The following is a 72089-nucleotide window of genomic DNA, read 5'->3' as shown; positions in this document are numbered from 1 at the left end:
GCTGATCCGGAAATGCGCTTTCATGTCCCGGATCCAGTCCTCCACCGGCGGCTCTCCTCTTTCTTTTCCCCCTCCGAACTCGCTGCACTTTCGGTCCCGTTGGACATACACGGTCGAGGGGCCCGCGCGGGATTCGCGGCCTTCCCTGTCGAGGACGGCTTGGGTCTTTTCCAGGGCCAGCGCCTGTCGGTCCAGGAGGCCGGCGTGTGTGTGGGTTCTGTTCGCCAGGGCCTTCACCTGTGCGGTCAATTCCTCCATGGTTTCGGCCTCCTCCTTCTTTACCTCGGTGGCGGCGTCCTGGCCATCTCGTTGCTCCTTTAGGGCCGCCTGAGTGTAGCGCTTCTCTTGGAGTGCCTGTTCGGTCAACTCCTTCATCGCTGCGGCTTGCTGCTTTAGTAGTGCCGCCTGAGTCCGACACTCCTCCTGCAGCTCCTCAAACTTCACCCCCATCTCCTGCGCGGCGTGGGTCTCCTCTTCGGACATCGTGGGTCTCTCTACGGGTCCCGGTCAAGGGAGTAAGTTAGGATGTTGATCCTGTTTGTGACGCCAAATGTAGCAGGGTGGATTATCCCTGCTTCGTGGGAACGGTTGCTGGCAGTCACAAGGTAGCTGGACGCAGTAGAGCTCCGTCTGACTGCACCCTCGTCTTTGAGCCTGAAGCGTCAAACTGGGACCCGGTAGTGGGGGTGAATGGGGCCCGGGATTTACCAACCTGGTTTGGTACTCTGGTCTTCCTCGCCTCTCCGGGGCGGTCAGCAGTACTCCCCAACTCGCTCTCACTTCCCTGAATACCTCCGTTAACCCTCCCACACCTAGTGACTGATATGCATAGATAGATTCGTTCCCCCCGCAAGCAGTACCCTCCCTCGACGACCACTAGAGACCTTAATGACTGGAAGGAGAAAGGGTCAAATAATAACAATATTACCCGCATCAAAAGGGTTAGGGTTAGACTCAATAACGGACATGCACACACACAATCCCCGTCTTAGTTCGTTTAGTGTTACTTATACTGGGCAGTGACAAGTATTACTGGCGGTGAGTCAAATGGCATATACTATCATTATTCCTAATTACTAATAATTATAATAATAACACATATAACACTTATACAATAATACCTTCCTCTAAGGCTTTACATATCACGGCAGCATTAATGTACCCCAGGAAGAAACAGCTGTAACGAGACAGGAAATTAAGAGGCATGACAATCAATCAAACCATACACGTTATCACACTCAAAGGAAATGAAAAGGTGGGCCCACTGTACCTAACAAAAGTCCTAACTAATGCCGGCATGTAATGTTTATGGGGTACCCCTATGAACTGTGGTTAGCAACCATTAGCTTCGCCCGTAGGCCGCGACACACTGTGTACTGTGCAATAGATCCGGAGCATCGAAGCTCTATTGTACTCAACCAAATGGCGGCCTCGCCGCGCCACCACCGTCCAGGTAGCAAGATGGCGTCGAACTCTCTCGTCGCGGCCGCTAGCAAGCGGGGCTGGAGCAGAGGGGCAGTAGCTGGCTGAGAGCGCGTGCTGGGTGATGGCGACCTCTGCTGGACGGAAGAACTCCCGTGCTGGCCTGTCGACCGCCGGGGCAGAGCAGACGTCAAAACGCCGGCGAAGGCTGGTTGTTGACGGCCGGCGCTGGGTTGACGCGCAGCCATACACTAGCCCTACCTTAAACTGAAGCTACTCTCTGGGTCCCAAACAGCCCACCTGCTACACGGTTATACTGTTGCGCAACGTGGCTGGCTACACCACCGCTCTCTTCAGTGCCGCCTGCGTTCAGTGTATACTGGAGTCAATATAGCCGTTAGCAGCATGCTAAATATACCGCACACACTGCTACTATAACACGCTATCTATGGACGTTAGTCCTTGGGCTCGGTTTCTCTTACTCACGCACTATCACGGATACTTCTAGAATAACCCGTCACTAGCAAGTATGTCTCGTCACCCGTCGCTCGCTCCGGCGGGGCTCTCTGGCTCACTTCCTTAACGGGGCTATTCCAAAGCACCTCCCGTTGTAGCTGCGACCATTCATGGCTACATCCCACGCCGAAGAGGTCTTCCTGTTCCCCTCACCTCCAGGTGATTCCCTCTTCCTCGTTGCTTGCTTCTCTCCACGCTCCGCCTGCCACCTGCCGCCCCCTGCTGGCACCGCCACCTAGCCCCACAGGAAGAGAACTGGGTGGATCAAATATGATCCAGTTTTACTGTTTATAATCCATATTCCAGCCGGTGGAAGAAGGAGAAACTCGCGTCATTGTTCGAAAGAATATCAATGGAAACTAGTCAACATGTCTTTGTGCACAAAGGGGAGATAAAAGGCAAGTCAGCACTTCTGAATAATAGCCATATTTTCAGGGTGCTACATTAGGTTGAAGGGCGCTCAGTTTTTTGAGCACCTCATCTGTTGTTACCATTTTCAGTTTGAAGTCGTCTTTGCGGTTTTTGTAGAAGGCTATGTGTTCTACCCCAAAATGCCCTGAGTGGGAGGGTAGTTTATTAACCAGTGTTGTGGCTATGTTTGTAAAGAAAATGTTTAAGTAATTGGCCACCTCCAGCTTGTCTGTGATGAGGGTGTTTTCTGTCTTTATGTTGATGTTTGAAAATCTGGTTTTTAGTTTTTTACTGCAGCCTAGTTGGTTGTTGAGTAATTTCCAAGTTCACAGGGTTTGTTTTTGTTTTCTCAGTTTTGTCATTGATGAAACTTTTTTTTGCCAATTTTAACATGGTGTTTACATCGTTTCTTAGTCTGTTGTTGTTTGAGTTCAACCACGTGGGCTTGGAGGTCACTGTTTGAGCTTTTGGCAAGCTTTGACTGACTGAATATCAGAATGGCCGGTATCCGTGACTTTTTCCATTTATTGGCATCAATCTGATCAGCAAACCGAAGGTTATCCTATAACCCTAGTTACATGAGTTCTTGTGAGCGTTCTGCTCTGCTGGACAATCTCATCATACTTATTGTATTTACTGAAAGCTTTTAGCCACATGCACCTTCATTTGCCCGGCCACACACGAAGGGCCCGACAAATGTACCCACTGAGGTCCCCTTTACAACCATCAGAACACTGGGGAGGGTCAGGGCCCCCACACCCGTCCTAGTGAGGGGTGGGGCGGGACAGGACACAGACTGTGCGAAAAAAAGGTGACAGCACCCAAAAAAACGCACAAGGTGAGTAGACCGTGGGAAAAAAGGGCCCGCGTCTACCCCACCACACATTCCGCTCACTACAAGGGAAACGTATGCGAAGCATATGTTTGTGTTACCGCTACCACATCTCGTGGGGTCGGGGCCGTTGAACCCTGACTCTGCCCGCAAGGCATCTCGTGGGGTCGGGGTTCCGAACCCTGACTCCGCCAGAGAAGCCTTAGCGGCGGGGCGCGGAGGTCCCAGCCCCATGGACCACTCAAGGGACAGGGCTTTCTGTCAAGTCCAGGAGCTAGGACCTGACCAAAGGGACCTGGTGAGGTCAATGAGGCCGTGGCATCGAGACCACCCCAGGCGTTTGCTTGTGAAACCACCGGGGGTGTCCGGTACGCCGTGTATAATGTCATAATCTCGTGGGGTCATAATCTCGCAGGGTCGGGGTCCCGAACCCTGACTCTGCCAGTGAACTGACTCTGCCACAAACCCTGACTCTGCCAGCAAGCCTGTATCTCACAGGGTCGGGGTTCAGAGAAAGAGTTTGACACAATTGACAGGCGTCATAATCCTGCTGGGGCATACTCTTGTGGGGTCGGGGTGTCGAACCCGGACTCTGCCATTGACTTTGCCACCGGCATACCGGGGAGACAACCACCCCAAAAAAGAAGGTTGCTCCCTTAACCCAGACCGACAGGTTCTTTAGCAAGAGCATGGCTCAACCTGTGCCTGGAGGACCGTGAACTACACTGGAGCGCTTAGAGGGCTGACAGTACCTCGATGGCCCATCGTGGCGTCCGGTCCGCCCTGGCATTTCCCCCCGGAAACGCACAGGGCCCTTCGGGCTGACAGAATACATTGTACGAGCAGAGCTTGCGGGACACCGTGTCGGACTGATATGGTCCGTGGCGAACCAGGATGAGTCCCGGGTCCCCAACGCTGCCGCACCTCTTCAAACAAACGGTTTTGATCAAAAACCACAGGAGGCGCCACCGAGACAGACTGTAAAAAACAGCTCACGTGGCCCACCCGTTGGGCGTGAAGCCCCCCTGTGACGCTTGATCTGCCCCATCATTTCCCCCCGGAAATAAAACGAGCCTTCGAGCTGGCAGATTCATTTTCACAAGCTGAGCTCGCCTGGCGCTCGGCAGAGATAAACTCCCTCCTGGCTGACCGCATAAACGCCATTATGCTGTTCGGACAGACCAGGGCGCGGACCCGGTCCCTAAGATGGCCATTTCAAATAAAAATCGGAAAAACGCCGGGGACCAGGCGCTGACATCGTCCCTAAGGACCAAGCGTTGATATCGTAGAACAGGGAACAGACAAATGGGCTGTAACTGTCCCGGTTCGAAAAAGAAAAAAGAGAATGGTCTCTGCTTGGTCGGGGCTCGTAGCCACGGTCCCGATAACAGCACTAGGCTCGTAAAATCTGAGAATGGTGTTGGGTGAATTTCGATAAGAAACAACCCCACCCCATCGTCTCTCCCCCCTATTCGGGTAAACCGGGGGGAGACCGGTCCTCGCAAGGATCCTCGACACAGGATTTATACATAGAGCCTGGGAAGAGACCACCCGTCATTACCTCCGCTCTCTCGAGAGGGGAAGACGCCAGTTTATCCCGCAGAGACCTCATTTGACAACATGAGTTGGGATCTGAAATACGCAGGCCCCAATTCACGGGCATACCCCTCGGGCCAATTAAAAACTTGAACCATGTGATGTCGTTATGGCAGGGGATGGAGGGAAGGGGACCCACAGACGGTTTAGGCTCGGTCCCACGCCCATCACCTCCTGCCGCGGGACACGCCCCATCATATGGGGGTCCCCGGGGCTTTAAAACACTCTGAAGAGGAGGCTCTGAAACTCTCTGAGGAGGCTCTCTCACTGAGGGGGAGGCTCTGAAACTCTCTGAGGAGGCTCTGAACTCCCTGAGGAGGAGGCTCTGAAACTCTCTGAGGAGGCTCCCAGCGCTCATAATGTCATAATCCCGTGGGGTCGTAATCTCGTGGGGTCCGGGGTTTCGAATCCTGACTCCGCCAGCGAGCCGACTCTGCCACGAACCCTGACTCTGCCAGCGAGCTTTGTATCTTGCGGGGTTGGGGTTCAGAGGAGGGATCTGACATAATTGACACAAGCAGTGCTAGCCCCGTGATGTCTACCAAAAGAAAAACATATGCACCACGACTCCACTTCAAAAAGATAGACAATTGCCTACTTGTCATGAACTCATATAACCCTCGTTATATCCCGTTTCGGGTGCACGTTCAAACATATTTGAGTGTAGGGCTGCAACTAACGATTATTTTGGTAGTCGACTAATCTGTCGATTCTTTTTTCGATTAGTCGACTAATCTAACAATTATTTTTGTCACACTCTCCATCTCTGCTTCCTGTGGGCGCGGCTCCTTTTCCGGGCTCCAGTGCATGTTTTACCTCACCTGTGAATGTCACCCTGTTGTCCAGTCCCTCTGCCTTAACAGTTAACTTAACATAACATGATCCCATAGCAAATTAAAATAATGACTCATGAAACATTTGAATTTGGATCTTAAGCAACTTGCTTAAATCAAAATGTATTTGAATAACATAAATACAATACAACAATCAATCATAACAAATTAAATAATACAAATTAAAGTGCAAGTGTTTAAATGTAAACAAAGAAAAAAAATAAGTAGCAGCATCTGATCAGTCAGATGATCAGACAGACTTCTAGGTCTTTTGTTTGCTGTGTGAGAGGAGTGTGTGTGTATGTGTGTGTGTTTTACTCTGATCGCTGTGTGTGAGAGAGGAGTGTGTGTACTGTGTATGTGTGTGTGTCTTACTCTGATCGCTGTGTGTGAGTGAGAGGAGACTTGGAACTTGGCTGGCTACAGACAGCTCACGTTAGCACAGAGTGTCGTGTTTTTGCAGACTGACTAGCTAATAGATTGTGACAAACACTGCCACATTGAGTATGTGTATATAAAAGCAGCAACGCTGTCAGCTTTGCGCTGTTTAGCTAACGTTACGCTACATACAGTACAACATACCGCAGCCTCGGCATAACTGAAATAGCGTGCAGCAAACATATATCAGTTGATAATAGTTATGATTTTTGTACATGTATGTATTGGCATTGGTCCAATGAACAAAACAGGGCAGATATATAGTATATCCGCAAACAGGCACGTGCACACATAGAGCCCAAGGGGTGCTTGAGCACCTGCCTTTTTGAGCCTTATAAAAAAGTGCCCTGCAAAAAATAAATGGAGACTGCAATTCGAAACTGGCCCATGTAAATGTCCTAACCCAACCCCCTCCAATGTACAGTAAATGACCAAGTATGGTTGTCAATATTCCAATGTACAGTTTTGCTTGTACAGTTGTACAGTGTCCCCCCCCCATCCCTCTTGGGGCTCTAGTTCCGTCAATCATTTGGCGATCTCGAAAATGATTGGACAGGGTTGTAGCCAATGAGTGTGGCTTTCCAGTGATACCCCACATGGGGATGTACGAATCAGGGATCTAGGTGAAAAGTCACGAGCGGAAACAGGAAGAGAAAAAACGCAGAATGAATTGAAGTCTATGAGAAAACTGCTTTTTCTTTTGTACACAGTTTACCAAAATCACTCAGAATCACTCATTTCTGAACGGATCTTTATGAAATTTGGACATGTACTACATGTACTACATAATACTTCAGGCTATGGATCTCGGGAGTTTTTTAAGCCTCTAGCCATTCTGGGGAAATACTACTTCTGGAATACTAACTACTACAGAAAAAGGTTTTTCTACAACTCAAGTTCAGACCTATGTTACTCTATTTCATTAACACTAAAGGTGAGTTTTCCTTATTGTATCAGAAACTTCAGAATGTCATCTTCCAAAAGAGACCAGACTCATGCATGTGGTATAAGTATAAAGTATAGTATTTTGGTTGCAAGTACGCAGTCCTCAAAAACTAAAACTAAAATGGCCAATTTTGGGGGCGCTTGTTAAACTACTATGCACTCAGAGTGTAACACTCAAGTTTGATGAACAATGCCTGCCAGAGGTGAACCCCTTCTGCTGACTTCTTTTACACAATTAATAAGTCACTTTGGATAAAAGTGTCAGCTAAATGACCTTAGGGTTCAGGGGGGCCGTTTCAAGATCAAATATGCCCCCCCCCCCCCCCAGACATAAACTGAGACATGCCTCTCTGATGCACAAATTGGCTCTCTCTGACTTAAATGTGTAACTGCTCTCAGGAAATGTTCTCTCTCTCAAACACACACATGGCTAAAGGGGTGCAAGCAAATAGGGAGAGCCTGCATGCACACAAGATACATTTTCTGCTTACTTTTCAACGCTAAAATCTTACAGCATAATGCTACAGTGACAGGTCATATACATTTACATTTACATTTAGTCATTTAGCTGACGCTTTTATCCAAAGCGACTTACAAGTTCTGTACGACAAGCCATCAGGAAGGGCACAACTCTATCAGCTGAGCAACAATGTTCATCAAAGTTTTGAGTGCTACAGTGTAGGTTAGTTTATTAGGACAAGTGCATGACAGTACGGTTAGTTAGGGTTCGATTTTTTTTTCTTTTTTTTTTAGATAATGGTTGAGGAAGTGAGTCTTTAGTCGACGGCGAAAGATTGGACGTGATTCGGCTGTCCTAACTGGGGTGGGTAGTTCATTCCACCATTGTGGGGCAAGGACTGAGAATAGGCGACTTCTCTTTGATGACTAGGGGTGGGACAATACATCGATCCAGATCGATATATCGATCTATTATCAATAATCAAATAGGATCGATGCAACGTAAAAAGATCGATTCATATTGCGATACTCTTATTTTGAAAATCCGGCGACGTCATCGCCCCACGCCCAGTGTTGTGAAACTCCGTTTAACATCAACAGCACACAGCAGTAGCGTCTAGAGCGTCACTAGAGCAAGACTAGTGTGCCTATTCTGTGACCCAAAACATGTCCCTGCTGTTTTATTCTGCAACGGGTCCAATGCATCTAACCTGCTTTGCAATCCTCGCCACTCCATTATGCCCACGTTGCGTTAAAGATCGAAGATAACGTTACGTTAGCGTAAGCTAACAAGCTAACCCAGAGCCATAGGCAGAGAGAAGTGGGGATTGGGAAGGAGGGTGCATTCTCGGGATAGCCCCACTAACAGGATCTGGCCGGTACTGCACCTTAATACAGCTCTGACATTGAATAGGATATTAATATTGAAAAAAAAGAAAAACGAACCAAAAACAGTGAACAGGAGGTCTATTTGTATTAAAAACAATATTGTTTTTCATTTAAATGTCTGGAAGAGCTCAAAAATAAAAATGTCAAATGATATTTCCATTGCCTTTTTTTGTTGTTGATTTAAATGTTACTGATTGTGTTAAATGGGCATATAATATCGTCTCATATCGATCGCAGGCACCTGAATCGAATCGTATCGTGGCAGACTGTGTGATATCGGATAATATCGTATCGTTGTCCATAGAATCGATATCGTATCGTATCGTGATGAAACTGGTGATTCCCACCCCTATTGATGACCCTCCCGGAGCTTGGATAGGAGTAGGTCTGAGGCGGCCAGAAGATGCAGAGCGTAGGGGTCTTGAGGGTGTGTAGTTAGAGACCATTGACCGGAGGTAGGCGGGAGCGGTTCCCTTTGCCGCACCGCACGGTATGCTAGGTCGAGGGCCTTGAAGCGGATTCGTGCAGCAATGGGGAACCAGTGCAGGTCCCTAAGAAGTGGGGTGACATGGGCCGACTTTGGTAGGTTTGAGATCAGGCGGGCCGCTGCGTTCTGAATGAGTTGAAGAGGCTTAGTGGCAGTGGCCGGGAGGCCAGCAAGCAGTGCGTTGCAGTAGTCGAGGCGGGAGATGACTGTTGATTGGACGAGGAGTTGGGTGGCTTCTTTTGTCAGGAAGGGGCGGATCCTTCTGACGTTGCTCAGGAGGAATCGGCAGGTTCTGGTTGTCGCTGCGATGTGAGCAGAGAAGTTCAACTGGTCGTCGAGGACAACACCAAGTGTAACTGAGGGGTTACAATACCCTGACTGTATTAAAGATTGTGATATATTAAACCACTACTAGTTATGTACTTTAATTACTGGCCATACAGTACATGAATATATATGGTGAACACCCACACAAGAATACGGCATTGACACATAAAGTTCTATTTGGAGGGTATTTATTATTATTAAGCAACGTTAGGTTACAGATTGAGAATTAGGCTCGCGCTTGTATGGCGAAGAACATACGTAAAGTCAGTCAAGAGCATAAGTCAATGAGAATAGTATGAATACTAGGATGGGTCTAAGCTGACGCCACCTGTGGTATAGCAATTACATAGGGCACACTGGTACCAGCTGGAGACACTGGGGGGTTCCCTCCGGGGTGTAAGGCCGGTAGGGTAGAGGAATGTTCGGGTACAAAGTCTGGGTCAACGAGGAATAACGAGGCTCCAGATACAGGAGCCGGTGCATGTACTCCCTTGATCAGCAGACAAAGCAGCAGTTATAATCCAGGATGCTCGAATAGCATTGACGACAGCTAGCCAGCCTCTTCCTAGAGGCGGGCCCGAGTGATGATCCTCACGGGGGTAAATCCCAAACGACAGTGGAATCGACGGTACTCTTCTCCAGTGGTCACGGTCCCAAAGCAATATAATCCAACCAGAAATGGTTCTGCAGTCGCCGGTGTAGGTTCTCCTGTGTACATATCCAACGGTTCTCGCCTAGGACTCCTCGGGTGTGGGCACGGATTTAGGCCGCACAGCCTGGATAAGTGCACTAGCTAAATACACGACGAACCGGTGGTAATGCTGGTCACTGAAGAACTGTAGCCGCACGATACACTATAAATGATCGACTATTACTTCACATTAGATTAAGTCGAACTCAACGTTACTGCGTTAAACTCTGACACTTTAGCATTCTATTCGCACGCGGTTCTCAATGCTCTATTTAGATGCAAGGTTGCTCACTTCACTGCACGTTGTATGCGTGGTGAAGGCTTGGACACTGAACTTGAACTACTGCTGTTTTACACCTGCGCCGTATTTATACGTAAGGTGATAATCTAGTGCCAACCTTAGTTCTGTCTCGTATTACTGCGCAGACTCTGGGCATGTAGCGACATGCCCGGAGTTGCCTTTGAACTTGCCGTTGGGGGCTTGGTCGTTGGCGCCTGGGGGTCGCTGTCCAATAGGAGAGCGAATATTACTCTGGTTTGTACACAGGTAAAGGGATATTCCGTGTATATATACAAATAATATACAAGGGATATCAAACGATATACAAATAATATACAAGGGATATCAAACGATAAATATATATATTCAGTTTAATCTGACCCTTTGTAACACCAAGGTTCTTGGCGGTCGGGGACGCGGTCACAGCTGCATTCTCGACTGTGATGGAAAGGTCGGTCAGGGGGGAGGATTTGGCCGGCAGGTGGAGCAGTTCTGTTTTGCTTAGGTTCAGTTTGAGGTGGTTGGTCGTCATCCAGGCGGAGATGTCGGACAGACAGGCCGAGATCCGCTCAGAGACGTGGATATCTGAGGGAGGGAAGGAGAGGAAGAGTTGAGTATCGTCGGCATAACAATGGTAGGAGAAGCCATGAGACGTGATAATGTTACCCAGTGATTTAGTGTAGAGGGAGAAGAGAAGGGGTCCTAAAACCGAGCCCTGGGGGACACCCGTCCACAGGGGGTGGGTGGCCGACAGGGTCCCTCTCCATGACACTTGGTAGGAGCGGTCATTGAGGTATGATGACAGCCATGTCAGCGCAGAGCCAGCCACTCCCATATACTGAATGAAACAGCAACTTCTGAGGTTTGCATTAATATGCATTATATTCTATAATATGCATGATATTCTACCTCACCCAGAATCACAATATAATGTTTTAGGCAAATTTACACATAAGGTTTTTGGCGATGTGCCTTTTCAAGCGTTTTCACCGCACATCAGTTATCCACATTTGCTTTATCAATCCGGGGCCCTGCTAGCGACTGGGGCCCGTTAAAGTTGTTGAATTTGCCCCCCCCCCCTCTCTCTTTTCATTAATGAGCTTTATTGGAATTCCATTTGTACATATTGCCAAAGCATACATTTAAAATGTTTTTGTAAAACATAAAAAGATTAAAGTTAAAATAAAATAAAATGAAAATAGATCAAAATAGTATTTACATCAAATAATGGTGGATAATAATGATGATGATCATTTCTGCAATTATTTACACTATTATACATATTATCATTGTAATAATGTACAGATAAAATACATGCACAACATAGTGGACTATGCAAACAATTGCGTAGATATGAATACAGAGCCATTTATTACCAATAATAAATAATCATAATTGAATACTAAATGAGCAATAATGATATAAATAGTTCTACAGTACACGCACATGTTTGTTTATGTGAAATATGGGGACATTACATAGACGTACATGCATTTAACCTAACCATAACCATCACACTACAATTTATTGAAATTGATTTCTCACATAAACAAGGTGCACACACACTTCTCTGGTCGTGCTCCCTGTCCCAGGCAAATCATAATAATAATAATAATAATAATAATAATAATAATAATAATAATAATAATATAGCTATGTCGGTTCCCAAGACAGTTGCCAGAGTGTGCTGACAATGTGCTGCTGTTGCAGCTCTTGGCCACCAAGCGTCATCATGAGTTCAAAGCGAAAGGGAAAGAGAGCCAGAAGGCAGCCGACTGAGCCGAGCCACAGCAGAGAGAGAGAGAGGTCGTCACTTCGAAGGTAAGAACAAAAGACCAACTGTTGGAAAACAGAAATAGCTTCTACTGCGAGCCAAATGCACGTACTACTTTCTAAGATGAATTATTGAAATTACTAGGTTGAGAAGTTCCCCCACTTTGAAAACGTCCCACAGCTTTTTTTTTGAAAGACGGGTTAGCCAGCCTGGCTAGCTAGCTAGTAGCTAACGTCTGATAGCTAACTTTTCCTTATCTCTACTGGTTAGCTAGCAGACGTTATTGAGTTACATCGCTAGCATAGCTCGCCCCGGGGAGCTTAGACAGCTAGCGAGCGTTAGTAGCTTTAGCTAGCTAGGTGGTTCCTTTATTTCCGTGGCTGTGTAGCGGAGTAAAATACTCCCGTCAAGTTTGCAAACCCATTTGCTGAATTCGCTGGTGTTGTAACGACACTGCTACCTGGTTAACGTTAGCACATGGCTTTGCAGATGATACCTAATAAGTAACTTGGAGCAGCTGGACGTGTTGTTGGTGACACTTGCTCCGTCCTTCTCGGCTCTATTGATGGTCTGGTCGAGACGAGGCGTCTGGACAAACAAGCGTTCTGTGGTCGCTGACCCAACTGTGTTTATTCAGCCCTTCTTCAACTTGTCTGCATTATGTGGACAAGAACGTTGTCTAAACAGACTAAGTTAACAAATGCGACGTGACACGAATAGCGTGTTTTTCTGGTCGGTATATACATACACGGACAATACATAGAAATTTCGGTGCTTCTGCAGCTACCCAGACTTCTGTTGTCTGTCAGCGAAACGTTTCTAAAATCAACCAGCTGTGAAAACCACAGTCTTCACAGGAAAACGTGGTTTGGTAAAGTTTAAGTAACACGCCATTTCTGGGGTTCAGTGTATCATATTGTGAGGTTCTACATTACAGTGTATTCAGAGTGGAGTCTTTAGTTTGGTATAATGTTGGGCAAGATTATTTCTGTTTGTATATTGTATGTGGATAACGGTTGATTGAGCAGGGAACCAAGATTCAACCCTCTGATGTGCTATAAACCTGGACCATCGCCCACAGCTAGATATCAGAATGTCCACACCAGCATTGGGTACACAAATCAAATTTTTCTGTGAATGAAAAACTTTATTTAACAGATTGCAGAATGGGTACAATACAGTAAGAGTACGGCTCAATACACACAATTGTTAAGGGGATGCAGACCAGAGAAAGACGTTTGTCTTGTTTACATTAGGGTCCCCCATTTTCATTTCATAGTGACATTTATGACATAGGGACATACATGACATGCAGGTATATAGTACTGTTATATTTGTGACATATATACGATATGCAAATATACAGTACTGTTACCCAGAATCCAAACAGATAATATATACATATGATTGGGAGGATAAATTTGATTAGGAGACTGTCCATTAGTAGGGGGTGGGAGGGGGGGTTTGGACATTTACAGTGGCCAGTTTCTAATTGCAGCTTCCCGAATTGCAGCCTCCCGTAGGTGCTCTTTGAGAGCGGTTTTGAATGTGGGTAGGGATTCACATTTTTTTTGTCCCCCAATTCATTTCTTTGTAGCTGCTCTGTCACAATATTATGGAGTTAAGTCTGCACACGCAGCAGCTTCAACTTTAATTCCTCTTTTACGGACTACACTCATTCCATTTAATGGTCCCCTCCTTTCAGAGCCCAGCTGAATGGCCGATAATTGAATTACCCTGACCTTGTAGAAAACGGCAAGACACAAATCAAGAGGAGCAGGAGCTGAGGCGGTGTGCCGTTATCTTAGCCTTTTCTCCTCAACTCAAGGGTACAATGTTCCCGCTGCTCACCCAGGCAGAATGCACTTGAGTCTAGACAGAATGGATGTTGACTTTCTGTGTGAAGACACCAATGTGTAAAACCCACGGAGCCCCTTGTTATCAAAAGCTAAACCTCAGCACTTTGCAAAGGTTGTAGTTAGGGATGCCCCGATCGATCGGCCACCGATCGTTATCGGCCGATAATCAGTATAAATATGCGATCGGTGATAAATAATGCTTTATTTTCACCGATTGTCAAACCCGATCTCACTCGCTCGTCTCGCTGAGTTCTGTCTCAGACACCGGGAGCTGTGCGGCGTCTGCTCCTCCCTCCAGCCCCTCCCGCGCGCATGTAAACACGGGTCTAGTATTCTAGTCTAGTGGTACGGGAGCTGGGAGGACGGCGTCTCCCTTAGCTAACGTTAGCTACCGTTACAAAATGACCCAGTCAACCATTCAATTCCAGTCCAATACATGATGAGGCATTGTCTAACCGAACGGTATGTAGCCGGCCAGCTACCGATAGCTCCTGACATCAACAAACGCTCCAGCAAACTCTAGTAGAGACGTGTATGATACCTCAGCTAGCTCATGTTAGCTGACGCCAGCTCACTGTTCAAAACGAAATGTCCCACTGAACTAAATAGTTCACAGAGGTGCTGTATCAACGTTATATAGCCGGCCAGCAGTAGCCACAGATAGCTCCTGATATCAATGTTTTATAACACTCATTCGATGCGTATTCGAGCTGAGGGCATGTTGTTGAATATGATCAATAGGTCCAGCTGCACCTCCGGAGAATCCTGGCCGTAGCTGCAGGCTACTCGAGTATAGGGTCTAGCTGCAGCTCCGGAGAATCCTGGCCGTAGCTGGAGGCTACTAGAGTACACACAGACAGTGGAGCTTGTTGCGTGGTGGCGATGTCTCGCAGATAATACAAGTATTTTTTTATATAAAATAATTTTTAATTTCTTTTTTAATCAAAAACTATCTGTATCGGATCGGTATCGGCCGATATGGCTCACGACGATCGGTGATCGGTATCGGTGGCAAAAAACGTGATCGGGGCATCCCTAGTTGTAGTGAAAGTTAAGTGAGAAGTCAACTGCTTGCAAAGGTGTAGGGGAGTTCTCCTCCAGCGCCAAGGACCAAACTCCGAACCATGGGAGGTCGGGCTTTCTGCTAATCTGCTCCCAGTCTGTGGAATGCTCTCCCTGACCACCTGAGAGCACCACAGACTGCGGATGCTTTTTTAACTCAATCAGCGCCAGACCCGAGGATAGTCGGGACTCTGGTTATCTCGCCATGCGGTGAGCTTCAGGTTTTCATCGTTATTTCTTTTATTCGATATTTTTTATTAATTTCTCTCACACGGACCTCGGGGTTACCATAGTGAACCACTCTGAGATCGCTAGAGTGCAATACCGGCCGCATCCAGGTAGTGGCAGTATCGCCCACCCTTCGAAACCTTTTTTTCACACACGGTGTTACATTCAAATGTCTCCCAGATGCATGTGTTGTGGTGGATTATGTTGGCAACACGATGGACACCAATACTGGAAATCGCGATCAGACAATTGGAATATTCTTTTTGGGGTACCTCCTAGTGAAGGTAAGGTCTATATGACATCAATCCTGCTTTGATCCAACCATGATTTCACATTGATCGTTGTGACCATGTGTAACGTACACCAGAACATATGCCGTTGGTGACGATCAAAGCATCAATAAACGACCCCCCCCCCTTTCATGCATTCATGTTGAAACATAATACTAGGCCTGCCACGATAACACATTTTGCTGGGCGATTAATTGCCCCCGAAAATATCGCGATAAGCGATATTATTGCGACCGGTTAGAGAATTTTTTTGAGATTTATTTCCCAAAACTTTTATTTTGAAGCCCACCGCTCCGTCTTTTCCGGTTTAAGACTTTTATTTTGAAGCCCACCGACCGGACCGGAAGTATTGTTGTGATTATCCTAGCCGACAACTTGTCTCGTCCGGTTGTGTTTTTTAGTTTTAACGTTAGCTACTAACGTTAGATGCAGCTACTACAGGCAATCAACGATGAGGAGGAAGCGTCAAAGCAGTATTATAATAGAATAGCTGTGGTGCGTAGGCACTGCAGCACGACTCGAAAACGACACGTTATAATAAATTAATTCATGTTTAACTTGTCCCCGTCTCCAGTGCTTTGACTAGCCCCACCCGTTCATTGTAAACAATGATGCACGTAAATTGTATTAACGTTATTCTGTGTTATTCTAACGTTACACTACAAATAACGCTACTTGGTTAAAAGGAGCAACACTATTGAGAAATGTAGTTAAGCTATGTGGCGTTGCCCCACGGAGCTCCCGTGCTGTGCTCTGTAGTAACGCCAGCGGCCAACCCACACGGAGAGAGACTGCAAGGGGCACTGGTTCCGCCTCATTAAAACAAACGCGCAAATAGCAATTAATCGCGCCCGTCAAAATCATTGCATTCATTTTAATTATCGCGGCAATTAATCGATTTATTGCTTATCGCGGCAGGCCTACATAATACCTATTATATTAGGGATGCCCCGATCGATCGGCCACCGATCGTTATCGGCCGATACTCAGTATAAATATGCAATCTGTGAATTCCGATAATGAGTCATATTCGCCGATCGCGGAAACCGATCAAGCGGAGATCTCACTCGCTGTCTGTCTCAGACACACACGATCTGCAAACTGCCGCTGCTCCTCCTCCCTAGCCCCGCCCGCCCCCGTGTAGAGTTTGTAAACACTGAGGACTGAGAGGAGGCTCCTCTGCTCGAGTCTGTAGTGCATTCGACCTGAGCTAACGTTAGCTACCTAGCTATCGTTACTGTTTAAACAAAATTACCCAGTCAACTATTCACGTTTAGTAGGCATTGTCTAACGGTATTTAGCCGGCTAGCTACCGATAGCTCCTGATATCAACAAATGATCCAGAAAGTCTAGTAGTCCATGTTCATACCTCCGTTAGCTTGCGTTAGCTTGCGTTAGCTGACGTTAGTTTACTGTTCAAAACGAAATGTCCCATTGAACTAAAGTTCTGTCTTAACGTCATCTAGCCGGCTAGCAGTAGCTACAGATAGCTCTTGATATCAATGTCTTATAACATTGATTTAATGCGTATTCGAGCTGAGGGCTTGCTGAATGTGAAATGACCAAAGCACAGTTAACGTTACCAATAGGGTCCCGCTGCAGCGCCGGAGAATCCTTTTTGGAGCTGGAGGCTACTAGAGTACACACAGACAGTGGAGCTGTTTGCAGATAGCGAGCATTTTGACTTGTTGCGTGGTGGCGATGTCTCGCAGATAATACAAGTACAAGTCTAATTATATAATATATATATTTTATAAAAAAAAAAAAATTTGTTTATATAAAATAATTTTTAATTTCTTTTTAATCAAAAACAATCGGTATCGGATCGGTATCGGCCGATATGGCTCACGACGATCGGTGATCGGTATCGGTGGCAAAAAACGTGATCGGCGCATCCCTAAAATATACGCTTAATATACGCTGCCACAATAATAGCGCACCGGTCCCAGTCGCGCGCCTATGGCCTTTTGGCAGGAAGTAAAGTGCATTTTGGATACATCTTTTTTTAATTTTATTATTATTATTTTTTATTAAAACATACGTTTTTAATTGAAAGGTTTCGTAAACTCCACGGCACCAGTTTCATTAGTGAGGAAAGGGGGGGGGGGGGCTATATTGACGAGGCTTGACAACAGAGGTTCAAAGATAACTTCACATTTATTGGCTATTCGTTTCTTTATATCGCTTTATCCATCGGGCTGCTCTTGTTTCCAACTCTGTGTGTTGACAATGACATCCTGGTGTGACATCATCAACTACGGCAACTTAGAATGCTCAAACTCAAACCTATTACATCACGCTCTGCTCTCTCGCTCTCTCTCTACATTGTCAAACATGTACACTAAAGTTAAGTTATGTTGGAGTTTTATGTTTGAGTTGTTTGAGGGAAAGAAACCTCCTGTCCTGCAGTAGTTTTTATTTTCACTTTGTGCCGCTTGATTTGATTGTATTTCATGAAAAAAGTGTTTTTTAGAGATGGAAGTAACTTGAGAAAAGGTTTTGCATTTTTCTATTGCAGCTTTGCACAATAAATGTTCTTAAAATACTGTATGTGAAATATGTCCTAGTAATACAAGAGTACAGTAATTATTAGTAGGGATGCACGATATTGATTTTTTGACACCGATACCGATATCGATAACTTTATGCTCCTCAGGCCGATAACCGATATCGATAACCGATATTTATTGTATTATAATCTTTTTTCTTAATGTATATTTTTTTTATCTTTTTTTTCAACATGAAACAAAACATATCACAATACAATAATAATGCATAAAAAGACTTCCCAGGACAATAACTTAACACCAACTTAAATGTGACCTAACCAGACAACAGAAACAAAAGCCAAGACAACAGTATTGACTGATAAAGTGACCATATTTATTTTTCCAAATGAAAATTCACAATCCGTCAACAACTTATAATACATCCAACCTAAGACGCTCGAAGCTTTTTGTTCTTCTTTTTTCAAAGCGGAGCCTTGAAAAAAAGGCTTTGAGTGGACACATCACCACCACAACAAGTCACCTGCAACAAGCTAGAAGCTAGAACCTAGAAGCTAGAAGCTGCTGTGAATCCAAAGCCAGCTATTGACGAGTCGTTTGCTAAATTAAATAAGTTTGACCGAAATGACCCAAGGGCTCAAGCCGCTAGCTTTTAAGCAGTCCTTGGTGGTGCAAATTAACCTGGCTACTATGGAGCAATAAGTGACTGCGTTCAACCGAGGGTTGCATCACAGCCATGGAAGGGGCTAGCTTTGCTTAGCTCCTCGCGTCGTCGTAGGCTTCTAAGTTAACACAATAACACACCATCGTAGCGGTGGTGATGCCGCAGGTGACCCGTCAGCCAGGCTGGATGTATTACAAGTTGTTGCCCTTTTCCCTCCTTGTGGAACTTCTCCATTGCATTTATTACAAATAGCAAGCGATCTTTTTCCTCTGAAATTCCGAGTACCGACGCGGCCATCTTTGTTTTTAACGTCGGCGCTGATTCAGAAACTTACGTGCCTACGTCACAGCCAAGAAAGGGAGCGCTCGATTTTTTGTAAAACGCCCTGTTCTTAAACCACACGCTGTCAGTCGTACCACAGTACTGGCAAAACGGGATGAGCCTACAGTCAAAACAAACGCACTTCATTCCAATTCACCCACACAGCATTTTCTTTTACCAAAAAATATATTATTATCGGAGCTATTAATAACGTTATCGGGTTTATCGGGATGACGTCATAATTGCTGATATCGGCCGATAATTATCGGCCCGATAATTATCGGCCCGATAATTATCGTGCATCCCTAATTATTAGGGGTGGGAATCGCCAGAGACCTCACGATATGATACTATCGCGATACTTGTGTCCCGATACGATAGTATCGCGACACTAAATATATCGCGATACGCTGAGTATTGCGAATTTTCTTTTTAATAAATTTTTTTTGAACAAATTTTATTTATTACCTTTTTTCCACTGCAAAGTAAAACTGTCAACATGTGTTATCTAATAAAATAAAGTTCAGTCTGTTCATCTCACTTCAATCATTTTTATTGCAGAACATGGTATTTTCTCAAGCAGACAGATGTCAACACTGTAATCTGTGTTGCATGTAGTTTCAAGTTTCAAGTTTCTTTAATAGTTGTCATACAGAAGTACAGAATACTTTTATACAAAATGCTTCTTACTGTTACGCTCCAGAGACTGTGCAAGACAAGATAAGTATGAAATAAAATAACATAGTAAAATTAGAAGTAAAAAAAAAAATGAGGTCACAGTGTTCAGTTTAGACATATGTACAGTACAATGTTCGATGCAGAATAGACGTAACTGAGTTACCATATAATATACAATACTGTGCAGTGTACTAATATACAATACTATATAGTGCAAGGCAGAAATGGGATGAGGTGCAATTTAGGTACAATTTACAGTAGGTGTACGAGTTGTAGTGCAAATCCTTTATCAATAAATATAAAGTGTAAAGTGCGTTTGTGTGATCTAAAGTGTGGAGAGTGGGTGCTGCAGTGTGTTGTTTGTTTGAGTGAGTGTGTGGGTGTGTGTGCTGTGTGCATTTGATGGTTGTTGCATAGTGTTTATTGTTCGTTTAGCAGCCTGATGGCCTGGGGATAGAAGCTTCTTCTGAGTCTTTCTGTGCTCGCCTTAAGACTCCGGTATCGCTTGCCTGACCGCAGCAGTTCAAAGAGGCAGTTGTTCGGGTGGCTCGAGTCCTTAATAATTCTCTTAGCCTTCCCCTTGCACCGCTTGTTGTAAATGTTCTGGAGGGTGGGAAGCCCCCCTCCAATTGTGCGTTCGGCTGAACGTGTCACTCTTTGTAGTCTGCTACGGTCTTGTGCAGTGCTATTCCCAAACCAGGAGGTGATGTTGCCGGTCAGGATGCTCTCTATTGTACATGAGTAGAAGTTCCTAAGGATCTTCTGACTGACTTGGAACTTCCTTAGGCGCCTGAGGAAGTAGAGGCGTTGTCGTGCCTTCTTCACAACACTGTCAATGTGTGTGGTCCATGTCAAGTCCTCGGATATGTGGGCTCCGAGGTACTTGAAACTGTTCACTCTCTCAACCGGTGCCCCGTCGATGCTGAGGGGACTGTAGTCCTTGACCCCCGACCGATCCCTGTACCTGACAACTGAACTGTTTGTATTAGTCATATTCCAATTCCAACTTAACTGAATGCACATGTGTGTGTGTGTGTGGACTACTGTACTATTACAGGTATTGAAATGAACAATGCAACTTCCTTATACAACATTTAATTTTTTTTAATGAATAATTAAATATCGATACTTTGCGTCCCTGTATCGATACAGTATCGCCACGCAAAGTATCGCGATACTACTACGTATCGATCCCCCCCCCCCCACCCCTAGTAATTATCGCCAGTGTTTACCCCTTCAGAAGCATTTATATAGACATTTTAAGATAAATGAATATACTGTGATATATACCGTTACCGTCTATGCTTCAAATTATACCGTGATATACATTTTAGATCATACCGTCCAGCCCTAATTACACGGGTCTGCTCACCTCACTTTCTCTTCTGTAGGCTCCCTCCAGGTAACCATGGCGATGACAGGGCAGAGTTCCTGCTCCCAAATGAGTAACCACACCAAGGAGCGTGTGACCATGGCCAAAGTGACCCTGGAGAACTTCTACAGTAACCTCATCGCCCAGCATGAGGAGCGTGAGATGAGGTAAGCCCTCTATGCTACAACACACACAACCATGTCTGATACTCTACTCTACACACAAGCCCTAATGTTGCAGTCACAGATTTATTTTAATGACCGGGGTAATTATTTGATGGAAGGTTTGGACAGTGGCTACTCGAAGCGCATGATTATCACTGGCTGCAAATTGGCAACAAATTGCAATTTTTTTCTTATTTTTTACAGTGTTTTTTTCTTTTGTCCCTTGATACAAATATAGTGATGGCCTGTCCTTTATTGTAATAGTATTTTTATATTGTAAATTATATATTTTTATAAGTTTATTGTGTAATAATATAGGCTATATAATTGTTGGTAAAACACATACATATATTTGTGTGTGTTCGTACTAGGGCTGCAACTAATGACTATTTTGGTAGTCTACTAATCTGTCGATTATTTTTTCGATTAGTCGACTAATCGAAAAAAATTAACATTAACACTTTGACTGCCAGGGGGCGTCTTTAGACGTCTTTGCTGGCGATGCTAAAGTTGCCGGGGGACGCTTTACGTCGTCTTTATATCAATATTTCAAAAATCTGCGATCTAATCCATAATGTCCCTCCGCTGGCCTGAGACACAAGTGTGATCTCCTCTCAATCCTCTAGCGGTTCAAGACCGCCATCTGGTGGCCGATCGGCAGATCGAAACCGGATGTCAACCTTTAACCCGGTAGGACTCACTCCATATGGGGTCCGGGCACTCGCTAATGTTAGAGAGACTCCGTCTTCACACAGTGAACATCGATCGCTGCAAATAACTCGAAAAAACAACATGATTTGGACGTATATATTATTATACAACCTGGAAATGGACCGACTATTTCAACATCCCATAATGGAAAACTGTCTACCCCACGCTGATCGCCCAACGGCCCGCGGAGACTGGGGTGAGTTTTAGCGTGTAATATTACCGTGTTCGACACTAACTGCTATGATGAACATTTGACCCACATTAGATGATTGGTATAACGCTGCCCACGGAATTATAAACGCCCCCTCGCCCATCCGGTCAACATCAGATGACGTGTAGTAACTTCTAGAAGTACGTCTAGTTGGAATTTTTTATATCGCCCCGATTGCCATCAAACTGTATTTCATCATCAATATAATGCATTTGGGGCTATATATCACGTTCTGGAGAAAGCTGCAGAAAGAGATGAAAACATACTTATACATTAGACCATACTTTACTATGAATATGTGAATGAAAAAGTTTAACGTTGCTACACAATGAACAATACATATAGGACTTTGAATGGGCCCTAATAATGGCAATGTAGCAATAGAATTTAAAAAGTTATAGCCCTGCAAAGAAGGGGACTTTCTCCATAGACAAATAGCGCTGGCAATCTATGGTATATCATTAATTTAACCTTAGGCAACCAAAGTGTTAAGAAAAACTATATATATATATATATTTTTTTTTTTTTTTTTTTTTTGCACTACCTATCTTTGTGAAAGTGGCTTCTCAGCTCTGGTCCAGCTGAAGACAGAGCAGAGGAACAGATTGGACATTGAGCATGACCTCAGAGTTGCTTTGTCTACCATCACCCCAGACTTTGAGGGCGCGTTTACACCTACCCTGTTTGGTCCACTTTAAGTGGACCATGGTCCCTTTAGATCGATAGTCCGTTTGGTTTGTACAGGTGTGAACGCAAACCGAACTATAATGAGGACCAAACAACCGAACCATGGTCCTCTTGAAAAGTTGGGACTCGGGTTTGTTTCAAAGTGGACCATGGTTCGTTTGCTGTTGGTGTGAACGCGATCGAACTTTATGTAATAACCTAATCTAGAGCAAATGAGTGACAGGTGCCTAGTGGCGGCGGTCGCGCGGCCCAACTTGACAGCGCCAAGTGACAGCTTGCGCGCGACCCAACTCAAATTAATGACAGGCGCGTGGACAGTCTCTACTCTCTCTAATCTCTCTACTCTCTAGTCGACTTGCGCCGTGCTCGTAATAGTATCTCTCTCATTACGCTGCCGGCAACTGTTTACGTTTGTGAGTGCTATAGTCCAATAGATGCGACAGCATGCCCTTTGTTTACAAATTAGATCCGCACCAAACAGGGTAGTGCAGGGTTAGAAATTAACATTTTTTTTCAAGGTTTTTTTTTGCCCCCCTTAATTGATTTTCGGGGGCTTTTTTTTGTTTTTCGGGGGCACTGAATTTTTATGATGAAAATTAACATAAGGATTATAAAACATTGTTGACACTTTTTTTTACAGTCTTCGTCCCTATGTTTGATAATGTAATGTTAATGTCTCCATATATAGGGCTCTACGCTAACCTTTTTCCCAAGGAGCACATGTGCTCCTAAATAAAATGTTAATAAATAAAATCTAAATAAAAATTTAGGAGCACACAAAGAAATTTAGGAGCACAGTGAAAATTGTTCAAGTAACACAGAGTTTATTAACTATTTATCTCATGCATTATTATACTGTGCGTGTGCACACTATGAATTGAAAATGGGGGACCCTGATGTAAACAAGACGAAAGTCTTTCTCTGGTCTGCATCCCCTTAACTTGTGTGTATTGAGCTGTACTGTATTGTACCCATTCTGCAATCTGTTAATAAAGTTTTCAATCAATCAAACGCAAAGGATATCGGTTGTCAAGCTGCTTTTGTATGTTGTAGTGTTGTTATGATACCAACATTTTGACTTTGATACAGATAGGAAAGGTAATGGAATATATTATTAGATGACAGAACATTGAAAATTCTTTATACAATTATTTAATTCATTATGAAATAGAAATTCCGTTTTTGGGTGGAACGTTTGTTGCAAGGAGGGAGGAGGCGGGGACCGCTGCGTGTTACACACAACACGGAGAAATGGTCTAGCTGCTTCGGTGCGTCGTTAACGTTAACGTCGGAAGAAATTCCCCACTAAGCCCTAAATTCAGAGCAGAGCAGTATCCTAATGACTTTTATGCTTCAGTCGATAAGGTGTTTTGCTAATTCTGTCAACATACCGTGGGGACTGGACCCGCAAAAACACGTGCGAATATCACTTCAAAAGCCATGTCAGCCGGATTCCTCTCTTTCTCCTCGTCTCTCTTTTGCTCAAAATAAAAATGAATGGGCTTCATGGCTGGCTGATTTTTTTGCGTTGTCTGATTCTGAATGTATAACTTGCCTAAGCCGGTACCGTGACTTTGTTTTCGGGCGCTACTGTGATTGGACGTTTATGCGCCTTGTGTAATGTGGGACTATTATAACAGCGGAGCTGTTTTGTAATCGTCACTCGTCTCGAGTAAATGATTTTTCCGGGTGGCGCACACACACATATTATTAGGGCCAAATACAAGGGAAATGCTCGCACTGTAGATCATATATATAATTAGTAAACTGTCGGGGGCATTTTCTGCCCCCCTTAACTGATATTCGGGGGCATTTTGTCCATTTTCAAGGGCATTTTGCCCCGAGCCCCCGTTAATTTCGAACCCTGGGGTAGTGTGAACGCAGACCAAATCAAACAATGTATCATTTTCACATTTGGTCCACCAGAAAGTCCGGACTATCCCCGGACTTTCAGGTGTGAACACGCCCTGAGACTCTCTTTTTTTTTTTTTTTTTTTTTTTACTTTGGCCATTCCGCTGGCTCTTTTTTGCGTTTATCGCATTTTTACTCTGGTCAAGGATGACCGACAGAAACAGGCTGAATGGGGGTAGATGGGGAAGACACTCTGGGAAAGGCACGGCTGCAGTCCGGGATTCGAACTCGCTAAACCCCAGATCCGTGACGAGCACGGTTGTCCCCGGCGCCGAAATAGCGCTCGAGGTACGCGGTGAGCTACTGGAGCTCCCCCGCCCTGTGACTCTTATCAGGACCAAACAACATCCCCAGTTATCCCATTAGTTCCCCCAAACTTACTGTCGGTCTGTTATGTTAAGCTAAGAAGTCTTCAGCTGGACCAGAGCTGAGAAGCCACTTTCACACAGATAGGTAGTGCAAAAAAATAAAAATAATAATAATAATAATAATATATATATATATTTTTAACGACTAATCGACGCAACAATTCCTCGTCGCCGATTTTTTATAATCGACATAGTCGATTATGTCGACTAATCGTTGCAGCCCTAGTTCGTACTAGAGCTGTCCCCGAAGCCTGTTTTTGGGATTGGAAATTCATCATGGTTTTTCGAACGGACGTTTGAACCTTCGTTTTTTAATTAAAAAAAATCAAAAAAGTATTAGTGTAGCCTAATCTTTATCTGCAACTGTGAAAAAAAAAAAAAAAAACCAATTGGTTTAAACAGAATGAATAGACAAAAAAAAAATATATATATATATATATATATAGGTGTACTTATGTTCTCTGTCAGTCTGCCTGGTTCCCCGTCTCCATTGTCCTGTACATTTATTCGTATTCTTTTTTTTCCACGGGCTGCGCCCCGGACCGATGTAAAGATTGTCTGGGGGGCGCATTATAAATGAAAATATCATTTCATATCATATGTTATTAGAATGCGCATGCGTGCCGAGCGGCGATTGCGTCAAAACTACGGCTGTCTAGTTAACGCGGTATTAACGCACAATTCTATTAACACCACCATATTTTTTAACTCACGATTACCTTTTATTTTTTTATATACTAGACTTCATTCAGGTGTATTATTGATACTCACATTGATACTATGTTTGTTTCTGACTCAAAGTGTGTGAGAGATAGAGACATGCATTAAAGCGTTCCGTCTCCAGACTGATTTCAGTATTTTTTTATTTATTTTTTTCCGTCAATTTGATTTGGAGTCTGACGGAATTGGCTACCTGGTATAATATGATTTGTAGATGCGTAGGGCATTTTGACCATTCTAACCAATCAAACGTGAGCTTGACGCACACACGCTGCTCACAGTGCCCTCCCCCTCACAGACCTGTCTTGTCACAGACCCGTATCATTTGCACCGAAGATAGCAAGCGTGCAGGTCCTCTTTTAACACCACTGAAGCATTAAACAATGGCCCAGTAAACTATTCACTTTAGTTTACTACACAAGGCGTTCTCTAACATTATCTAGCTGGCTAGCTGATAGCTCATAACATAATTGAAATTCGTTTTTGAAGCTGTGGCTAACGTTAGCTAGCTACCGTTCTTCGGGTGGCTAACGGTTAGCTACCTAGCAACTGTAGCTTGCTAATACGGGCTGTCCTGGCTGGCTAACTTTTATTTCGCAATGGAGTGGAGCTAACTAACTGTACAAATCGATGTGATTGGCTCAGACTGTATTTTGTACGGTTGGCTGCCTGGCTGTTGTGGATTTGGGTAGCCAGCTAGCAGCTAACATCAACTCAATGTCAACACTATGTTGACACTGAGCGAGTTTGCCGACAGCAATGTAACAAACAATATGGTCCGTGCGGAAGCATTATCCCCAACACATAGTTATTAGCTAACATCAGCATAATAACGATAATGGAAGGAGTAAGCCGGCCACTAAAAAGAAAACACACGCAGTGTTCTCAGACGAAAAGGATGAGCGGCACCACCCAACAAAAGAAAGTTACGAGAGGATGGAAGTTTGAAGATAGCAGTGTTTCAAGAGACTGGCTAGGCTACAGTATGATGCGGGGGCTGTAGACGGTGGTGAGTTGTTAACTTGTTCCGTGTTCCGCAACTATGTCAAAAAGAAAAACAGAGACAACACATTTGTCATTGTCGTGTTACTTCACACTACAAATATGTGAGTCCTCTGCTGTGGTTGTGAGTATCCTTTATTAGCTTAACTCCGTAGCAACATCACACAGGTGTATCTGTAGACTGTCTCCTCCCCACTGTATATTCTCTCCCCACCGTATGTATCTTTTTTCTCCCACCCACCCTAATGTACAGTCTCCTCCCCATCATAATGTATATAATCTCTGTTAGGATCTATGGGTAACGGTACTGTATATTTGCATATCGTATATGTCACAAATGTAACATTACTATATACCTGTTCTGTAGTATGTCATGTATGTCCCTATGCCATAAATGTTGTGTATGTCATAAATGTCACTATGAATTGAAAATGGGGGACCCTGATGTAAACAAGACAAACGTCTTTCTCTGGTCTGCATCCCCTTAACAATTGTGTGTATTGAGCCGTACTGTATTGTACCCATTCTGCAATCTGTTAAATATTGATTGATTGTTTGTTATAACATATTGCAGAATCGGTACAATACAGTACATCTCAATACACACAATTGTTAAGGGGTTGCAGTTGCAGACCAGAGAGACTTTCCTCTTGTTTACATCAGGGTCCCCCATTTTCAATTCATCATAACATATATGACATACTTGACATACAGATAGATAATACTGCTACATCTATACATTTATGACATACCAGATTTACAAATACAGTATTGTTTGTGATACAATAAGAGTCTAAAAAAGAGAGTATATACATTTGACGAAGAAACTGTACATTGGAGGAGGTTGGGTGGAGGCGGGGGGGGGACTGTACATTGGAGGTGGTTGGGAGGGGGGGGGGGGGGGTTAACTGTACATTGGATTATCGACGAAACCGAAACAAGTAGGCTCCCTTAAAACGCCAACGCTATTAAAAAGAAATACAGTGGAGGTTAAAATAAGAATATGACTTGGCCTGAAAAGTCAGGAGATTTTTTTTTGCTTTAATCCCTGGATAGAGAGAGGGGGGAGGGGTGAGAGAGATGAGGAAGGGGCAAGAGAGAATTTGCATATTCATGGTATCTAGGGACATCTATGGACCTCAGGGAATGTATTAGGGCTGTCTTAAATACTTCGAAGCTTCGTTCGATGGCACAAGCTTCGAACATTAAAAAAAAAATCGAAGTTAAAAAAAAAAAGAAATTTTTTTTTTTACTTCGGTGTGTGTGCATGGGGCCATTGGGTGGGACCGGGGGACAAATACACTGGAGGAAAGGAACCCAGCTCAGCACTGCCCAAATGATATCGTCACTATTGCCTGTTTGAAGGATATCATCCTCAAACACATATACACCACCTACACGCCTATTCTCAGTCCTTGCCCCACAATGGTGGAATGAACTACCCACCCCAGTTAGGACAGCCAAATCCCGTCCAATCTTTCGCCGTCGACTAAAGACGCACTTCTTCAACCATTATCTGAAATAAAATAAAATAAATCTAACCCTAACTAACCTTACTGTCATGCACTTGTCCTAATAAACTAACCTACACTGTAACACGCAACACTTTGATGAATATTGTTACTCAGCTGATAGGAAGGATACAACTCTGTCGTACAGAACTTGTAAGTTGCTTTGGATAAAAGCGTCAGCTAAATGACTAAATATAAATGTAAATGTAAATGCCTTGTAGAATTCCACACATAAGAAAGAAAGATACTGGGATGAATAAACAAAATAGGAAATAAAATGTAGAAATGCATGCAATACATAAATAAATATCAATCTCCATATATGAAATAGAACATTTAGATAAGGTGCTACTGAGATGTTTTGGTGAGTTCTTTGTTTTTTTGTGGAAGTAGCTAGGGATGCTCGATATTGGCTTTTTTACCGATACCGATATTCCGATATTGTCCAACTCCAATTTCCGATACCGATACCGATACCGATATCAACCGATACCGATATATGCAGGGTTTCCCCCCCAAAAAACGGAATAATTTCAGGTAACTAATAATTTCACTGGATGCATTCAAAAGGCTTTCTAAATGTAAGCATTATCTGTGCAAAATATGATCATTAAAAAAGTAAAAATGAACATTTTAAACCAACATGCATACTTTTGACAATAAATAAAATAAGAATTGGTTCTTACTTGCTTGCCTGGGTAAATAAAGGTTAAATAAATGTTAAAAAAAAAAAAAAAAAAAAAAAAAAAAAAATTTTTTACCGATACCGATATTTTCCGATATCACATTTTACTGCCGATATCGGCCGATAATATCGGTCGGCCGATAATATCGGACATCCCTAGAAGTAGCCCTTCTTAAAAATGCATGAACATTCACTGATAATTGGTCTGTAGTGGAGTCTACAAGGTCTACATTGCCGGACCATGTAGAATCCGGATCTTGTAGACTGACATAATTCTGTGCATAGTTTAGTCTACACAGGCCATATTTCAAATAATCAAAATCTTACTTCATTCATCTTAAACATTCTTGATTTGGGGGATTGGTAGTTCTCATGAAATCTGAAGTTGTTCAAACGACAACAGCGATCCACCTTGAATTAAATCACACAGCCGTGTTGGCTGCGTCACAGTCACGAAAGGGGCTACTTAATTCATTAATCCAATCCACTTTATTTATAGAGCACATTTAAAAACAACAGTTTACCAAAGTGCTGTACAAGTCCCACAACATAAGAAAAATAAAAATTATAAAAGAATTCGAATTAAAATCGAAGCTCGGCCCCGAAGCTTCGATTGCCAAAAAAAATTCGAAGGTCAGCCCTAGAATGTATTCGGTGTCAGAAATATTGTGTCTATTATTAGGCTTGCTTAAATTGTGATGAAACAAAGGAGAATATGAATTATGATTTTTCTTTGCATCTTTGACAGTGAATACCATCATGCTAATAATGACCAAACATTAAAAACTGCCACTGATCTCGTTCAGTACCTTCTTGAGATCATGTGTACAAAAACTCTGGAAATTAATAAAGGGAAGATGATTAAACAGAAGGTTCTGTAGATACAGTACTGAATTCTCCCATCCGGACCAATGCAATTTGAAATATTATTATAGAATATAAAATAGGAGGCTTATAAATTACCTTATTATAGCCAATTCGCACATTTATATATATACATATATTATCTTTCAAATGCCTGAGTTCAATTTGGATTTAGTATCACCAGGCGTGCATGAGAACAGATAATGAAATCTAGTGTAATGTACAGTAGCTTTTTTATTTTGATCAGGGTGGCACCATTTTGAAACTATTTTCAAATCTAATTGTTGCTGAATGCTAACAATAGGGAAGAGAAACAAAAATTTGTCAAACGTTACCTTTTGTGGCTTATTATCCTGAATAATAACAGTTATTGAAATAATTCATACAGACTCTGAAACTTAAACAGCTATAGAATCTTCCAGGAAGTGTAGTTCTGAAAAATTCCAACACTGATCTAGTGTGGTGATGTCTAGTTCAAAATGGCCGCAAAAAGACTACAATTCCCATGGTTCAAAAATATCCAAAATGGTCGCCCTCGCGACTAGACTGCGTGAATACTTTCGGCAGCCCACTTGTCCTTCTGCATTGCTCTGAGCGAGCGCATGCGCATGAGCCGCGACGGGCTCCTCAGCCAGGCAGGAATACTGAACTCCAACATTTTGGGAAATTAGCTTATTTAACATCTTCCCTGGAGTTAGACAAGAAGATACATACCTTTTTTGTCTCTGTGCGTGCATTTTAGCTTTGGGAATAGACGCTCCGTTAGCATAGCTTAGCTTCATCACTGGAAGTGAGGCAGGACAGTAGCCTTACAGTGTATTGCAAGGTCTGACATTGACCAAACTTGATATGCATGACCTTGGTGGGCTCTAGGTCAACTCCTGAAAAGGGGGTCAATGTCAGACTTTGCAATCAAAAGTTAGGGGGCTAATAACCCTTGCCATAATTTCAGTGCGCCCCCTAACTTTTGATTGCAAGGTCTGACATTGACCCCCTTTTCAGGAGTTGACCTAGAGCCCACCAAGGTCATGCATATCAAATTTGGTCAATGTCAGACCTTGCAATACACTGTAAGGCACTGTAAGGCTACTGTCCTGCCTCACTTCCAGTGATGAAGCTAAGCTATGCTAACGGAGCGTCTATTCCCAAAGCTAAAATGCACGCACAGAGACAAAAAAGGTATGTATCTTCTTGTCTAACTCCAGGGAAGATGTTAAATAAGCTAATTTTCCAAAATGTTGGAGTTCCCCTTTAAGCTCCAGGAGAGAGGAGAGAGGCTGAAAATCCGCAGTTCTTGCCCGACTGATGGGAGCCGAATCCCGGATCCGATTTTTCTGATGAATACCCCCAAAACATGGAGGTCCCGAACGCAATGTATACAAATGGAAGTATTGATTACGCCGTAACAAATCATTAAAAAATATATACCGTTAACTGGAATATGTTGTTTCTTTACACATATGTTGGATTATGCCATAGCTTTGTTACTGGGATGCTGTGTGTGTAAATTATGTCTGTGGCGGTGCGTGCATTTATTTCTTGCCCATAACTTGTCCGCCAGTAATCCATGTGGTTTCTTATAAGATGATGAAGCCAAAATGTTCAAGCAATCCGTCATTAATGGCAGACAAATTTAAAATCTTTTTTTGTATCCACTTTTTCTCCTCCTTTTCTATTTTTCTCCCATCCCGATTCCACTGTGCCAATTCTCCCCTCCCCTGTCTTGAACGTTGCTCGCATATGCCCCCCACTGGCCGGTTGTAGGGAGGATAGAAGCCTTGCACCACGTGTCCCCTCCGATACACGAGGAGGCAGCCTGTCGCATCTTTTCACCTGCCAGCGTGGACTCTCATTGGCGAGGTGTAACGTGTGGGAGGCTCACACTACCCCCACCATTTCCTGTCTCTGCTGTGCAGGTGTCCCCAACCGACCTGTAGGAGTCGCTGTCCACAACGTCCAGATTACCACCCATCGACTTCCACCCGCTAACTCTGCCAATTGAGTTAGTATGACTGCTGGCCCAAGCCGGAGGCAACGCCGACAGCCGGAGTCGAACCCGGTGTCTCTTGCGTTGGTGACGAGCGCAATGTCCACTGCGCCACCCAGCCGCAGAAAAGTTTAAAATCTTAAAGTTGGAACAGATTGATTGAGTACATCTGCCCAGTGTTTACGTATGTTAGGTACTGTCATCATAATCATAGTGCACTGAGGTTTGTGACTGGCTGTAAAGCTCTCGCACATCACTGCACCTTGTACACCAAGGCTAATTGGCCCTACTTGTCTATGCGGAGACACACTCATTGGCTCACATTTATTTGTCATGTTTACAAGTCCATTCTCTGTATCCGGGCTTGAGTTTAAGGACCAGATTAAAACTAGGATCCGATAACTGTCGGAGTGATACACAATGACAATAGCCTCCCGTGGTGGGATACCGTCATCTTTTTAACATTACATCAAGAAGACGCACAGCAGAGCCAGTCCACATTCATTCTGGAGCCTCTGAGCCACGGGGAATCATGTGTTCTACTGTACACACGTTGGATCTATACACTTATCGATTTTTTCGAATGGTGATCAGGAATTGGAATATACCATTTGGATACCATCTGATGTCAGGTAAGCAGGGAGCGAAATTAACTTTTTGACTCACCGGCCAGTGGCGGGTAGATGGGAAGAGTCTACCCGCCAAGCATATTTCTTACCTGCCAATATATATTTTATATATACAATTTTTTTTTAAATAAAATATATATTATATAATCATACTTGTAGTTGTATTATTTGCGAGACATCGCCACCACGCAATAAGTCAAAATGCTTGCTATCTGCAAACAGCTCCACTGTCTGTTTTGGCTGTGTTGCTCTTCTAGAAAAATAATCCTTTCAGGGTTGCCTATTGAAATACTGTACACTTTCCTACTGTACACTTTCCTGATTAATTGAAATGGGGGACCCTGATGTAAACAAGACAAAAGTCTTTCTCTGGTCTGCATCCCCTTAACAATTGTGTGTATTGAGCTGTACTGTATTGTACCCATTCTGCAATCTGTTAATAAAGTTTTCAATCAATCAATCAATCACACCTCCAGTACAGAAACATTGTTTGAGTTTGCGTGTCAGGTAGACCATTGATTGACAGTCGAGTCTGCAAATTACATCACATCGCTTGCACTCCGGTGCTGCAGCTGGACCCATTGCCCACCTCTGCTGTTGATAACGCTAGCCAAGTTATTATACACACAGATACACAGTGGGCCAGTGACTTTGGTGTAGGGGTGTAACAATGCATCGATCCTAAGGGGGAAATTCAACTGCATCGATTTGAAAATGTTAGAATAGATTATCGCAATTTTAATGTGTACACGTTATGTTATTGTCATGTCCGTTACAGCCAACACACCGACATACGCTACTGCATCAACGTTATGATTAACAAAGCAAGGCATTCGTTTTGTTGCATTAACGTTATATTACTATTGCTATCGATAAATCTAGGTGTTCTAAAATCTATTGCTATTGGTAAGAGAGACTATAATAAGTTGGTGTCTCGGAAAACGAGAGCCCTGATCGCGGAGTTTCAGGAAGTAAACAAGAAAAATTAGAGCTTCCGATTGGTCATTTGCTTTATTTCCCATGAAACCAGTCACTTCACTCTACTGTGATTGGACCGTTGGCTTGAGTGCAATGTGGGACTTGTAGTTTTTTAACGATCTCGCAGCGGAGGAAAAAAAAGACGAGAGAGGCTATAATCTGTATTCGCACAGCGTGTGCGCGTAATTGATTTTTACCGTTCGCATACAAATATTTTTAGAGGCCTGCTTATGAACTACACGTCTACACGCCACACGGCGGGCAGACCTCTAAGTGTCATGCACCAAAGGTAAAAACAGACCGCCCCTGGCGGGCGGCGGGCTTTAGTTTCGGTCCCTGCAGGTAAGGAATCTATGTTATCAGTGTTAGGATAATAAGACTCGTTTTCATGAAGATATAAGTGTTTTCTGATATGTGCTCTATCGGTTTCACTGTAAAATCCATGAGGAAATGAAAACTGCTATTATCAGCGCGTGCCTCGAATGTGCGTGCGTGCACGTATACTATTGATCATATTCTAGCGTTTATTTGAAAACTATTCATAAATAGGCAGACAAATATCAACGTTCTGGAATATTCCAGTAAAAGGCGATTATCACAGAATGGACTGTTTTTCACCTGAAAACGGGCGCTTTTCAAAATGCTCTCAAACGGAAATGAAGCGATGAAAAACCAATCTGCCTTGACAGCACTGACTGGAAAATGATTATTTGATAAGCGACGGGCAGATTAGACACATAGCCATAATTTAAAACATAGATTAGGCGATATTAATGTTAACATTGGCGCCGATGGTGGCATTCAAGCACTAAGTCGTGCGCCCCCTGGTGGCACTGAAAGTGTTAACATTACCAGTTAACATTAGACTGTTTGATGTTAACGAAATTTTGCTGTAGTTTGCTTGCTAGCTAACGAGTCAGTAGCCAACATTACCCATGACATGGGTTTTGTTCATGGAGGTATTTGTTTTGGTCAGAGGAATACCCTGGAGAAAAGCACAAGGCAAGGTTTTAGCAGTTTATCGTTTGCTCTAAGAGAATGAGCCGTCATTGTTTCCTTGTACTGGTGTCATTTTTCCCATGCCACACCCACTGCCTGGTCTCTGTGTCATTCTCTCTCTCTCCACTCGTTATTCTCCTTCATATTCTTCTCATTGTGGATGTTCAGAATATAAAATTAAAGGTGATCTATACAGCTTTGAAGTTTGTAAAATCATTTCCATCATAATAACGAGCTTACTGCCTCCCAATCACATGCATAGCCCTCAGACTCTTCTCTCCTCCCCCTAGGCCCCCTCACCTACCTCCCCCTTTCTTCTCTCTCCCCCCCCTGGTTCTCACTCTCCCTTTCTCTCTCCTTCTCTCCCTTATTTATTGTTGTCCTTGTATACTATTGCTACTGTAATTTTGTATTTTATTTACTTGTATGCATGTACATAACTAGGGATGCCCCGATCGATCGGCCAGCGATCGGTATCGGCCGATATTCAGTATAAATATGAGATCGGTGAATTCCGATAATGCTTTAATTTCGCCGATCGTGAAAACCGATGATTCAATTCAATTCAAACATGATCCAATTCTTAGCGGAGATCTCACTCGCTGACTTCTGTCTCAGACACACAGAGCTGCAAACTGCCGCTCCTCCTCCTCCCCTGCCCCTCCCGCACCCGTGTAAACACAGAGGCTCCTATTGCCTCGGGCAATAGTCTGCTCTAGTCTAGTGCATGGGACCGTGAGCTAACGTTAGCTACCTAGCTATCGTTACTGTTTAAACAATTACTTCTTTTTCCAATTCCTGATCGCCATTCCAAATATCGATTGTGTTTATTGATCCAACGCTGGGTACTGGAAATATATATTCCACACTGTTCTGATGGTCCACAATGAGTCCGATCGGCTCATTGCCTGAGAAGTAAAATGTGGATTCCGGACTCTTTTTTTTTTGCCATGCGTTTCATTCAGTCTAATCCAATGGGGTGCAGTACCATCCGGAGAGACAATAGGGGGTGGTATTTTCCCAATTCGAGCTCAGAGAGAATGCCAGTGGTACTGGTAACGTGAGGCTAGATTGATGAAATATGAATGGAAATCGCTAATAAAAAAAATAACGATAAAAAGAAACGCCATATCTCGTTCCTGGCACTCAACGGTTGGCATGAACTAACGAATTATGCCGTGGCTGGTACTCAAAGTGTTAATAGCCCTGCTTGATATGCTCCCCTCCTATCTGTGCACTTTGCTATATCACACAACACTGGCAGTTAGGCTATTATTCTACAACAGTTTGACCTGTATTCATTATTTGTTCCTAATGACGGTCCGCACAGAACTAGGTAAGATGGCCTAGGTATTCTGCCCCCTCTTCCAGGAATATCTACAAGATAACTTGCGTCCAGAAAATAATTTGTCAGTCTTTTGACAGGCTTGTAATAGATGAGGTACTGGTTTAGTGTTGAATGAGCTTCAGGGTGTATGTAGGTCATAATTAAACTGTACACACACACACTGTTCAATACTTGGGCTAACCTTGTTATCGGCACTCTGGGCTATCAGAAAAGGTTTGTAACTGGTTCCTTGCATTGAATGGATGGTCAATCACATTTCTGCTTCTGTTTTTCCAATGCAAAGTGTCCAGGTGTTTTTTTCTATTTCAGGAGTAGCCTCGTCTTGGAGGGCGACCACACCCTGTCCCTAGCCGCAACCTAGAAACCGGTCATTTGAATTCACTGATGTTTTAATGCATGAGGGGCGAATCACCAAGCTTGTGTGCTAAGCCTATTTCAACGTGCCATCTGCATTGGTTTCTCTAAAATATCCCCAGACCCAGGGTTCAGCTGGTTTGTTAACGTCTGCGGCTCTGTACTTCGATGACTAAAACTAGAATGTGTAAGTCACTGGTGTCACAGATGAGTCAGATGAGTAAATAAACTGAATATTTTGGGTGGAGTGTGTTGTTTGGCTCTGCAGCTGTAAGAGGAAGTTGATTGATGGTTAACACAGCACCTGGCAAACCCCTGCTACTGGGCCGTACTAGTAACACTTGACAGTAAGTGAGAATAGAGAAGGAAATTGCATTGTTGCTGTGAATCTTCCCATAATGGTTTGATGAGGATAGGCTGATTTATTGAAGGCATGCTTTTAGCCAAGTGAGGAGGTCCCACTGTTTCATTGCTCTCCAGAGAATAAATGAAAATCCATAAATGGCAGTAAATCGCAAGCTTTTTTATGTGTTTTTTGACACGTCATGTTGATATGTCTCTCTATAACAATGGTATGTTGTTCTTTTAACCGAGGTTGTATTTTTCACCAAAGAACTGCACTTGTGTTCTAGGCAACAGAAGTTGGAGAAAGTGATGGATCAAGAAGGCTTGGCTGATGAAGAGGTGAGAGTGTTTACTGCAGCTGATCACAACCCTTCACACTCAAAATATACTTTGGAGTCAAACATTGTGCAACGAATAATACAAATGTGTTCATGTGCCGAAATCGCCCTCTTTTGAAATTAGCTTTTCGAATACGTAAATGTCAACACATTTTGGGGTGTATACCATTTGCTTTGTGGGTGTGCATTAACTACATTATACTTAGACATAAAGATTCTACACAAACTACCATAACGTAAAGGAAATGTAGGCTATTACTTTCCAACTATTTAGAGCTCACTGGATGGTAACCATAGTTTGTGCTTTTACAGAAACGTATCCGACGTTCCCAGCATGCAAGAAAAGAGACAGAGTTCCTTCGTCTGAAACGCACTCGACTGGGCCTGGAGGACTTTGAATCCCTCAAGGTGATTGGCCGAGGAGCATTTGGAGAGGTGAGAAACATGTTCTGCCAAGTAATTTGCTTTAGTTTCTCAAATGATATTCGATCTAGTATAACTCAAATAATTGCATTCTCCTCAAGGTCATCATGTTACTTTAAATGTCCCATGTGAGAGAGTGTGACTACCTCCTGAGTAGACTACTGTCGCCCCACAGTTACTAGGAAGAGTAGCGTCTTTTGTTTAGCGGTTCAGTTGTGCTTCCCTGCATCACGCTGCCGTGTTTACTTTCAGGTGCGTCTGGTGCAGAAGAAGGACACGGGTCATGTTTACGCCATGAAGATCCTCCGCAAAGCCGACATGCTGGAGAAGGAACAGGTGAGGATGATAGAGCTGAGGGAGAAGGACAGGAGGTGTCTATTTGTTTATGATAGGAGACCGCTTTTTCTCCACTGGCCACAGAGCCACTTTACCACACTGCTAAGGTAGGTATAACAGTCTGTTAACAGCTGGGAGAACATAAAAGAAAGAAACTGGAGATGTTACATGGCAGCATGTTTGCTATGTTGTATCACTAAGCTCACATATTTCAAACATCAGTGATGTAACTTTCAGAATGAATGCTTTGTTTCCCGGAAATACGCTAGCCTGGTCCGCTAGCGTTATCAATGACGCCAACTAGCGTTAGCTGTTAGTAATGACGGCAGCCAGCTAGCTCGCTTGTTGGATTATCTTACATTCTAAATATACAAATAAAATCATATGTTAGCATGGTGGGCGGGAATTCTCGATTTAGTATTTGAGTAGTTCCCAGTTATTATCGAATAGTAATTTAGCGAGTTTTGCCCATCCCTAGTCAGGTATGGATGCACCGATACGGGTGTCTGATATCACTCCGATACCAGGCTGAAATAGAATTGGTATCTGAGAATTTCCCCGATACTAAAATCCAATACCAAGAAACGCATGCCAGAAATCATAGCACTTGATTTGCTGAAATTTTCACTGGGGGAACGTAACACGGGCAGAGGTTCACGCTATTTCCCCCAGATCCCCTCCCTGCTGAACAGGCGCCCGGACCGACCAGTAGGAGTCGCAGTTTACAGCGACCAGGACGCATACCCAGGCATTAAAGCGTTCCGTCTTGAGACTGATATCCGTCAATTTGATTCGGAGTTCCGTCATTTGATTCGGAGTCGTGACTGATTTTAACCTGGTATAATATGATTTGTAGATGCATACAGATTGAAACTAAATTGAGCCAATCGGAGGCGTCAAATATGAAAAAGGGCATTTTGACCATTCTAACCAATCAAACGTGAGTTTGACGCACACACACGCTGCTCGCAGACACTGCCCTCCCCCTCACAGACCTGTCTCATTCGCACCGAAGATGGCAAGCGTGGAGGTCCTCTCTTAACACTTTCAGTGCCACCAGGGGGCGCACGACTTAGTGCTTGAATGCCACCATCAGCCCCAATGTTAACGTTAATATCGCCTAATCTATGTTTTAAATTATGGCTATGTGTCTAATCTGCCCGTCGCTTATCAAAGAATCATTTTCCAGTCAGTGTTGTCAAGGCAGATTGGTTTTTTATCTCTTCATTTCCGTTTGAGAGCATTTTGAAAAACAACCCATTCTGTGATAATCGCCTTTTACTGGAATATTCCAGAACGTTGATATTTGTCGGCCTATTTATGAATCGTTTTCAAATAAACGCTAGATGATCAATAGTATACGTGCACGCACGCACATTCGAGGCGCGCGCTGATAATAGCCGTTTTCATTTCCTCATGGATTTTACAGTGAAACCGAGCACATATCAGAAAAAAGCTTATATCCAAATGGTATATTCCAATTCCTGATCACCATTCGAAAAAATCGATAAGTGTATAGATCTAACGTGTATATCCAGTAGAACTCATGATCAGCGGGGCTCAGAGGATCCAGAATGAACTCTGGTAACCCCGGCTGCATCAGTGGACTGGAAAATGTGGACTGGAATAATTTTTTTCCCCCATCCATTTTCATTGAGTCCATTCCATTTACTAGGGCTGTCCCCGACTAAGGATTTGGATGGTCGACTAGGATTGGCCAAAATTTGCCGTTAGTCGACTATTGGTCGACTTAAAAAAAATAAAATCATTTGGGCTGTGGGGGGTGCTTAATGTCTGAAGGAGTCGACTGAAGGCTTCTTGTCCTCTGCAAAAGCATGCAATTGGTCCACTGATGGATACATCTTGATATTTGTCTAGTCTAGTGTGTTCATTAGATGGGTGAAATCCTCTTTCAGTGCCTCTGTGCCTGTTTTCATAGGCAGTTAGCCTCTGGTATGCGTGCCATTAGCGTTAGCCACGCTTCTAGGCCTATTTTCTTTTGGAAAAAAAAAAAAATATTAATACTTTTTTTTTTGTATTATATTCGACTAAGAGGTTGGCCAGTCGACTACGGCCCCTTTCGACCGATTAGTCGACTAATCGATTAATAGGGGTCAGCCCTACCATTTACCATTTACCACCTGGGAGACGATAGGGGGTGCTTTTTTCACATCTGATCGCCGGCGGCCCTTGGGTAGGCTAGGGTAGGCTCGCGTGATGCAATATGATTTCAGATCGCTAAAAAAATAAAAAATTCCGAGAAATCTCGTGAGTGGCTTTCAACGTAACTATCGTAAACCTGAGATTAGCCATGAGTGGCAGTCAAAGTGTTAACTAGGGATGTCCGATATTATCGGCCGATATTGGCATTAAAATGTGATATCGGAAAATATCTATCGGTTTTCAATTATTATTATAATTCTATAACCTTTATTTACCCAGGCAAGTAAGAACGGATTCTGATTTTATTTATTAAAAGTATGCATAATGTTATGTTAATTCCACAACAAGACATATGTAATGTTAATTACCTGAAATTATTACGTTTTTGGGGGGGAACCCTGCATATATCGGTATTGGTTGATATCGGTATCGGAAATTAAGAGTTGGACAATATCGGTATATCGGTAAAAAAGCCAATATCGAGCATCCCTACTTTTAACACCACTGAAGCATTAAACAATGGCCCAGTAAACTATTCACTTTAGTTTAATACACAAGGCGTTGTCTAACGTTATCTAGCTGGCTAGCTACTGATAGCTCATAACATAATTGAAATTAGTTTTTGCAGCTGTGGCTAACGTTAGCTAGCTACCGATCTTCGGCTGGCTAACGTTAGCTACCTAGCAACTGTAGCTAGCTAATACGGTCTGCGCTGGCTGGCTAACTTTTTATTCGCAATGGAGTGGAGCTAACTAACTGTACAAATCGATGTGATTGGCTGAGACTGTATTTTGTACGGTTGGCTGCCTGGCTGTTGTGGATTTGGGTAGCCAGCTAGCAGCTAACATCAACTCAACGTCAACTCTCTGTTGACACTCTGAGCTAGTTTGCAGACAGCAATGTAACAAACAATATGGTCCGTGCGGAACCCTTATCCCCAACACATAGTTCCGTGTGTGAATAATGTTGAGCCACCACAAAAGATGAATCCAAAGTTTAATATAGTAAGAATAGTACTAGGCTATATTATAACACATCTTTGCATGTAGCCCAGCGTTTCCGTTAGCCGGTAATTACCGGTATTTGACCGGCAAAATCTGTTGAAGTCCGACATATTTAATCTCTCCGGTCTTAATGTCCGGTGAAAATAATTCCCTGAGTCTAAGCACAATTTGATTATTTGAATTGTATTAAAATAGGCTAAAATTAAATAGCCTATGCGATGAACGAAACAATCATTACATTTGTTTCATCGTTGCTTCTAATAATGACAACGACGTTGTCGGCGAGAGCAGTAGTGCTGGGTGTGCGAACTTTTGTGAAGCTGCAGAGCCGGAGCAGCAGCAGCACAGTGCAGTACTCCAGCAGTACTCCAATTCAGCCATTTGCAATTCAATGTTGGGTGGGGGGCGCTGCTGTGCGGTCCCCAGAAAAGAGCCAATAACAGCTGAATCTGCTGCTCTGCATCGACATACTCTCGCAAATAAGTCATTGGGAGGTGGAGAGGGAGAGAGTCGTCACGCAAACCCACGATAATATTGCCGTCTCTCTCTGCCAAATTTCTCAGTTCTTCGCTTGATATAATTAATACAAATGTCCAATATAATGGAATTCGTTAGCTCATAAAAATGTGATTATAACAGACTGTTGTTTATTAATGTCGGGCGACTGCCCACAGACACCTATTTGATTTAAAGTCGGCAGCAGCACGAGTCTCGGGACTTATTTTATTTGGAATATAATGACTTTATACGCAAAAGTAGCCTAGTTTTAAGTAAAAATATTATAAATCTACATGCCTTGATGATGCCATTCTTTTGTTTTGTTGTCATTCTTTTGCCTATCAATTGTTTTTAAGCTCAATAAACTCTGACCGGAATTTCTCTCATTTGACCGGTAGATTGAAATCTACCGGACACTGAGGCCGGCAACAATTTTTTCTAACGGAAACCCTGATGTAGCCTACATATTCATAATCATGAAAGCTTATTTGGAAGTATTTTATATTCTGTACTTAGTTTTAAAGTGGTCAGACAGTTCCCTCTGTGTGTAATACAGACAGTCTTCACACATTCATAAATACAGGGTTCGTACGGGTGCTGGAAATCCTTGAAAATGCTTGTATTTCAATGTGGTGTTTTCAAGGTTTGAAATGTGCTTGAATTGTGTATAAAGTGCTGGAAAGTTATTGAAATTGTAATTGCACTGTATACTTTCATAATAAATCGCTATCTGACTTAATAGTTAGGTTTTTAGATAAACAAATAAAATTCGGAGAGCGCCTAATTGTTTTTGCCTTTCACGCAAAATGAAGAGGAGTCCTCTCTCGAGCCTCGCCACGGCACCCCCCGCCCCTCCTGAAAGCTTGCTTTAATCCCAGTAACGTTAGTGAGCTAACGTTAGCAAGCTTATTTTTATTTTTTTAAACGTCAGCAAGCTAGTGAGCTAGCGTTGCCACAGACGGCTATGTTTATTGTTCATGTTGACAACGACAAGCGACACTGTAAGGTGAGTTAATAAATTCACTCTGAAAATCTGCTCCGCTCTGATAAACTGACTCAGTCTTCGGTCAGAGCGTTTTGTGTGCACAACTTGAGTGCGCTCGCTCTGACACACTGAAAGCCAATTTACCTTAAAACAAGTTTTGTTTAGCTAACGCCATTATGCATCGGAGCTGTGGTTTCGCTGTGATCAACATGGCTAACAAGCAAATCAATTCTTTCTATTTTAAGGAATGTTCTGTAGGATATGTCGGCAACATAAGAAGCCAGCTACTAGGTGTAGCTGTTTGTGTGAAATAACAAGAGAGGAGACTAGAGCATGTGTCAAATGTGCGTCTGTATTGCAACCAATAACATGGGCATCATATAGCTTACATCCTGGTCCCTGCTGGGACGTACCAACTGAACACACCACTGTGGGGGGTTATATAAAAATTCTAGGTTGATTTGATTTTGTATACATTTTAAAGCTAAAGGAGCTGATTGACTGCCTACCTCAAAGACTGTTCACTTATTTTGCACATTTTCAGTAAATATTTGATTGAAATTTAAGTTTTATCTGGTGATTATTTGAGTGATTGTTTCATATTGGCTCAGCCAGGTTATATAGGATGTCTACATCATTTTGGTTGTTTATAGCACAATAACATCTGATTTAATGTGATGGAAGAAGTGAAATGATCATTTTGTGTAAATATTTAATTTACCACAGCCGCATAAGATGCTGGAAAAGCTTGAAAAGGCACCTTGAAAATGCTTGAAAAGTGCTTGAATTTTGCTTTGGAAAAGGTGTAAGAACCCTGTAAATAGCACTTACAGAAAAGCTTATTGTGCACTGTAATACGTTTTGTTCAATGGGGGATTTTTTTTATGTACCAAATACCGTGAAACCGTGGTGTTTTTGCCCAAGGTTATCGTACCCTCAAAATGTCATACCAGCACATGCCTAGTTACACTATAGGCTACACTACTAGGTCTACACTATACTATAGTTTAAGGCTACTTTCACTGTTTTACTGCATTACAGTACTGTTATATATATATTTTTTTTATCAATAAAAAAAATATATTTCATATATATTGTTGGTAGTACTCCTTACATTTTGGTGGGTACTCCTACATTTTTTTACCTACACCAGTGCTACCAAGTAAAAATTTTAATTTCGAGCCCTGCATAATTTGAACTATACACAATACATAATTTGAACTATAGACAATACATAATTTGAACTATACACAATACTGAATTTGAACTATACACAATACTGAATTTGAACTATAGACTAGTGCTGTCAGGCGATTAAAAAAATTTATCTAATTAATTATAGGATTTGTAATTAATTAATCTCATTTTATTCGCATAACCATTTTATGCCTGATATTCTATATTCTATAATCATATTTCAAATTGCATGTGTCCGGATGGCAGAATTCAGTACTGTATCTACAAAACCTTCTGTTTAATCATCTTCCATCTATTAATTTGCTTAGATTTTTCAGGTCTGGTCAATTTGTGCATGGTGTTATTCACAGTCAAAGATAAAACAATTTTAATTGATATTCTCATTTGGTTCATTACAATTTACTCAAGCCTAGTAACAGACACAGTATTTCTGACACTGGGAATACATTCCCTGAGATCCATAGATGTCCCTAGAATCAGATACCAAGAACATGCAAATGGGCCATATTAAAAAAAAAAAATCTGTAAATGTGTATTCTACGTGCTTATGGAATGAATGAATGAGATAAAAATGTCGACCCATGTCTATATTGTTCATTGAAAGTAATGGTTCGGATTGGTATTCAGTATCGGCCAATACTCGAAGCCCAGGTATCTGGACTGAAAAATTAAGCCGGAATTTTTGCCAGGTTTGGCAGATAATTCATTCAAACTGTTAATTCACAGAGGAGAGGGCAGCACAGCAATGGCTGTGATCATATCATCTGTCGGCTACATAACAAAACTCAATAGACCACTTCTGTCTGCAGCTTAACACATCAAGTGCCAGTCAGCAGGGGGCACTGTGGGCCGTCAGTGCTAGTGCTATGTTCAATGGGGAGAATGCCTTGTTTGCAGTGCTAAAAACTATATTAATATTATAGCTATGGATCTAATAACGTTGTCGATTGTCAGTGAGTTTCTTCCAGTCAACATGCAAAAAACAGATAATTTTTTCATACATACTTTTCCGTTTTATACCGTGGTGAATATGAGTATAGTTTTAGAGTGATCCTGTCTAATCCCAAGAAACTCCAGCAAACAAAGCTTCAATGCAATTCCTTAGAAATCGTGCCATTTCTCGCCTGATTTATGAATCATTCTGAAATAAACGCTAAACACATGAATCCAGGGGGGCTCCAGTAGCTCACCGCGTATCTCGGCGCTATTTCTGCGTCGGGAGGAGCCGTGCTGCGTCACGGTTCTGGTTGACTCCGAGTTCGATTCCCGGACCCGCCGTCATTTGCCGAATGTCTTCCCCTGTTCTATATCCCGTTTCACCCTGTATCTGTCGGTCATGCTTGACCAGAAAAGCGATAAACGCTAAAAAAAATAAAGTTTAAAAAAAAATAAACACATGAATCCACGGTGCTCCACAGCCCAAGCCAGAGGGAATCCAATGATGTGCAATACCGGCCGCAAGGCGTTAGGCGGCGGTATTGGCCGTCTGCGATCTCACACATTCAGGACAGCATGCACAAGGTGCCTCGATGGATTATGAATGGCAATAGCGAATAAAAGAAATAACGAAACAGAAACGTAGATCTACGTTTTTTGGCACTCAACGGTCAGACCACAGAAACGTAGATCTACGTGAACGGCAGTCAATGTGTTAAAAGACAATCGCCATAATCTTAATTCTCACTTTTTTCTATTTTTCTCTCATCCCAATTTCGTATCGTCCAATTCTACCCTCCCCTGTCTCGAACGCTGTTAGGCCATGCCTCCCACAAGCCGGCTGCAATGTGGACAAAGCCTTACATCACGTGTCCCCTCCGGTACTCGAGGAAGCAGCCGTCGCATCTTTTCACCTGCACGCCGCCCCCGTCGCTTCCTGATTCTGCTGCGCAGGCGCACCAACCGACCTGTAGGAGTCGCTGTCCACAACGTCCGATCCCCACCCATCAGCTTTCCCACCCCTAACACTGACAATGGACCTATCTCAAACCCTGCCCTCTTTTCTTGATCCTCCAATCACAACTGTCGCTTACAGCGACAGTTGTGATTGGAGGATCAAGAAAAGAGGGCAGGGTTTGAGATAGGTCTATTGTGTTAGTATGAACGACCAGCCAAGCTGATAGCAATGCGGAGAGCTGGGCTCGAACCCAGCGTCTCCTGCATTGGTGGCGAGCGCCTTGCCCACTACACCACCTAGCCGCCCTAATTCTCACCTTTTTATAGTGACAGTTTGGTTAGAGCCAGGCTAAGAGTCTCTTAACCTTATTTTACTTTACTAGCGAAGTTGCTTTGGATAAAAGTGTCCGCTAAATGTGAATTGATTTTAGAAAATTACCTCCAACCTCCATTCAAGCCACAACCAAAATTGTTCAGCATTTGTTTTGTAGCTGGTGTTAATGTACTACCCTACATATAGAGCTAGATCTACAACTGAATGTGGCAGCAGTGCTGGGTGTAAACGGATCCTGACGAAATACCTTGTTCCTGTCTGGGGCAACAAAAACAGATTCTGTATTCTGGCCTAACTCAACCATTTGTGTATTTACCATTAAAGGAACAATCCATACTCTTTTGTTAGTTTGAATTGTGTGTATTTCTACATTGACGGTGTGTTTTAGGTGGGCCACATCCGTGCTGAGAGGGACATCCTGGTGGAGGCAGACAGTCTTTGGGTGGTGAAGATGTTCTATAGCTTCCAGGACAAGATGAATCTCTACCTCATTATGGAGTTCCTACCAGGAGGTATGCCTTTCACCGCTGGCCCCAGCACTTCTTACTCCGACTGATTTATTATCAGAAACAAACAATGCAACATGCCCCAAGTCAGCCAAGTTGGTCTGGACTTCGAAAAACAATACTTAACACATTGGTTGCCAGCCGGATATGACGATTTATCGCTTGGATGCCACCACGTTAATCAATGGGAGGACGAGCACATTTGCGAACGCATAAACTATATCTTAAATTATGGCTATGTGTCTAAGGGCGTTTTCACACCTGGCTCGTTTGGAGCTGTTGATCCGAAACCTGGAGCGTTTCCCCCCTATTTCGGTTCAGTTGGGCATATATGAACACAGCAATCGCATTCTGTTGCGGAACAAAACAAGCGGGCCGAGACCACGTCGGGTTCCAAACGAACCCGACGCGACTCATACGCTGTGAGAATGCAATCGACTTAACAAACCGACACAATAATAATAATAATACGTCGTGGGTCAACACTGCGTCGTTGATATTTGGGCAGACGATCACATTCGTCAGATGCTGGAGAACACAAGTACACTGAAGTGTACAGACAGTTTAGTGACCGAATGAGGGAAAGGGGCTTTGAAAGGTCTGTCGAACAGACTGCTGCTGCTGCACGTTGTTACAGCGGAGATACAACAAGCAGAGCAGACCCTGAAATGGTGTTTGTGTTGCCGGGTGTCAGTCAGCTGTGTCCCTGCCGCCGCGCAGGAGAGAAGAGCCGGGGTCTGTAGTGACGCTGCAATAGCAGCACCGTGCGGGTCTCTCTCCGTCTCTCTGTCTCTCAGTCTCTCTGTCTCTCTGTCTTTCCTTCCCTCTTCCCCTCTCCCTCCCTCATTATATCTTAATTCAATTCTTTGAGCACAGTCTGGTTTCTATGTAGAGAGTGCACAGGAAATGTCTTCACCTGCATAGTAAAATGTAGTAATTCAACTGAGAAATATTTTTTTTAAGTATGGTTTTAGAGCCGTTATTGAATTTCAGAACATGCTGATTTGCATATGATCTGTATGAAAATATGTGACCGCCATGTAGATTTACATGTACTAGGAATTTGTCCTGGTGGCTTGCTGCATACTCATTCTACATTTAACAAAATAAAACACACATTTTATATACAGTATATGTAGGCTATTGCAGTACGCAATTGGCAATGCTATCTAGCCCTAGCAGCTGGGTGTAGATTACAACACACTCGCATAGATGTTTAGTTGTAGATCTATCTACAGGCTCCAGACTAACATTTTACACTGGTGGCAGTGCTGCCACTACGTTTTTCATTTACTGGCAGTAGTACGGTACATAATTTGGTCACACAAAGAATTTGTCCCAGTCTATCATGAATGATATATATATATGGAGCTGCAGAAATGTTCTCTTTTTCAATGTGTCCGAAATTACCCAGATAAATTGTGCACAGGCCGTATCATTGCTCTATGTCAGGTTTACATTCAACTAATTCTTCCTTTGGAGCAGTATCTGTCAAATTATCTTAAATTGAGTGAACAGCATTTCCTCCCTAGCAATGCTGTAGCCATGTTGAACTTGATGATCATCTCTGCCTCTTGTGATCGGTTGGCCACATCTTGAGCCCCTTTCAGACATGCACTGGACTCATGGCCTTAACTCATTAATCGGAGTATGTCCGAACTCCGAACCCAAACGTTCAAATTATTACGCGGGGAGTTTACCCTCCCAGCACTTGAGTCCTAAATACACGTAATGACCAACTAGGTCGGAACACAAGCAGATCATTGTTCGCAGTATTCACACAGCAAGGGGTTTGGGCGCATTGATTAATAATAACCATGTTTCTTACACAACGATGTTGCATACAGATGGCCTTTTCCCACTGATAGTTAAATGAAAACGTATGGGTTGTGAATTTGTGAGGTGCGCCTGTGGAGGCACACACTGCAGCAAAGTCTTACATTTATATTAAAGGTGTGCTTCTCATAGTGTTTTAGCCTGTATGAAACTATTATTAAGTAGTCATAATTTGTTAAATGGGTCAGCTTTTGAAACTAGAGATCTTTTGGATATCAAGTCATGATGTTATGCTGGCCAGTTTGCTCCGCTGTCTGCTGGGATGAGAGATATGAAACGCTGTTTGTTCGGCATCCAAAAACATTTACATAAATTAAGTTTATGGGTAATGCAAACGTTTTGGATTGATGGTAAACAATCTACTATACAGTTTCACTACATAAAGTGAGAGTTTTTGCATCATTCATTTCACTATTGGAAAATTGCAGGGAGGGGCTCAGCTGTGTCTGTGACGCACTCGTCCCGGCATTGTATGCGTTTGCGGCTTTAAATAGTTTCAAATTGGCTGTTGCAGATGCAAATTTGGTATTGTCCGCAATAGTCGGTCCGCACTGTTTCCAATAAACAAACGCAGTTGTTTGGTGTTTTGTCACACCGTAGCCATGTAAACTCTTTAAGCCACTCGAGTCTCGCCACAACCATTTATAAAAAGAAATTTAATCCACTGGACAGATTTACGATGGCAAATCTGAACATGTGATGGTTAGATCACACTGGACATCATTGAGTAATAACTACTAGTTTAAGTGTGTGGTGGACTGTGGCTCATGTTGTCGTGTATAACTGATAATGCATTGTTCTGTCTCATAAAGAAGCCCAAGTCTGATTTCACTTTACAGTATTTTATTCACTCAAACACTTCCACGAGAATTGGCTTCTGACAGCCATAGTGTTTGCATGCAAGTCAACAAATTTTGTACCAAAAATGTAAATTTCAAAATGACAATAGACTTACTTCTATGTAAGGTTGTGAATGTACACATGACAACTAAGAGCCCTGCCAATTAAAACGGCTATTTCTACATGACATAATTTGCATGGAGAAAAAATGGTATGGGGGAAGGGTGCGCCCCCAGTGGTTCAGGAGGTAGAGCAGTCATCTGGTAATCTGAAGGTTCCTGGTTCGATTCCTGGGCAAGTGTCCTTGAGCAAGACACTTGACCCCTAATTGCTACCGTCTACTATCCAATATAGCAGAATGATGTCAGTCTACTATTCAATGTACCAGAATGATGTCTCTGTCTATATACTATCCAATATAGCAGAATGCTGTCTCTGTCTAGTCTACTGTATACTATCAATATAGCAGAATTCTGTCTACTGTACTATCAATATAGCAGAATGCTGTCTCTGTCTAGTCTACTGTATACTATCAATATAGCAGAATTCTGTCTAATGTACTATCAATATAGCAGAAATACCTTACAGATAATCTTGTATCTACATGGATATTATGAATTGACGGGTAACAAAATATTTATAATCTGGCATTTTCAAGTGGACATTCATAGACTCTAAACCACTTCTGTTCCACATGCACCCCCTACAGGAGACATGATGACCCTGCTGATGAAGAAGGACACGCTCACGGAGGAAGCCACCCAGTTCTACATAGCAGAGACGGTGCTGGCCATCGACTCCATCCACCAGCTGGGCTTCATCCACAGAGACATCAAGCCTGACAATCTGCTGCTAGACTCCAGGGTGGGCAAAAAAGATAATAATAGAACATAGTAATAATAGTGTAATGGCATAATTCAATCAATGATCATAGTATACATAGTATATATTGTAGTATCACAGTGCAGAGTTTAGTATTAAGAATCAGACAGCCTCTCAAGTTCTCCAGCCGTTGGTTCTCCAACTATTGGCAGCTATCCATGCCCACGATTGGACGAAGGACTGGCTGAGGCGATTTGCGGTGCAGAGCTAGCCTTCCTCACCAGCTTGTTCAGTTTGTTAAGTTTATCTTGAGTTGATGTTACCCCCTCCCCAGCCAGCATACCACAGGGTGTGTGTTAAAAGTTTTGATGCTTTATGATTCTGTAATGTGAAGGTGGAAATCCAACTGCATTGATCTGTTTATTGATTTATAAAAAGGAATATATTATAAGTTTTATTGCATGCACATTTCATTAGATTATTGCTGGCTGCGGCATCCCAACACTTGCACCTCTAAAAGGTCATTTGAAATTAGTCCAATTGCACTGAACCGTGGTCAAAAGGTATGACTTTATGACACATTAAATCTTTTCCTAAAGGATAGGAATCAAATCACTCTTGTATTGAATTGTTGTGCACCTTATATGCATATAATACATACACTTACAACACATGCTAACAACACTAGGTCTATGCTCTATGTACGCATGCATGTTGTTGACCTCCACCTGCTTTCTCCTTCATATGGGCCTTCATGTGTTCTATGGGCAGCGTGGGGTAATTTATTGATGTAGCTCATTCCTATTTCTTTTTTCATTGTTTCTTTTTAACAAAGACATGTTCATACATTCATCCAACAGAACATAAACAAAACAACAACAAATAAACAAACACAAAATAAAATCAAGACATTAACTCATTCAGCGCCGGGGATTAGCCATGGCCCTGTGGTCGCATTGCCACACTTTAAAATATAGGACTGAGTCACCTTGTTTGTAGAGCTATAACTATATTCTGATTATTTGATTGTCAGTAACGGCATTCGCATTGAACACTAAAAACAGTTATCAGCCCGATCGGTATGAAAGCATTGCAGGATCAAGCTAAAATTTACATCAAAACATCCTTACCTGTGATCGCGAGTATTCCAAAAATAATATTCCAATTGTTTGATCGCCATCTGGTATATCCAATGTCCATTTGGTCGACGGCATAATCCACCACAACATATGGATCGGAGATATTTAATGCTTTTCGATGGAACCGGCAGAGCGGCTGCCCTCGCCCGACAAGGAAACATGCAATTGGAGACCTGTGGCTGTCCCACAGAGAAAGATAGAAGGGTATAAAGGGTGCTCGATACCGCCGTTTAGCGTGATGCGGCCGGTATTGCACTTTTACATTCTCATGATGATTCCCCATGTTAACTCCGAGTCTGTGTGCCTGTAATGAATAGAAATATTGAATAAAAGAAATAACGAGTATACTCGTTGTTGGCGTTCAACGATTGGCGCCCAATAACGAGTATACTCGTCGTTGGCAGTGAATGAGTTAAAACATTATATTAGTTGAATTTTGCAGCCTGTAATATAGCAACATAGATCAACATTCAATTGCTAAGAATTTACCTCGGCAATGTTTTCATTGTTATCATGACGAATGTTATCGCTCCTTTTATTGATAATCTTTTATTGCCCTGCCCTTTGTGCAGACGGGACTCAACAGCTGCAGTGGACTCTTTGTTTAGCATTAATCTCTGTTGTGGTTCCAGGGTCACGTGAAGCTGTCTGACTTTGGTCTCTGCACTGGTCTGAAGAGGGCTCACCGCACAGAGTTCTACAAGAACCTCAACCACAGCCTCCCTAGTGACTTCAGTAAGCAAAGTCAGGCAACCCATTCCAATCATTACTCCTACGCTACTAACCCTCATTAGGTTGTATTGTTTAACCCCTGACCTCAACAGAGGCTCACTCATACGGGATGTTTGTTTATTGTACCTTTTCTTGTATATGAAAAGAGGGCAGTCACACACTTTGTAGCCGCGTATTTGGTTTTATTTCAAATATACCAACGTTTCGACTCTTCAGTGTATGAAATGCAAGACAAACGCATCCATTAATATAGGGGGGTGGAGCATAGCACAGGTGAGCGCATGTTTGGCATATTTGAAATTAAACCAAATACTTCATGGCTACAAATTCTGCAACTGCCCTCTTTTCATATATGTATGTATTTCTTCATTGTCGGCACCTTTTCAACTCTGGTGTGTGCTCCTCCTACTATATTGCACCTTTTCTGACATTTCCTGTAGGGATGCACCGATATATCGACACAATCGCTCAATGTGAGCTTTAGAAAGCACAATTGGTACTAGTCTAATTTAATTTATACAAGTGATATTTAGACTTGATTGTAGAAGTGCCATATTTTGTTACCTTTCATTCAGGTAGGTAGAGCCTTGCTTAATGCATGTGCTAAGTGAACAAAAGAAGAACGAATACATTTCAGTTAATTCCTCCTTTGAATATTTTTTTTTTAATTATATTAACACTGTCATGGTACTTCTTAATTATCTGAAGATGGCCATCTTTGGAACAATCGTATTGGCCAATAATGGTTAGGAAATCTGCCTGTATCTGCCTCAAAAGATATTGGTGCATCCCTAATTTCAAGTGTGATTGTTTGAACTGTTGTATGAATGTGTGTGTATATATATATATGTATACATAATAAGCTATTTTACTGTTGGTTAATTGTACTCTTAGGACCTACGTGATAAAAGGGTACTAGAAATGGCTGGTCCTACATTTACCCTCTATGCATGTCTGAAATATGTACATGTGTGTGCGTCTGAAATACGTACATGTGTGTTTGAACTGAAGTGAACTACGTACATATATGTGAAAAGGTTTCCCCAAAGAGAAAGTACCACAAAAAAGAACCGTGTTTACGTGGTTTTAAGTGTAGATTGTGAGTTTTAATTTGGTGGTACTCTCATAACCGATAAAGAACTACAATTATATGGTCCTCCTATTTCAGGATACCAAAATCCAGACAATAATAAAAATCCATTAATTTGAAATGTAAAATGTGTAAATGAATACCGATGGAGAACTCACTATATTGTTGTAACTACATAACAATGCTATCATTTTCCCCACATAGGTAAAGATGTAAACTAGCTGTATAAAGGTTAAAGGGATAGTTATAGTTATATAAAGCTGTTATCTCTGGTCTGCAGTTCTGTCTGGGTTCTGAGTGAAGCCAAAGGATTCTAATCCACACAACAACATGCAAACAAAAGGGTTACCTATTTCCAACACAAAATCATTGTCCTCCAGCACTTCAAACTCTGCTATCACGTGGCACTATTTTTTCCCCTTTAAAACAGCCAGTGTATTATTACGCCCTGGAGCCGCTTCACAGGTAACGCTGCCTATCAGCTGGTTAACGGCTGCAGGAGCATGTTTTTGTTTGGGAGGTGGGTAACCCTTTGCCTGCATGGTGTGAATTAAAACCTTTTTTGGTTTTGTGACCTTGTTTGCGGCCTGTATAAAGTTTCCTGGTTCGCTCGTAACCTGTCCAGAACTTCCAACTACGGGACTCTGTAAGTAAGCTAAGCTTTGCATCCACTACACTACTGGAAAGTATTTCATACAACTTAAAAGAAATAGAAACAGGGCGTGTCAGTGGGTGGGAAAGCCGGTGGGGTGGGTCCTGGTCGTTGTAAACAGCGACTCCTACAGGTCGGTCAGGGCGCCTGCACAGCGAGGGAGGGAACTGGGGAGGGTAGTGTGATCCTCCCACGCGTTACACCTCCCCAGTGAGAGTCCTCGCTGTCAGGTGAAAAGAAGCGGCTGGCTGTCTCCATGTGTCTGAGGAAGCATGTGATAGACTTCAGGGCTCCCTAGACCGGCAAGTGGGGGCAAATGCGCGCAACAACCAGGAAGGGGATGGGGGAATTGGCATAATGAAATTGGGATGGGAGAAAAATACAGAAAAAAGGAGGAAAAAAAAGGTAGTAGATACAAAAATAAATAAAAAATCAAAACGATCTCTTTAACCAGTAGATAAGGTTATGCCATTCAGGGTGTAAGTAACGTTACAATACCACCGTTCTAATGCATAACTCTGTACACAGCATTCCAGAATATGAACTCCAAGAGGAAAGCGGAGACATGGAAGAGGAACAGGAGACAGCTGGTGGGTCCACAGCTAATAAATATTTTGACATCACTGGGTCGTATGGTTAAAAGGTTGCTTTGTATGTGGTTCTGCTGTTGCACGGGTGCCGGGGAGGTCGCAGCGCTCGTTCTGTTTCTTCCTCTGCTGTTTTTAATCTTTTGTCCCCGTTTTGTTCCTCCCTTCCACTACTCCTCTTTTCTTTATCTCCTCCTCCCTCGCTTCTTCCTCTCCCATCTATCAGGCCTTCTCCACAGTGGGAACGCCGGATTACATCGCACCCGAGGTCTTCATGCAGAACGGATATAACAAGCTCTGTGATTGGTGGAGCCTGGGTGTCATCATGTATGAGATGCTGATAGGTGAGACTCCAGTGTAGCACTCTCAGGATATAACAAGCTCTGTGATTGGTGGACCCTGGGTGTCATCATGTATGAGATGCTGATAGGTGAGACTCCAGTGTAGCACTCTCAGGATATAACAAGCTCTGTGATTGGTGGACCCTGGGTGTCATCATGTATGAGATGCTGATAGGTGAGACTGCAGTGGAATCGTGTTGTTTCTCGCATTCCTTAATTAAACATCTGAAAATCAATAAAATGTTAGGAAAACTTTGGATGGTCCGGGAGTATCTGAAGGTTCTGTGTCATGCTTTGAAACATTTGCACAAATAAATGTTTCCCTTGAGCATTCTGCACCCGAATCCCCCCCTCCTTCAGTGCCAATCTCCATGAATGTTTTGATCAATGGTCATGAGCTGCATTTAAATGTCTTTGGTAGCATGATCATGGTGCCAGTGTGTGGAATTGCACTGAGGAGAGACTTTTACAATTGAGTTGTTCCCTTGCACAATTTGATCCATAACAATCCCCCCCCCCCCCCCCCCCCAAAAATGTACTCTCCAAGTAGGCTGCTTTCATAACACTGGCACACAAGACTCATAGGGTTTTTGCAATCCCGTGTGTGTGTCTGTGTCGGTGTGTCGGAGTCCATCCATAACCGCAATCACTTTACTGTTTCTTGTTCGATTCAGCTCAAACTGGGCAGATAGGTTGACAAGTCAGTCAATGACACTATTGAAATTTCTAATTGGTCAAAGTTGGCGTCTTACTTAGACCAAGGTCAGTCTTGTGGCCGTTTGGTGTGTAAAGACCAGGATGGTGACAGTCATGAACTCCAACTGAGGGACACAAAACGGGTCTACTTGAATCGCACAATAATTGAGTACCTCAGACGAAACACCATACAATGTTTTCAAACTTTATTATCTGTAGATGGCAAGTTAAGAGTTTTGTGTTCACTCATAGTTAAAGACAGTAGAGGTTGAGTACTTTATTATCTGTAGATGGCAAGAGTGTTGTGTTCACTCATAGTTAAAGACAGTAGAGGTTGAGTACTTTATTATCTGTAGATGGCAAGAGTGTTGTGTTCACTCATAGTTAAAGACAGTAGAGGTTGAGTACTTTATCTGTAGATGGCACGAGTGTTGTGTTCACTCATAGTTAAAGACAATAGAGGTTGAGTACTTTATTATCTGTAGATGGCAAGAGTGTTGTGTTCACTCATAGTTAAAGACAGTAGAGGTTGAGTACTTTATTATCTGTAGATGGCAAGAGTGTTGTGTTCACTCATAGTTAAAGACAGTAGAGGTTGAGTACTTTATCTGTAGATGGCACGAGTGTTGTGTTCACTCATAGTTAAAGACAATAGAGGTTGAGTACTTTATTATCTGTAGATGGCAAGAGTGTTGTGTTCACTCATAGTTAAAGACAGTAGAGGTTGAGTACTTTATTATCTAAAGATGGCCAGTTAGAGTGTTGTGTTCACTCATAGTTAAAGACAGTAGAGGTTGAGTAGTTTCTTGTGATATATCACATTCACAACTGCAAATACATGGGCTGTCCAAAATAATTTCAAACAGACCTATAAAGTTCTTCAGTGCAAGGGTTAAATTTTAATCCAATCCTCCTTGATCTACTTGGCATTGTGTTAAATATTGATAACTACAGGGTGAGTGTACATGTTGGCCCTGGGTGTTGCATCTCTTCAGCCCCATTCAAGCTTTGCGTTATATCCTGGTTGTCCCACAGAAGCTACTAGTATAGAGACAGTTTAACATGATGGATGATACAGATGGAGGTCAAGACACATGACAAGCATCTGATGATAATAACGACTACCATCAAAAATCTATTCGTCATTGTGATGTAGCTTCTTGACTTGTAAAGCCCATGAGGGCAATTCCATGTGATTTCAGGCTATACAAATACATTTCATTTGATCAGCATCACTAGAAACACCCCTGTCATAATCACCATTGTGTTCACATCCTGATTGGTTGTTGTGTTCTAGGCTATCCCCCGTTCTGCTCTGAGACGCCCCAGGAGACCTACAGGAAGGTGATGAACTGGCGGGAAACGCTGACCTTTCCCCCAGAAGTGCCAATCTCGGAGAAGGCCAAGGATCTCATACTCAGGTTAAGCCTTGAACCATCTCTGTTAATCTGTTGGGGACTTGAACTGGGAACGTGGTAAACTTTAACAACTCTTGACAAAGACTCGTGTTGTTATGTCAATTCATTCATGGCCATTGGGGCCCGTCTAATCCCACTCTATGAGGCCAGCTTTTCATTACAAGTTTTCACTGTGCGTGAGGTTGTTTGTAGAGCTAAATCTATATTTTATATTATTGCTATGTGTCCATTGTCATTGTCAATTGACAGTATAAACCTTCCCTTCAATATGCCATAAAGAAATAATTCTTTCATCAATACGTTCCCATTTTATAGCGTTGTGAATATGAACGTTATATCTGAATGGTCTAGGGTAATTCCTGCTAAGATAGTTATAGGTCGCTAAGCTAATAACGTTAAATCGATTGGCGTCGCAAAAAGTATTCCAGGCGATCTGGTAAAGCCATAGCTTCAGGCTAACAGAAAAGTTAACCCCGGAATGAAAAAAAAGTTACACCCGGTCTGCAACAGGGAAAATTGCATTATCGAGACAGCGCCAATACCAGGATCTGGCCGGTACTGCACTTTCGGAGTCCGGATATGCCGTTTCCAGCCAACATGCAGCTCCGTGACATTGAGTAGGATATTAAAATGGAATAAAAGCAAAACCGAGTGGTAACACGTATATATATGTGGTTGGCCATGAAACGCTTAAAGCGTCTTTGAGCACTGGGAAGATAATGTATTATTATAATTCCATACTCTTGTTGTTATTTTATATTTTATATGTGAAGTGGCGTAGTGCCTATGGGGTTTATGTAGGATAGTCTGGTAGGATAGTCTGGTAATTGTCTTGTCCAGTGATGGAAGTCTTAGTTTCTGTGCCCTTCAGCCAGACATGGGACCCCCACCAGACCTGCTCTGCTGCCTGACCCTTGTGGTGAAATACAGTATATGTCTCAAGAGGGACATATTAATGAATACGTTCCTAATTACATTGGTATGTCTCCCTGAGCTCACCGTATAACAACATTTTTGTAGGTCAGTGGTGGTCGATGTCACTAAGGGGGTTCCAGGGCCCGGGGGTCCCCAGCTAAATGAGGAAGAGTTTAGTTTATCCAATGAGAGAATGACTGTTTCACTCTCTCCACTGTTACCTGCCCATGGACTAAATCATATCTTAACGAGCACTAATTGGCAATAGGTGTGACCGTGTACAATACATGCATGAATAAAGGGTGTGGGTGTGTCCTTGCCCCATGATCAAGTGTTCCACAAAGTTTGGCCATGTTACATGAATCTGTTTAGAAGTTATTCACCTTTTTGTTATAAGCTACTCCCATTATAGGCTACTCCCATTCTTTCCTCCAATCGGCCAATTATCTCCTCCTGAGACATGATCTCATCAGATGGGTTTCCATGGCATTTTACCATCTAAATTGGGGGCTAAAGAGCAGTGTGTTTTCTGTTGTCCTGCATAGGTTCTGCTGTGAGGAGGAGCACAGGATCGGGGCCACCAGCGTAGAGGAGATCAAAAGCAACGGCTTCTTTGAGGGGGTGGACTACGACCATATCAGGTGGGACTGATGACCTACCCTTGACTGTTAGGATAACCTACTTTCACTGCTGGGATTACTTACTTTTACTGTTGGGATGACCTACCTTCACTGTTAGGATAACCTACTATTATTATGACACCTCATTGCTCCTCGATATCCTGGGCACTCATTCAGTCAGCTCTGTGTCAGGGTCACATCCCAACCACATGGAACGGAGGTTGTGTTTTTTTTTTTTTTTTTTTTTCTTTTTTTTTGTCTCATGGTAACTTAAAGGGGCACTTCACCAAAATAATCTCACACACATCCAAAATCTCAAACAGTTTTGCACACGTTCATTTAGTTTGACAGTTATTGGGAGTAAATTAGTTTTAATATGGCCACCAGTGATGTCATCAGGGATGTTGAATCCTTGTGTTATGTTAATTACAGCTCACTGAAATGATAAGGTAACAGTCCCTATAAGACAAGGTATTGCTATTTTTTCTCTACATAATTTCATGGAGGTGTAATTTACACAACACAAGGATTCAATGTCCCCAACGACATCACTGGTGGCCACATTCAAACTAATATACTCTCAATAATGTTTATGTTTATTTAGGATCCCCATTAGCTTTTTCACTTGACAAAGCTATTCTTCCTGGGGTCCGGCACTTACAACAATATTCAATACATTACATCATTATCAACATCAATTACATGATCAATTACATCATTATCAACATCATTAACAATCTCATCCTCAGTTAAGGATGATATTGTACAAGATGCTTATTAGTATAAAGTATTAAAATAAATAATTAATATCAAATAAATAGTGCTTCCTGAGCAGCACTCACTGCCATCAACATAAATACAATTAACAAGTCAATTGGTTTTCACCACTATGCCATAAGGGTTCAGTGCATGCTCGTTAGTACTCGTTAGATGGTATTTGAATTTTTTCTTGAAAGTGGTTTTGGATTCTATTTCAGCGAAGTAGCTTGGCAATGAGTTCCATTCCATGACAGCTCTGTAAGTCACAGAAGATTTTAGTAGATTTGTTCTGGGTTTAGGTGCCAGTAGATGGCCTGACGTAGCTTGTCTGGTCATATGGTCATGTTCTTCTCTTATGTAAACTATATGATCATAAAAATACTGTGGTTTTTTGACAACTTGAACATTTCTGAGAAAAGTAATGAGACGGGATTGCAGACGTTTCTCAACCGGAAGCCATGATACATTTCTGTGCATAACTCCAATGTTAGTGCGCTTTGAACAGTGGAGAGCTAGTCTGGCAGCCTTATTTTGAGCTATTTGTAGTTGTATATGTGTTTTTGCTGCTGATGACCATATGATGGGATAGTACTCAAGATATGACAACCTCAGCCTGGATGACTTTACTCTCAATAACTGTCTTAACAAAAAAATGTGGATGTGTGAGATTATGTACAATAAATTTGCATAGTTTTTGGTGCCCCATAACAACTAAACCACATTGTAGTGAAGTAAATGTTTATTGGAAGATGTACTCTTTGATATTGGAGTTACTCTGTCATGAGAGAACAGACTTTTGCTACTTTGTGTCTCACTTCCAAACAAATTGGTCTATTGTTATTATAATTTATTTGTATTTGTATTTAAGCTTTGAACTTTTCTTCTTTTTGCAGAGAAAGGCCTGCTGCCATTCCCATAGAGATTAAAAGCATTGATGACACGTCCAACTTTGATGAATTCCCTGATTCAGACATCCTCCAGCCAACGGGTATGCAGGCTGCTTCCGTTAATCCCATAATATTTCATACAGGGTTCCTTTGCCGGTCTGGATTTTGAGATTAATTAATTTACTGATAAAATTCTTTGATTTTTACTAAAAGTTGGAGAAAATATTGTCCACTCTTACACATAGGAGTAGAGCTACAATGTTATTAGTTTATTAGTCATTACTGCTAATTTATAAGCATACAAATTCAGATTTTGAGGTCACGATTTAGATTTTAGTTTTACGTATTAAAATGTGCTCATACTATAGAGCTCTAAGGATATATTACACAGCTCAGTTTTGCTCCGAAAGATGAACATTTTATTTCAAAGTCATAAACAATGGAAATGAGCCATAAACATTATGTTAACAGCAGTAACCATACCATAGTATACCAGCAGTAACCATACCATAGTATACCAGCAGTTAAACTGAGGACTGCTTGGCTTCTCATATCTTGGTTCAAGAACACCATTCAAGTATTAAACCCGAGTTTCTCCACTACAGAAAATCTTCAATACAGTTAAACATTTCCGATACTGTATTGAAAGTACTTTTTTAGATTATGCTTTGGGATTGTTCCACCTATATTTGACTGTATTTTTCCATGGTTCTGTACTGACCTTCATCATCTGCTCCTCAGCTGCCCCTGTAGTGTCCAACCAGACGGAGGTGGACCTGAAGAACAAGGACTGGGTCTTCATCAACTACACCTACAAGCGGTTCGAAGGTCTCACCGCCCGAGGGGCCATCCCCTCCTACATGAAATCAGGGAAGAGATGAATAGCGTCTCTTTTTATGTGATCCTCAGACTGGCATTAAAGGATAAAACCACCAACGGAGGCCCCAGACAACTACTCCTCCTAACCCTGGTCCTCTTGACCAACTCCACTCCACAGATGTAGGCAGAAACCCACGTATCTTGCAAAAATGGAGAATTGCTCCAGTTTTCTTGAACCTGCTGAAGGAACAGTGATCCTGGCCGCTGACTACAGGGCCACACCTCTCGCTAAACACAGAGCGGCGTCACCACAGTGCAAATTTATGTCCGTTTTCAATTTTCCCCCATTGATATTCCAATCCATCACAACATAACCTGTTCACTTCCCATAACTGAACTGTGGGAACCACCACCAAAGAGGAGGAGTTGCCTTAGTTCTTTATTATTTTTCTTCAGATATTCACCTTGTGTAGCTCATCTATGGTGTACTCTGTACTTCAATATGGACAACCTTCTTGTCACCCAAGGGGCCTACTGCATAATGTTTTCCGTCACCAGCGGACTACAGTCCAAACCAGTCACAAACTTTGACTCCCAAGTACCAGCATCCTCCGCTTCTCCTCTCCATGAACCAGCATGAAGTCTTGCATTCAGGCTGTGGGACCAGTGCTATGCCTGGCTGTTTTTAACTAAGGGCTTTTCTCCTTTTCAACCCAGGATTCTGAATTGGAATGCTTCTTCATAAAAACGCCATTCACGCCATCTTTGTCGGTATTGAGATCTTAATTGAAAACTGTATTGTTGAAGTGAGATTCGGATGCTTTTTCAGGGATTCTGTCCAAAGGCTTTTTAAAAAGGTTTTTTCTTCACAAAGCATCTTTTTTATGTGAAGTGCTTCCAACATGGCTCATGTCGGCCTGTTGCATCAAGCTCCAAACCAAAGACGATGAGAGCTGAAGGAATCATAATCCCTCAAATCACAACATCTTCTCGTCTATGTATAATTGTCACTTCCTACTTCCAACAACTGAATTGACTTTTTTTTCCTTTTCTTTTTTAGATGTACACATGCAAGTGTTGGTTGATAGCAATAGAATCACCCTTTTAGATTGACTTCCATTTGAGATGGAACAGGTTGATTGTCAGAGGTCCAGAGCTCTGTAGAGGTTAGGCATCTAGAGTCACCCTTTTAGTTTGACAATCACCCAGTAATTGTGTTGCTATGTGATGTAACTGAATCGCACACTATCCTACAGCTTACCCCCCCCCCCGGGTTTGAACTTCATACTCTTTTGACTACATTGGGTATATTAATATTAATTGCATTTATTGAGGTTCATGGTCCCAAGTGATCTGCACATGTTATGAACCAATTTGTCTCCTCGGAGTCTGAATGGATCTCAAACCCTGCCCTTTTCTTGATCCTCCAATCACAACTGTTACTGAGGGAAGTAACGGTTGTGATTGGAGGATCAGATCAAGAAAAGAGGGCAGGATTTGAGATGGGTCGATTAGATTCTGAGAGACTATGCCAGCTGGTGAGAATAGAAAAGCCCTTCATATCCCCCAGACAATTCAGCAGGCAGGCGTTGACCATGACGAGATGGACTGCTGCGTTCTTGCGTTTCTCCTCATCTTACTCTTCATAGACTTTAGCTGTAAAGGCATGATATTGATTTTACAAAAGGAAAAAACATGAACATGCTAAGAATATAGCAACACTCTCTGGGTCCTTCTACTCTGTGGACCCAAGCTATGGTCAATGTCACACATTCACTTCCTGATGTTTCTTTTGCTGCATTTAGCAGCTTGAGAAGAACCTTCAACTTTGCTTCAAGGATATCTGTACCTAGAATGTCCTTCAGCAAACACAATATCCCAAATGCTGTCCTTTTTAAATGAATGTAACCAAGGTATACAGATAATTACTTTTTGTGATGCCACAATAACTCAAATGCTGTCATTTGAATGTAATGTAGCCTGAAGCTTGAGACTGGCATTTCTTCTGCCACATGGGGTGGGAAATGTTACGTCTGAATGCAATTATTTTCTAATTGTAGGTCTGTGTACAATGCCAATGTATTCAGTTCGTGTTTAGACATTGCTGACATTGTAATATACAGGTATTTTAGATGAAGGAATCTAGCTGTTTTTCTTTCCGAGACTGGTCTCAATTTTTTTTTTTTTTCTAACTGCCTGATGGAATGATCCTGCTGCATGCTCTACCTAAAGCTTTGGGGCAGATCGGGTGGCAAAGTGCAAAAAGGCTCCCAGGAATAATTTTATTTCTTAATTTATGCTGCTTGGATTGTGTGGTTTGCGTGTCTTCGAAATATTGATGAGGATGGTAATATGCTCAGTAAAAAAGAAAAGAGAAATGCAACATTGAATTGTTTAATACACTGCTTAAAAGAGCGGTATGTTATTTTCTAGAAGTGTCACTGACTGTCTGTATGCTATGCCCCCCCCACACAGCACACGTGTCGTGTGGGAACCACAATTGAAAAGGGCATTGGATACGTTAATGGGGGGGGGGGGGGTATTTTTATTTAATCCACTGTTTTCTTTACACAGTGGGCGTTCTGTTGTATATTTTCTGCTATTTGACAATGAATAACTCTGCACTTAATACATGTGTCTGAATGGTTGTTGAGGAACCTTCATACTTGGAATGCTTGTAGTTTAGTCTACTGCTCAGCAATGCAGTCTTCTTTAGAGTTGTTTGCTTTATAGGAGGGGGTGTACTGTCTCCTCATAAGGAATATGTGAGCTGTCAAGCTATGTGCGCTACTTTGAATATTGTCTATCTTGACACTGACACTTTCTTTATGATTATCCAGTTGATTCACGTTGTCCACTGTACCCAACATAGGGTGGACTCGTTAGGTATTCAGTGGGACTTTCTATCGTCTTAAACTCACTGGTGGAACTGAGCTTTGATCTGTAGCCGACCTGTTTTTGAAGTTGAAGGAAGGCAGAAAATGCATGGGAACGTTGTGGTTTTCTATGCTGCCAGCTCTGCTCAAGGCTAATCTACACACCATGACACCGGGATGAGAAGCTAGCAGGACCAACCTGTTCCTCATCATGGAAATCTACCCTTAATTATAGGCATAGCTGTGTCACATCCTGTTCAAAAATGTCTGAGCTATATTGTTCTTTAACCAGGTTGACCCAGATCTAGTGTGTTAGGACTTTTCATGTATGTAGTTTTGTAATGACTGTCCATAGCACAGTACAGGTTTGGAACCAGGGCGAAAAGTCAACACACTGACTACAAGAAAGTCATAATTTCACTGCTGATCTTTCTTTGACTTTGACACTGTTGGCATTTCTAAAAACATTGTTCCCTCCATTTAGGGATGTTCGAAGAATTGTTCAAAGGCAGTTTCCGAGGTATGATGCAGGCTAGAAAGAGTTGTTAGTATGAAAGGCCAGGAAACCAGCACTACTGCACGGGGAAGTCGTTAGTGATGACGGGTAGCCTTTAAAAGTGCTTCGTCATTGAGTAAGTTGTGTGTATGTATGGTTTTGGGTTGAATAATGGCTAGTTCAGTAAGGGCACATTTTAACTAAAGCCTGAAGGTGGCAAACTGCTTGGCCTATTGATGATCGCAATACTCACCTGCACTATTACGTGGTTGACATAACGGCACTAAATAAAATACTCACTTGAATTTGTGTCTGTTTTCATACAGTTACCAGTCAATCAAATACCGAGTCATCAATTCAAAGGCCACATCACAGACGTCATTTCACATTCTTCATTCACTGTTTACTATTGCAAGAACACAGAACTACTAGAACAAAAACATTCAAGGAACGTATGGGCAGTAATGATTGCAGCATGGTAAGATGGCACTAGGTAGCCCCCCCCAATCGTGTCACATCACACATTTCTCATGAGAGATCAGTATAATATCTCCAAGGCACACATCTATGGGCTGGACAAGCTGAGGAAGTGGTTTCTGTGACTGCATTCAACAGGACCTGAAACAACAAACGCTGCCCCCCCCTATGAGGTGGTCATGTTTCCATGGGATGTTTCCAATGGAATGTACAGTACACTGGTTTGCACTTATAGGCCTAAATACACCACTTGCATGCCTACAGTAGTAACCAAACAACTGGTAATGAATACGTTTTGAATGCATACAAGCACAGACGAGAAGACAACACAATGTCTGAACATTTCTTGCATATACCGCACATAGACCGTAGAAAAGCTCTCCTCCAATATATGACATTGACATTCAACACAAGGAAGATCAAAAGAACAAGTGTCATTCCAAAGTATGAAAAAAGTGCCAGTTTGATCAGTAACGTAGCCCTCTGGAAGGGTGGATGGTCTCGTTGGGACCAAAGGGGCAAGACGTCCGACATTCCCAACGATACAAGCCCTTGTTTAGGATGTGCAACCCATCTTCAAACACCTAGTGGTCCTTTCCAAAAGCCTACTTCAACAGGGTACAACCAATGATTTGGTGTAAACGCCTTCCTTAACATAGTCCTTCCGTCATCCAGCCATGTCAAGAGTATCAGGAGCCTCGTGATGTCAATGAGAATGGGCAAGAGTAGCAGCAGATTTGATTGGACATCCAAGAGGAAGAGGCAGATGGCATGGTCTCGGTGACTCAACCGTCATTGGTTGTGGTCTGGGAGAGGAGGGGTGGTAGATGCGAGGGGGCCGGCCCGTTGAGCCTATCCAGCTCGTCCACCTGCGGTGTAGGCATGGAGCCGACCCAGGCGGCTCCACCCTCGCCCGGCGCCGCCAGGTTGGGAACGCTCTTGCTGCGGACGCACTGGAAGTCCACATGGCGGCTCTTGCCCTCCTCCTTTTCCCAGGAGAGCTGGATGAAGGGTCTCTGGACATAGTTGTAGATGACCTCCGACCGGCCACCTGGACGCCGCTTCACCTTCTCCTTACAGGTGGGGTAGCCTGGAATGTTCAGGCATGGGTGGAGGAAGGAAGAGAAGTGAAGATTATGCTAAATAAGCCTTAAGGGGTGCCTCTTACATCAGCATATCTTAGATTAGAAAAAGCATTCCTCTCCATTTAACTGCTATCTTTTAAGTGAGCTCACCTTCGATGCCTATCCTAATATTCTTCAGCCCTCGCTCCTTCAGAAGTGCCTTGGCCACATCTCTGTTCTCAATGTACTTGAAGAAGCGATACAGCTTGGAGCTGTACAGGACTGCAACACACAAGTGGGACAAAAACGATATGCAGCATTCAGTAACACAAAAAGAAGCCTTGCATATTTCAGTTCAATCACAAGTTACTTCAATCTGTAGAAGTTAACATGCTTCAACTGATTGACGATCCTTACTTTGAGAATACTCCTCCCCCATGGGTGGCGGGTGCTCCTCGTCCCAGTCTACAATGTCATCGTCCGCCAGCACCACAATGTGGCACTCTCTCTCCCCTCCCTGGGCACACGACACCATGGCCGGCACCACCAGCTGCTCCAGGAAGCCCTCGAACTGCTTTCGAGCGCCATCATTGGACAGTTCGTGGAGCAGAGCACCTTGGAGAACAGGAAGGGTTGATGACATCATGGCAACAGTCACATTGATTTGATTGAAGGATAATTTGTGTAAGAGATACAAGTTAATTTGGTAATTTCAATTATGTTTTCTTGAGACTGAAGCGATGAGAGTATTTGTCCCTTCATTATGTGTTATTGTATTAAGTTGCTTAACTCTTTCACTGCCGCACTACTAACTGGTTTAACCCTTTCACTGCGACAATATGGAAGGTTAACCCTTTCACTGCCACATGACAAATGGTTAACCATTTCACTACCGTGTGGCAGTGAAAGGGTTAATGAATAAGATCATAAAACAACATACCAGGATTGGGATCAATTCACTTTACATTCAATTAATTCAAAATAGAAATTCTGTAATACATTTAAATGAAGATATTCAAAACATTAAAATCATGAAGAAATCCTGAATTGACTGAACTGAGAGCGAACGGCACACCTCCCCGGTGAGTAACATACTAACGATCCTCCCTCTGTTATGGCTCACTGTTCTATCCATCATGTTCCCATTACAACTATCATCGGACTGTAGAAGGAAATCTCAGGGTCATAATGTATTGATTCTCACTGAGGTCGCGGCATTTGACTGTGCTGGCGTTGAAATTGATGCAGAGGTAATCACAGGCCTCTCTGAGCTCTGCCACAGACACGCCGTCTGGACATCTCATCACACCTGTCTGGTAGAAGTTCTGACACACACACAGACAGAGAGAGAGAACAACTATTTGATTCTGATACAGAATGTTAAGGATTCATTTATTTTCGTGTGGTGGATTTCAAATTAATTTGTGTGTGTGTAAATGGACTGCATTTATATGGCACTTTTATCCAAAGCACTTTACAACTTAAGCCTCACATTCACCCATTCACTCACACACCAACGGCGGAGGCAACCATGCAAGGTGCCAACCTACTCATCAGTCGCCCCTGTGTATGCGCATGTGCATGCATGTGTGTGTGTGTGCGTGTGTCCCTCACCAGTATAACCTGAAAAATGCTGCCACTGATGCCCTCTGAGAGTTCATACTCTCCTTTTCCATTGGGCCTGGTGAAGTTGTGCTGCCTGGCAGGGCCAAACATTCTGCAACGACAAACGACAACAGCTCATCCATTGAGACCGAAACTGCCTTCTAGTGTTTCATTCACAGATAGAAAACAAGGCCATCTGTTAGCGGTATTCCTCTGTGATAAATATCCAATTACATCCACTACGACTAGGGTGTTAGTCGTCTGCACACTTTACAGTTAGCCAATCTGTGTTGTACGTTTTCAGCATCAAGGGACATTGTGACATTTTAAATTGAGTCTTTGTCTTCACCAGGCAGTTTAATGTCTCATTAGCTTGTGGCTAGCAGTAGCCATTGGTTTCCATGAGCAATGCTAATAATGCTAAGAAGCTATTTTGTGGAGTCTGAAAACTTGACTCCACAATGTGACACAAGAAAAATAACACACTGTCATAGTATACATTTAAAGGTGGGATCTGTAATGCCATCAAACGACGACCCCTAGGCAAAAGTCCCCTGCTTGGTATTGCACTTTGTTTACTTTTTCTGTTTTGGTTTGATTTGTGGGTTGGAGTTTAGTAACTTATTATACTGTATTATACAAATAGTATACCGTACTTTTCGGACTATAAGCCGCGGCTTTTCCCCCCATTTTTCTACCCTGCGGCTTATATAACGGTGCAGCTTATATGTGACTTGACGTGACCAAACCCGAAAATGTAAAAATCTAAATATTGCTTTTTTGACTGCATTGAAATGTTATTCATCTGTTCCCTTATTTGCTAAACTTAATACAACTTGTAAATGAGTTAATTCTTGTTATTTTTCCGACAGTATTGTGTCCCAATGCTAATTACATGGTAATTAAACATTAAAACACCTGCGGCTTATAGTCCAGTGCGCCTTATATATGTACACATCATTCAATTTAGCTGCTGCGGCTTATATTCAGGTGCGGCTTATAGTGCGAAAAGTACGGTATCTTATTATACACATTTTCCCATTTTCCTCAAGGTGTACCTTCCAAGCATAGTGTCGGGGTGTGCAGTGAAGGTGGTGGGGTCCACCACAAAATGGCTGCCATCAACAACCAGTGTGACCCTCTCATGGTGAGACACCTGCTCTGTTCTCCTGTCCTTCAGTCCACTCATCTCTGCTTCTTTTGCCTGCATATTGGACAGAGAAAGAGAGAGAGAGAGAGAGAGAGAGAGAGAAAGAGAGAGAGAGAGACAGAGAGAGAGACCCACCCACACTTAGACGTCACTTCATCGTTGTAGTGAGGCACTCCTTGTTTTTGCCCCACGACCGGCTTCGTTTTACATAGTGATTTGCAGGATAGAAGATATTTTTTTCTACTTCTTTTTGAGCCTTGTATAATTATAAACTTTAATTATATAGCACCTTTCTAGACAAAGTACTTCATAGGAAACAAAGACATAGTCTACAACAAAAGAAAAATATATAAAGATAAAATAGAAATATTAGAATTTTTGAAGAAAATTATGAAATGGGCCTGATATGTTGTGTCACAGGGACTGTCATTATGTAACAGCTGAACATGGGTTTACATGTGTTTGAGGCTGTAAACGATTTTGTTTACATTTGTAAACTTAGAAGAAAAAAACCAGACCTGTATTTCGAGTTGTTGTCAAAATGCGTGTTTTCTATCTATATGTCGACCCCTCCAAGTATTAATTCACCCCAAAATGTAGATAATAAATACTGAATAAATGTAATTAAACCCATATGCTATACATATATACACAGCACACATTCAAGTTCCCTCTAACGATAATATCTGTGTTACTAAACAAGGAAGCGTTGTCTGTATGAGAACGTGTACTGTGTATTTCCATGGCTTGTATATGATTGACCTTTCATGACAGGAGACAAGATAACTTAAGGTAAAGGGGTTAAAGGTTAAAGAGCCAAACCTGTTGCTTCTTCCTCCTGCTAGACTTCCTGTCTTCTATGGGTGGTTCTGGAGATCACTGTAGCACTGGCTCTTCTGAGATCTGGCAAACAAAATAACAGAGCCAAAATAGTTTTGAGTCTGCAGAAGGTAAAGTCTGATCTGTCCTGAAATCTAAAGATGGCTTCTGCTATAAAAATGGGACATTGGGGCGAACAACGTCTTTCTCACTGTCACCCTGGGATGGATTATGAGTCAAGGGCCCCTGGGCAGCAACAGCTGCTCTAGGGCTCCCTACCCCGGCCTACCCGCCCCACCCACCCACCCACCCTACCCCCCTACCCTACCCCTCAAGTTAAACAGATTTAACTGGGTCTGTGGTTGGTGCTGCTTGGGCACACATTAGAGACACACTGATCTATTCATTGCCATGCACAGTATCTCCTGTTGCGAAGTAGACCACGCAGGTCAGTACATATATTTAGGTAGTAATTGGGGGGTACATAGGCCTCATGGGCCCCCAACCTGCCTGGGCCTGTGTGGGGCACTTATCAGACAAGCAACTATACACCCATATTACTGGAGGAGCCTTTTTGGGGTTACTCACTCAGGGGCCAACAGTGACGGTCACTTGGTGTGATTTTTGGGGGGCCCTCAACACCTCTGGAGTTAGGGTGAATTCAGCAAAAGTGGGATGTCATAACCTGGGGAACATTCACGCTGTTTGTGTAAAGCCTATTTGAGAAGTGAAAATAAACATTACTGTTGAAAACCAGTATCCTTATTTGGTTAGGCAAAATATTGAGGAATTAAGTATCATGTGTTGGGTTAGTATGTTGAATAGAGGTTGATAGAGGTCACATAATTTGGAAACAAAAGGTGTCCCATGGGGAAGTGGGGACTCACCCTTGGGCTTAGGGTTCAGCTGTGCCATACTAAACATATATGAAATCACGTCATGCTCCCTGGATATAAATATCCACCAAATGACATGGTGTGTTCACTAATCCAAGGCAGCAAATGTAGTTGTAGGCGCAACTGAGATCAACATGCTTACAAGTGCAACACAATAACATATAGACAGTAACATTATTCACTTCCTTACATACTGTATTGTGGCCTAATAAACTAGAGAATCACTGTGGCTTCAACTAGCATACATTTCAGTCTTTTATTATTAGGCCTAGGCTATATCTGCAGCAACTGTAGATAACGCAGAAATACCAGGCAGCACTTTCTTTTGTTAGACATGCTTTAAACTAAAGAAAATTAAAAACGTTGCCATTACCAACATTCACAACCTACTCAACTAAAATAGGCTATTTTGTTCAATGGAATATAACGTGTTGAGTAAATGACATATAAACATAGGACATACAACCGTCTTGAACGTAGCCCTGTTTTCTATGTTATTTTTCAAACACAACCGACTGACTTCCTGTTAAGCTAGAAAATCCTCATGTCTGTCCCATGAATCATCAAGAAGTCTGTGTAGCTGGCTAACAGAAGCTATATATTATATACACTGCATCTATAGGCCAACAGCCGACAGGTGTCGGTATTATGAATTAACGCGATCATACACAAGTATTGTAGTAACATTGTTATCATCATCACACTAGATCGCCAGACTATACGGTATTACCGCTGCTAGGCCTACAGTACGAACATGTCTGTATTATAGGCTAGTATTATAGGCTACATAGCCTAAAGGCTACAGAGCGATTAATAAGAACGCGTTATTTGTCCCTTTCGTTCAGTAAGTCACATCCACAACATGTATCCGCTCAGTTCTGTGACCGCGTTATGAGCGAATACAAAACATATCGCATAGTCATATGATGAACGACAAGTTCAGTCGGTTACCTACATGTTGAATGTAAAACATTTCACCAAAAAACTCACGTCACTTTCATGCTCTCGTTGCGACAGATCGCTTCATCATCGTGATCCTTTCGTCGGTCAAGTACAGTCCGCTGATCTTTCAGATGTGCCTCATGGGGTTTGTTTCAGCGCTGCATCATGTCGGGTCTCTCTCTCTGTGTTCTCTGTGCTGCTCGATCAGATGACAGACTGATCACATTTCCAGCGCATCTGTCACAGACAGGGGGGTGTTCCAGCCCGCCGTGGTGCCACTGCGCCAGCTCTGTGCGGCTGCTGCTGCATTGAACGCTTCCACGGGCTTTAATTCAAAGTATTCATCACAGATGGCTCGACGTACAGTATGCATTTGTTTACATTTACTATCGCCGCATGGAAGAGGCAACGCCAGCCTGATGAATTGAAAATGGGGGACCCTGATGTAAACAAGACGAAAGTCTTTCTCTGGTCTGCATCCCCTTAACAATTGTGTGTATTGAGCCGTACTGTATTGTACCCATTCTGCAATCTGTTAATAAAGTTTTCAATCAATCAATCAATCAATCAGTAATACAGATTTTTAGCCTAGGATAGATGCAATGCAAAACGATTTTTAGACCAAACCATAGCCATACTAACTTGACAAGAAGCAATTACTGCTAGTACATCATAATCAACAATAAGCAAGTGTGCTCGCCATAGTTGAAAACATACCTTTTGGATGCAGCTTTTAAACGAGCTTATTCGGTGCCCGTTCGCGTATATACATGATCATGCATGCGTGTGTGTGTTTATGTACCATATTTATACGACATAATAACCTAATGTTAATTTATTAATATGGCCCATGCTATATTTTTCATGTGTGTGATTTCTGCTCTTTGATGCATGAGAGTCTGACGAAGCACAAGTTTAGCATGAAATGTGTTGAATGCAATTTGACTGATGTGAAGGAAGACACGACTGTACTAGTTGTTTACAAAAGATTTAAGTGACTTCACAATGTAACTTTTGGACATCCATTCAAATAAAATAAAAGTTATTATCTATGGGCATGGTTAGCTGCATAACCAATAGGGACAACTGTCCCCCCACCCTCCCCCATTAAAACAAAGGGGTTTATTTGTTCAAGCAGGACATTGGTCCAGTTCCAAGAGAGGAAGACGTTATATTAAAGGGTAGATATAATGAAACTCTGATGAATGATTAACCTCTTATGAATAAGCTGGTGTGTGTGTGTGTGTGTGTGTGTGTGTGTGAGAGAGAGAGAGAGAGAGTAATCTCTGTGTGCATGTTTATGTGCGCACATGCCCGAGTGCTTTGTGTGTGTGTGTACTTCGGAAGCAGGAAATGACCTCTTAAGTCATTATATTATGATAAAGTCTTGGCTTGGCACAATGAAAACACAAACAAACACAATGTGTATGTGAAGTACAATAAGATCCCATGACACAGAAGCTGTTATTTCTTTCTTGTTTATGTATAAAACCAGATCACAAGGCAAGGTTACAACACACAGAGTAGAGGTACAGGCAGAATGAAAGTTGATATCAACTTGTGTCTGAAAAGTTAAGAC

General features: G+C 42.6%; 2 protein-coding genes across 4 annotated transcripts; one reads left to right on the top strand and one right to left on the bottom strand.

Moving 5' to 3' along the window:
• The first annotated feature begins 11890 nt into the window (after positions 1-11890).
• LOC311244587 (serine/threonine-protein kinase 38) lies at positions 11891-63845 on the top strand. 3 transcript variants are annotated; one of them, XM_084334175.1, is made up of 14 exons: positions 11891-11946; positions 20900-21047; positions 36643-36694; positions 37006-37128; positions 37369-37452; positions 45915-46038; positions 49418-49572; positions 51302-51404; positions 53672-53733; positions 53957-54074; positions 56065-56188; positions 57646-57741; positions 59373-59467; positions 60108-63845. In XM_084334175.1, the coding sequence occupies exons 2-14, from the start codon at positions 20917-20919 to the stop codon at positions 60245-60247; spliced, it is 1407 nt and encodes a 468-aa protein (XP_084190301.1). In that variant the 5' UTR covers positions 11891-11946; positions 20900-20916; the 3' UTR covers positions 60248-63845. The 3 variants fall into 3 exon arrangements, with proteins under 3 accessions (XP_084190301.1, XP_084190300.1, XP_084190302.1); XM_084334174.1 differs by having other exon boundaries at positions 51302-51413; XM_084334176.1 differs by lacking the exons at positions 11891-11946; positions 20900-21047 and adding an exon at positions 36281-36357 and having other exon boundaries at positions 51302-51413.
• A 90-nt stretch (positions 63846-63935) lies between these two features.
• LOC311243379 (BTB/POZ domain-containing protein KCTD20-like) lies at positions 63936-70705 on the bottom strand. Its single transcript, XM_084332585.1, has 8 exons — positions 70559-70705; positions 68676-68756; positions 67762-67907; positions 66713-66815; positions 66303-66423; positions 65516-65713; positions 65270-65380; positions 63936-65124 (listed from the first exon to the last, which is right to left on the bottom strand). The coding sequence occupies exons 3-8, from the start codon at positions 67890-67892 to the stop codon at positions 64820-64822; spliced, it is 969 nt and encodes a 322-aa protein (XP_084188711.1). The 5' UTR covers positions 67893-67907; positions 68676-68756; positions 70559-70705; the 3' UTR covers positions 63936-64819.
• Between the last annotated feature and the right edge of the window lie 1384 nt (positions 70706-72089).

Source organism: Notolepis coatsorum, assembly GCF_963971535.1.
Source record: "Notolepis coatsorum genome assembly, chromosome: 17".
NCBI classification, from domain to species: domain Eukaryota; kingdom Metazoa; phylum Chordata; class Actinopteri; order Aulopiformes; family Paralepididae; genus Notolepis; species Notolepis coatsorum.
The sequence above is the reverse complement of the archived record's forward strand: the minus strand, read 5'-3'. Positions and strand labels throughout refer to the sequence as shown.

Bases quoted from the DNA above. Each gene is read 5' to 3' on its own strand.
- LOC311244587 (XM_084334174.1), top strand. From the start codon at position 20,917: ATGGCGATGACAGGGCAGAGTTCCTGCTCCCAAATGAGTAACCACACC. The intron at 21,048-36,642 runs GTAAGCCCTCTA...CTTGTGTTCTAG, and splicing joins CATGAGGAGCGTGAGATGAG to GCAACAGAAGTTGGAGAAAG. The intron at 54,075-56,064 runs GTGAGACTCCAG...GTTGTGTTCTAG, and splicing joins CATGTATGAGATGCTGATAG to GCTATCCCCCGTTCTGCTCT.
- LOC311243379 (XM_084332585.1), bottom strand. From the start codon at position 67,892: ATGAGTGGACTGAAGGACAGGAGAACAGAGCAGGTGTCTCACCATGAG. The intron at 66,816-67,761 runs GTACACCTTGAG...TTGTCGTTGCAG, and splicing joins CCCGACACTATGCTTGGAAG to AATGTTTGGCCCTGCCAGGC. The intron at 65,714-66,302 runs GTGAGAATCAAT...CTGTTCTCCAAG, and splicing joins AGTCAAATGCCGCGACCTCA to GTGCTCTGCTCCACGAACTG.